This window comes from Alnus glutinosa, chromosome 7 (genome assembly GCF_958979055.1).
Source record: "Alnus glutinosa chromosome 7, dhAlnGlut1.1, whole genome shotgun sequence".
Classification (NCBI taxonomy): Eukaryota; Viridiplantae; Streptophyta; class Magnoliopsida; order Fagales; family Betulaceae; genus Alnus; species Alnus glutinosa.
Genome location: NC_084892.1, coordinates 21,435,743 through 21,507,831, shown reverse-complemented (window position 1 = coordinate 21,507,831; position 72,089 = coordinate 21,435,743). Strand labels below are relative to the sequence as shown.

At 37.4% G+C, this 72,089-nt stretch overlaps 3 protein-coding genes across 3 annotated transcripts; 2 read left to right on the top strand and 1 right to left on the bottom strand.

The window, feature by feature from the left end:
- Positions 1-3,328: 3,328 nt before the first annotated feature.
- LOC133873088 (adenosine kinase 2) lies at positions 3,329-12,137 on the top strand. Its single transcript, XM_062310809.1, has 12 exons — positions 3,329-3,511; positions 4,493-4,546; positions 9,655-9,704; positions 9,798-9,829; positions 9,926-10,027; positions 10,117-10,184; positions 10,329-10,405; positions 10,498-10,595; positions 10,688-10,758; positions 10,838-10,904; positions 10,990-11,173; positions 11,794-12,137. The coding sequence occupies exons 1-12, from the start codon at positions 3,429-3,431 to the stop codon at positions 11,934-11,936; spliced, it is 1,029 nt and encodes a 342-aa protein (XP_062166793.1). The 5' UTR covers positions 3,329-3,428; the 3' UTR covers positions 11,937-12,137.
- A 25,215-nt stretch (positions 12,138-37,352) lies between these two features.
- Positions 37,353-39,316, top strand: LOC133873573 (uncharacterized). The gene has a single exon (XM_062311302.1). The coding sequence runs from the start codon at positions 37,565-37,567 to the stop codon at positions 38,972-38,974; it is 1,410 nt and encodes a 469-aa protein (XP_062167286.1). The 5' UTR covers positions 37,353-37,564; the 3' UTR covers positions 38,975-39,316.
- A 17,378-nt stretch (positions 39,317-56,694) lies between these two features.
- On the bottom strand, positions 56,695-57,081 carry LOC133873321 (indole-3-acetic acid-induced protein ARG7). Its single transcript, XM_062311040.1, has one exon. It carries the CDS (start codon positions 57,079-57,081, stop codon positions 56,695-56,697), a length of 387 nt encoding a protein of 128 aa, XP_062167024.1.
- Positions 57,082-72,089: the final 15,008 nt, after the last annotated feature.

Genomic DNA, 72,089 nt, shown 5'->3' with positions numbered 1-72,089 from the left:
AATTCCAAGAGTCCAAAGCTCTTTAATTGCTTAAACCGTTAGGAAATAAATTCTGAAGCCCAATCATCTCTAAGTAATAAGCTTCTTAGGAATCATATTTTTTTGGGCCAATATTTTATCAAATAAAACAATTAAAATAAATAAATGCAAAACTGAGACCCAAATCAAATGGTCAATTTACATAAGCTCAAAGAGAAACTTAAAGAAAAAAATACAATTACTTTTAATAGGTCTGTAGCAATATCACACGATACTATTAATTATAATTGATTTCACTAAATAAATGTGAATACATTCTAATATGTTTTTTCAAATTAATGAATTAATCTCTGTGACATACTTATTTATTACATATTACACTTCCATAGAATCATTCCGTAGTTAAACCAAAGTTAATACACTATAACTTTGTTCACTATCTATTTTCCTTGATAACGTGATTTAATTATATGATATATCATTTTTGTACCTTGTGAGATTTCATCTCACCTTGCACAAAACAAAGTTTCAATAAATACCATTGATACACTCGGGCACAAGCTTTAGATGTTTATTCTCATTAAATCTATATCAAGGTGAATATTCCTTATCTCTTTGTTCCATAACTAATGATTTGGATTCATTCTTGAAGAAGGTATTCCTACAATGTTACATGTGATCACTTAATGCATATATATGTTGACCATAGATTTTATCTCATTCTCATACATCCAAGTGACATACACTTTATATCATAATCTCAAAGTAAAGCCACATTAGGAGGAAAGAACAACAATTGCGTGTGCCAAAAAACTCACCCCATGGGCAGTATAAATTTGTTCTCCTCTATTTTATTATTTTTTGGTGTCATTTTTTCAAACGCCCTCTTTGCAGTATTATCAAAATTACTCTCGAGTCTACAACCTATTTTAGTTTTCCCTACTTCTCAGCTTACAGATGCTTCCATAAAAATGAAAACACCTTTTATTACAATACCTAATTAATTCTCAACCTCCATTTCTTCAAACCATGGCCATACTCACTACTGAAGATCTAAGCACAACCAATAATTAATACTTCCTCTTCGTTGAACATATCATGGATTATCCATGCTCATGGGGTGGTTTGCTGCCCCAAGGGGGCACCCCCACCGCTAATGGTAGCCAATGTGGGGATGCTCTTGGGTGTAGGGTTGTTCTTTTTTTCTTGTTCTTTTATAAGATTTTATTTTTAAAATGTAATTTTTAGAATTCAAGAGAAAAAATATTATTTTAAACTGATGTGGGAATATGTTAATGTGTCACTAACAATTTACAGAAAACTTGCACAATAAACACATGGAGGGGCCTATTTAGAATTCGCTAATGCTCATGCATTAGAATTTAAAAAAAAAAAAAAATTAAAAATGAAGAAGTGATTTCAAATCACGCCTTTACTCAATGATTTATTATACACTTACACATAAAAATAAAATAAAATAAACCCTGGTAACTAGCTTATTAAAAATATTAGAATATTCAAGATATTTTCCATATTAAGCCTTTATACATTTCCTTATAGGCCAGTAATTACCTTTTCTAGCCTAACTCCCTTATCACATTTTTCTATAAATTGAGCACGTAACACAATTGTATAATCAAGTCAATACAATAAAGATGTAGCCCAATAGGGCACTTTCTAATGGATGACGTTAGGGGTATACAAGCAGAACGGTTATTAACCGCTCATTACTGCCAACAACCGCATATGCTAGTTGAGATTTAGAAATCAGGTTGATAATCGAGTAACCGGTCTATTATATTATGTTATATATATATATTAAAAATAGTAATAATTAAAACCTAAATCTAGGTTTCTTTTCTTCTTTTTTCTTGTTCATTCCGCATTTAACAATTCGGTATAATGCTTGTCGAATGACTTTTGATCTTCTTTGCAGTTCATGCAGTGATTTTATGTTAAAGTATTGGTGGTTGATTTAATTGATTAAACCTACCATGCAGTGGTCCAGTTGTATTGAATGGTTGAGTTTGAATTTTGCTCCCTTACATTGAATATTGAATGCTCCACCATAAGATTCTTGTATACTCTCTCTCTTTGCTTATGCTCTTCGTCACATTTTATATTTAATCATAAAATTTTACATGATATTAACTATTAAAGTCACATTCAAACATAAGGGTTGAACGTCCGATGCAAGGCAGAATCTTATTTTCAAACTTAAAAGTCAATCACAAAACTCCATCTAGGCCAGTCATCAGGTTTAATATGATCCCTAACAGAATCCTAAGCCATAGTAATACATCCATACAAAATTTGGCACGTCAAACTTCATCAAATCATTAATATATAGTTAAGCTAGTATTAAAGCCAAAAACCACTAAAGATGTGAAGTTAGGTAGAACTATTTATCAAAATAGTAAGTAAGCAACCTTTGCATCAATAAGATAGGCTCTATGGTATTTGAATGTAATTGGTTAAACTAATCTTTATCTTTAATTGTAAAGCTATATTCTGTAAATGAAACAATGGTCAGCAATAGTAAGCTGCAATTTCCAAACTTACTCTGTTCTCTTACAAGTTACACCTTTCACCATTTTTCACTTAAAAATAAAAACACCTTTCACCATTTTTTTTCCTTGAGTACAAAAAAAAAAGGGGAAAAAATACATGTAACTCTCTCCAATTACTACTTCATTGTCAATATTCCTCCCAAATTATCAATTGTGTTAATGTCTCCCCCTAAATTACTAAAAAATGTGTCAATGCCTCCCTAATGACAAAAATGCCCTTCATAAAATTATTAAAAAACCTAAAATAACAAAAATTTATACAAAATAAAATTTTCAATTTTTTTTTTAAAAAACATTCGTTCTTTTTTTAATTTTTTTTTCTAATTTTGGTTTTTTTTATAATTTGTTTTTTAAAATGTTATTTCTTTTTATTTTATATTATTTTATATTTTATTTTTAGTTTTAGTTTTAGTTTTAGTTTTTTTTTTTTTGAATTTATAAGGACATTTTTGTCTTATTGAAAAAAAAAAATTAAGGTCATTTTTGTATTTTTGATGGTCTTAAAGAACATTGACATTTCTTAATAGTTTTAGGGAGGATATTGACACAATTATTAATTTGAGGAGACATTGATAATTGAGTGGTAATTTGAAAGAATATAAGGTTTTTTTTTTTTTAAAAAAAAAAAAAAAAACTCCTAACGAATAAAATAAGGTAGAAAATCCAATCAAGGCTTGAAAATTGGGAGCACCGGCACACTCACCTAGCTGAACGGGGGGCCCAATGGGTTGGTGTGATTGAGACCCACAGGCCTCACCACAACAACTATAAACTTTGCCTACTGCGCTTCCCATAGATGAGATCTGCATCTGGTAACCTAAATCCTTCCTCTCTTTGCGATCTTCTGCTCCTCCGTAAAGCTCTCATTTCCCACTACCAATGGCGTCCGAGGGCATTCTCATGGGAATGGGTAACCCACTCCTCGACATCTCTTCTGTCGTGGACGACGAGTTCTTGCAAAAGTGTGTCACTCATGCCAACCTCTTTTTTATTGATAAGCTATGATTCTGAATCTTCTTTAGCTTACCAAAACCCAGATCTTCTTGTAATCGTTAGAATTCAATGTGCTTATAGTCTCTTTGTCTGAAAGATATCTATTGCTTTCTGATTTTGTTTTACTTTCTTCTAGGATAATTTTTAGTGTAAAAGCACTTATTTACGGATCACGATTTCCTATTGTTCTTAGCTATTCTGCTGGTAGATTTCTTCAAATCTCAACAATTATTCTTCAATTAAATAGTGAAAATTTTGGCACATCACTACATCAGCATTTATTTAACATATCTATCATCTTTTATCACCCTATTATTTTTAATATATTTATCTTCATTTATCACCCATTATTTAGAATAAAAAGTGATCAATATGGTAAGTAATAAAGTGATAAATACCGATATGTCAAAATCTCAATCATTTAATTTGAAAATAATTGTTAAGATTTGAAAAAAATCTACTCGTAGAATACCCTGGAATTTTAAATAATTCAGATCCTTTACTTACGTATATGATTTTACATTAAGTGCTTCTAATGTTATAAGTACTTCGAGCAGGATTTGGAGATCTTAGGCGTTTATAGAAAGTTCAGGTGCTTAGCTTTAATTTCGTGCTTCGTGTAGAGTAGGATTTGAATCTCATCCTTCAGACTTTGTTCCATTGGTGATAAAGAGGGAGGGGGAGAGGAGGTCTTAATCTATTGCTAGCAGATCAAATTCATTGGGTCTTTTTAAATGGAATTGGGATTTATTAGACCAATTTCATTTGTTTATGATGTTAGCTATATGGATTCTGCTTTAAAAATTTTGCAAGCTGTTTTTCTATTAAGTTTTGGAAAGGAAGATGTTGCATTGGTTTTTCTGATGATTTCTTCAAATAACCTATATTAAAAAAGAGAATAAAAATCCAGTTTCATTGTTTTGATTGGATGGTCATGTTTTCTGTGTCAGGTATGATCTGAAGTTGAACAATGCAATCCTTGCAGAGGAAAAACACTTACCAATGTGAGAAATTTCTTTCCATGTCAAGATCGGTGTAATGCTAATTTTGTTTATGTTCTAAATGCTAATTCCTTGATCAAATGTAGTATTGTTAAAATCTTCCTTTACCCAAGACGTGGGAGATCTATTAATATTCATAAGATGAGCGTTTTTACTATATATTTGTTGTGACCATTTGTTTCTGCGTAAAATGCTTTCTACTATAAATATTTTCCGGAAAATGTGGCTATTTTTTGGTGTTTGTTTGCAATATTGAAAAACATTTTATGGCTTTTGGCTCGTACAAAAAACCACCAAATATTTCTCATATTTTTGTATAATCATATTAACCTATAAATAACAACTTTAATTCACAACACAATTTATTAATATAAAATAACTAAAAAAATCAACCTACAAATTATTTTTAATTAAAAAAATTCATGTATTAACTATTTATGACCAATAAAAAAAATCATAAATGTATAATCCTACAAACCGTATAGTTTCAAGTTGAGAGTGCCATAAATAACATCCAACACCACATTCAAAGTACCATAAAAAATTTAACAATAAATTCATTATTATTCAAGTTCAACCATAAAAATTACAGTCAAGTTTTGCCAAAATAACCATCTGTTCTACCATGCATATTGCAATCCAAGTATACTATCATGCAATCTCTACCATGGTTTAAAAGTAATAGAATACATTAGTTAATGTTCAACTACATATCTATAATTTCCAAATTCGAATCTCTATAGTTGTTGAAGAAGTTGTCCAACCAAATCTTATGAAGTTCATCCCTTTTGCTATTACACAATTCTTTCAATTCTTTCAATTCTTCCTGCTTTGCTTTCTTTGGCTTCCTCTCTACAGTTTGTTGCCAATTTTTGAGAATTCAAGTCAGCATACGTCTAGTCCCTGTGAAGGAACATAAACCCCATCAGTCAAACACAAAAAACTAAAATGTTGCTGCATGGTACTAAGATCAAACCTTGTTTGAAGAAAAGGAAAAAAGGAGGATAACCCAATTTGAAAAGCACAGTGAATAGTAGCATTCCCATTAAAGCCCTTCAGATGAAAATTGTTCCCTTACTATTGCTTAGAGATTGAAAAAGGGACACCATCAAAATGTCTAGAAGTCAAAGTAGCCATGAATACGACCTATAGTTCAAACTGAGTACAAAAACATAATTTTTCTATTATGCAGAACATGCAAATAAATCTCTAATAGATATATCAAAGTCACCGTTAGTCCAAATTGTCTATTATGTATGGCTAGGAGATTTGTAGGAACCAATTAGCTCATAAGACGTAAACCCATTTCCTCATTCAAACTCCTTCCGACTAGATTTGGATACAGGAAGTCCCAACAACCGTGCATCAATTTCACATGATAAATTTGTCCTGATTAGCTCGTTTGTGAACTATCTTATTTGAAAAAAGGATAACATTATGCACAAGCTATAGAGAGAGCAGTCGGATAATCAATTCTAGAAACAGTTATATAATTAAAGCCAAGTTCTCATCAGCTGACACTCAACATTTCTTACTTCTGTTAGCACACTTAAAGCCAAGTGTAGCAGGTTAAAATTGCTTTAAGGCAGTCCATGAAAAGTGTCTTCAACTAGACACAACTTAAATCCAAACATGAAACACTTTTTTTCCTACATTTTGTCAAGTATTAAATGAAACTTATCAGTCACTTCTAATGTGAGGAAACATAAAATAAGACTTATCCGTATTTGAGATACCCTACAAAGGTCCCTATGATTCCCCACATGACAATTATAACTTGTTCCAGACTTTTTTGGGTGTTAAGCCCACTTTTAGTTGAGCTTTCTTGCATCCTGCATCAATATATTTGACAAGCCCATGTGCTTGAGAGATTAAATCAACATTCAAGTACTTAATTTCATAACTACATAGGGCAAAGTTTGCAATATTGTTTTCAAAATTCTTTAAAACAATATTTAAGTTTTCTTATTTCCAAAACATTTTCTTTACTTTCTTTACTTCACTCAAGCTCGCACTTTGCTCTGCATTTTTTCTTGTAAGCTCTAACAGAACTTTACCACTCAAGTGGAACTTGAGATTTCAACAACTACCATCAGTTTTCTTCACTAATGAGGACAAAATTACCAGTCATAATAAGTCTCTAATAGCCTGCCTATCTGCAAGAATCTCTTCAAATCTATACAGAACGATTTATCTTCTAATTAAAGCATATTCATCAAGTAAAAGTTGTAAAGTTGTGAACTACCATCATATGGCATCACTTTGTCCAACACGCAACAACTCCCAATTTGCAGTATCCCATTATGTTTAGCATTGCAGTCCCAACATTTACGCAAAACCACATTCAAGCAATTTGAATGCTTAAATTTATTTTATGGGAAAAACCAACTTCTCCACATTTACAAACACAAAACACTTTTGACACGAGCACAAAGGCAGTCAGTCAAACATGTTAAAGGCACAAACAACCATGCAGTACTTGTGAAAATAAACTTATGTAGCAGTGTCAGTGCTGACAAAGAACTTGCTGTCTTGCCTACGAGCTTTTGCTCCTTCCATAGCTGCCCCGTGGAGTCAAAGAACGCCTTCATCTGTGCGGCCATGCACCTGTACCTCGTTAGGAACCAAACAACAAGTAAACAACCTGTCTGCCTCCTCCACTTTTGTCGCTATTATTTCAGGGATCCCTTCATCCTTCGCGGTGCCTTCATCTGCTCCAACACCTTGCTCAGCTATGTCTCTGGCACCTTATACAAAACTCCTTCCAGTCGGTCCACACCCTTCTTTATCCTCCGAGCCAGGCCCTCCATGTGTCCGTACATCGAGTAGAAGACCTTGAAGATTGTTATCTTTGCGACCATATGTGGTGGTGGCTCCACTTCTTTGTGTCCTTGCTCTCCTTCTCTTTATCACAAACTTTGCTTTTAGGAGTCGATGAAGCAACGGCCATTACTAGAGATAGAGATAGTGCAAGAACGGGTGTGCAGTGAGGGTGATAGCGTGATAATTAGAGGGTTGAGATGATGGAGAGAGAGAGAGAGAGAGCAGATAATAGTTTATGCTCGTGAGAAGCGTTAGCCATTTTACACTCGAGGAAGGATACATTCTTTGGTCAACCGAAAACATTTTCGGTTTGACCAAGATTTTCAGTTGCCCCAGACACTCGAAATTGAAGAAATTTTTTTTTGGAAAAAGGTTTTACGCACAAACAAACGGGGCCTTAGACAGTGAGATTACAATTCATCAATTTTGAAGATATGGTAGGAGGGGTGGAAAACAAAAAATGGTTGTTTGATAATACTGAAATAGCATAACTCCATTTACATGCATCTTACTTGAGTTAATTTTCTGTAGATAATTCACTTTTGGGGTCAACCATCTCTCGTTATGATCATCAATGGCAAACATAATTAGAAGGTCTAATGAACAAAAAGAGACTCACATACAGACATATATTTGTTCAGAATAGTGGTCATTATATTTGGAGTGGTGTAAAAGAACAAAGAACAGTAACTTATTAAAAGTCTGTCAATTATGTTTTGATTTAAGACCAGTTTAACTTCTTCGAAAGTTAAGGTTGCATAGCCGAAGACGATAGGTAGGAGGGAGATTTTGAATTTGGTAAACACCATTAATAATGGTGATGCAAGCATGCAAGCGCGTCCTCTTGGCATAAGAAAGGCGAGGCTCACGTGTTGTAGAAGGGTGTGCTTCTTGACTGTTGGGTTTTGGTTTTTGAGGGTTTGTTGGGTTTCTTTCTTTTGTAGACTGTTTTGTTTTTCGCTTTCTAGTTAGGTATTTTCTCTAGTATACATCCTGTGTATTTAGGGGCACTTTACGCTTTTAATAAGACCAGTTTATTACTTATAAAAAATGTTTTGATTTAAATCACTACTTGGGTAACGAAAGCATACTGCTTTGACTTTTTCAGATTCCTTGTGTATATGAGGATGGTACTTGATTGCAACATCAACTGTTAATTAAAATGTCTGAGATGTGGCATATTGTCGTCAAAATGTCTAAGGTGCCGTAAGGATCTTAGTTGGGGGGGGGAAGGCAAACCCTAGCTTGAGTCAATTTTAAAAACAAAATTTTGAGTTATCTTTGTTAAATTCAACAAGGTGCAAATGCTTATAGCATTTTATCACTATAACAATTACAACATGATTCTTGAGAGAGGCAAGGACTGGTGTAAGTAGAGAGCAAAAAGATTATTATTTTTTTATTATTTATTTTTTTTTATAAGTATTTTTTATTATTTATTATTTTTTAATAGAATAGATTTTTGATTAATGTTCATCTAGACCATGAAAAATGGGAATTCTAACATGCTGATGTCTTTTACTTCTCAAAAAAAGAAATCTGATTTTTAGGCAAGTTCAAATTGACCCATCAAGTTGAGAGTGTGAAGTTTTTTTCATTATGCTACGTTTGTTTGAGGGATTGGAGGAGGGATTGAGAGGGGTGAGAGGGAAAAGTGAAGGCGAGGGCAAATTGCTCATTTGGAAGGAGGCAAAATTGGTGGGAGAGGGGTAGGCAAAGCCACCCTGGGTCCACCAAAACCAATCACCCTACTGTGGGTCGATTGAAGAATGGAGAGCTTGCTTCTTGACATAAAGTTGTGAAATTCTTTTCTACCCTCACTTCAAACTATTTAAATAAGGGTATAATAGTAAAATTACATACATATTCTCTCCTTTTCACTTTTCTTTTCCTTCCTACCAAACAACATGAGGGGGGTGGTAAACTCCCTTCACTTCCTTCTCCTCCTCCCCTTTTCCCCTCACCTCTTCACTGCCCTTTCCATCTCTCCTACCAAACATGGTGTAAACAGAGGTTTACACTTTGACTAGGGGGACAGCTTAGACATTTGGCGAACTGCTATACAGCACAACTGTTGTGGCATATTAAAGGAACTTAAGAGTTTTAGGCATTTCTTTTCATCTAATGGGCACCAAAATGTGCCTGGTAACTTGATTGATGATTGAGAATTTCAATTTAATTTGTGTTACACTGTGTGGATTCCCTGTTCCCTCTATGTGAGAATTCTTTTGTGAAAATATGCTTCCTTGATCAACTATGGATCAATGTTAGTTTGATGTATGTCCCAGGTATGAAGAAATGGCTAACAAGTACAACAATGTGGAGTACATTGCTGGAGGTAATGCTTTCATTCCATAATATTGAAATTTAGAAAATTGTTCTGCTATTTGACTTTGTTCGATAGTATTTGATTTAATTTTATTGTTTTCAGGTGCTACTCAAAATTCAATCAGAGTTGCCCAGGTACGTTATTATTACATCCTGCAGTGGTACTGGAAGAAATTCAGTCATATTATCCCTTCACTCAGTTTAAAAGTGAGTTACTCTTTGCTTTTGCAGTGGATGCTTCAAATTCCTGGTGCAACAGTTTATATTGGTTGCATTGGGAAGGACAAGTTTGGAGAGGAGATGAAGAAGAACTCTAAACTTGCTGGTGTTAATGTGAGCTTCTGTGTCTCTCGATTTTAATTAAATATTTTCTTAAGCATTGGACCATAGAATGGTAATATCGCCAACATTATCAAAATCAGGTTCACTATTATGAGGATGAATCTGCACCAACTGGAACTTGTGCTGTTTGTGTCGTGGGTGGTGAAAGGTTGGTTTCATTGAGCCTACTTTGAAAATTTTTTGTACTGCCTCCCAAAATGTTACATAACATGTTTCTTAGTATTTGAACTGAATAAAAGGTTCTCAAATTTGCGGCCAGCTGGATTATTAACACTGTTGGATGAATTTGTAGGTCTCTCGTTGCTAACTTGTCGGCTGCAAATTGCTACAAAACGGAACATTTAAAGAGGCAGGAGAACTGGGCATTAGGTACTGTCTGCCAAAGTCCTCTTGGTTTTGTACTTTGATTTTTTAGTTTCATTATTGTGAGCTGACTTCTCTGTGAAATCTTGATTGGATAGTTGAGAAGGCTAAGTACTTCTATATTGCCGGGTTTTTCCTCACTGTATCCCCAGAATCCATACAGCTTGTTGCTGAACATGCAGCTGCAAATGACAAGGTATAATATGATAAATATTTGGAATTCCCTCTTATCAACTGGTTTTCATTAGATTGTGCATGAGAATGCTTAATATCTAATTTTTTCTGCAGGTCTTCATGATGAACCTTTCTGCTCCATTTATCTGTGAGTTCTTCAAGGATGCACAGGAGAAAGCTTTGCCGTAAGCATTTTGGCATCTTCTTTTGTGGTAGTAAGTATATATTCATATTGATGTAAGACATGCCTTTTTTGGGGTTCAGGTATATGGACTATGTTTTTGGAAATGAGACAGAAGCAAGAACCTTCTCAAAAGTTCATGGTTGGGAGGTAATGGTTGCTTGGTACCAGATTCTACCCGATTCACAGTTTCTGTTCCAAAATTTAACATGCTTGGTATGTTCTTTATGACCAGACTGATAATGTAGAGGAAATAGCACTAAAAATCTCCCGGTGGCCCAAAGCATCAGGAACACACAAGAGGATAACTGTTATCACTCAGGGTGCTGATCCTGTTGTTGTTGCTGAGGATGGGAAAGTGCAGAAGTTCCCTGTAATATTATTACCTAAAGAAAAACTTGTTGATACAAATGGAGCAGGTATGCATTGTTTTGTGCTTGTAATGTTTCAAATGTCGGGATAGACTAGCTTACTTTTCTTTTCTGTTTTTTTACAAATAATTGGGCCCAAGAGAAGTGGAAGAAGAGATTCGATTGGCCCCTATCCGCCCTTGGGGTTTTAGCGGCTTACTTTTTTATATGCAGAGTAGTGTAAAAAATTTAAATCGTCTAGAGCATTTAATGATAAAGGTTAATTCTGCCTGCTAATTCTGTCTGTAGCTGCCATATATATTACTTTTGTTTCCTGGTTGGCATATTAGAATAATTAAAAGTACCAATTCAAACAAATAATAATGGTAAATGGTTTACAATATTAGAATAATATTGTATTGCTTTTTATCCACCATCTATTGGTTTCATTTGCTCCTTTACATTTAAAATCATGAATGCATTAAAACTGGTGTGGGGGGTCCTTGTTTTCCCTTAAAATCACATAGGTGTATGTACAGTAGTCATGGTACTATGAAATGTTGGAAGAAGATATTTGAAACGGATAGAGTGCATTTCATGGCCAAGATTTAAAGTTAGTACATCTTACAGTGCATATGAAATCAATGTCGACACGTCTTTTAACATATTCTCTAATTTACTCTTTGCAGGGGATGCATTTGTTGGAGGATTTTTATCACAGTTGGTTCATGAGAAATCCATTGAAGACTGTGTGAGAGCTGGCTGTTATGCAGCTAATGTTATCATTCAGAGGTCTGGCTGCACGTTCCCAGAGAAGCCTGATTTTAATTAAGCCGTTCATTATTTCCCTGCAGTCCGTGGCATTATTTTAGATTTTGAATCATATTTTTGATTGATCTATGAATTTCGAGGTTATTAAAAATAACGTCATGTCTAAATTGGCCTCAAGAACCCAACTATCTAGTACGGAATTTTGATTCCCAGAAAAAGGTGACACAAATTTATATATATATATTACCCTGTTATGTTTTAAGTATTGTTGTTGGATGATTAATTAGTTTTTCTAGCATAGCTATAAATAGACACAAGCCATTGCTCATAAAAGTAGGTGAATAGCAGGAAAACTCATCTTTATAGCATTACTCCTCCAAAAGAGATCTATGAGGTTCAACATTTTATTAAATTTGCCCCTAAGCATCTTCAGATTCCTTATATTTTCATTCATTTTGATTTTGTTTATGAAAAGCACTGTAGCACCTTTTAGTTAGTTAGTTTTTATTTTTTCCCTATCCCTTAACTTTCGCAATAAAAGTTCCGTTGAAAAATAATATTTGAAGAAAGTAGAGAAATATTTTGGAGTTTATATTAAAAAATTAGTAAATAAAATAAAAAAAATATGTATTTTGAGTAGTTAAAATAATCACTAATACCGGTAATGTTTTAAGGTTTAAAATTGATCAAATTACTTTATATATATATATATATATATATATATATATATATATATATATAGTAGCTTTGCTTGTACAATTGTGTCACTTCATCTTGACCTATGGCCAAAAAGAGAAGAACGACCACCTACCTCCCTCCTATCTAGGGGGTGATAGGGCACTGGTACCCATAAAGGATGTGGGTGGGTGGAGCATTAACAACGGCACTAGTGAAAGGAACATGGTTGGATCCATTCAAGTCTTTCATAGATGAATGGTCGCCCCACCCACCAATGGAGGTTGGGGGTTCCGGTTGTTTCGCTACTCGCTTTGTACATTGATGGAGCGCGAGTTGCAACCTCTCCATGCATGTTGTCAAAGGGTGTGGATGGGTGGGGCGACCCACCCACCAGCTAAGAGGGCGTGGGTGGGTTGACCCACCCACCATCGAGCAGAGTGTAATACCCTTTTTTTGTAGGAAGACGATCTCATGTACCATTTAAATAATTAAAAAAAAAAATGCAAAGGAACAAGAATTCTATAAACGGAAAATCAAATCACTAACATATCATTAATAGTTAGGGTTAAATAATTTTTTTTTGTACATGCAATTTAACTACTTTATTTTTTCCCACTTCAATTTGAATTCGTATCATAGACGGTACATCACATACTTCATCTTCCTCTTTGCCACTTTCGAAACATACTTTCCTTCCTTCCTTTGCAACTCACCACCTTCTTTTACGAAACTGATTACTGCTACCTCTGCCTCCTCCATGTGGACTTAGAATTGACTCAAGAGACAAAGTAAAAGTACTTCGAACTAGAAGAAGAGGAGGAGCAAAAATTTCGAGCAAGCCCCCAATTTTTTTGATGCCAGAGCCCCATAGATTTGGCCCTCAAATTGACTATTTTCAGGTCTCCCCCCTTTGCTTTTTCATAGTTGTTGGTACAGTTTCCGGTATGGTGACGTGTCGCCTGGTGATTCGCTGCTAGGTTCTGATTTACTACTTCAATCCTGCAAAAAGAACAAACAACTCGTCGGGGGTGCCGACTACGCCCACTCCGATGCCTAAGTCAGTTCAAATCAATTTTCTGAAGAATGTTTTCAATCTCAAGAGCTCATAGAATTCGTCCTTCATACCTGGTGCGACGGTCTTATTTATAGGCCGGACTTGCGGTCCTACTAGACTTGCGGTCTTACCAGAATTCTTGACGCCTAGTTGGATTAGGAGTTTGAGTCCTAGCTTGGTTGAACTTTAACCTTATCTTCAGGGAATTCGAATGAGATTGTAGAGTCCGAAGTTGATTGCGTTTGTACCTCTTTAATCTTAATTCCGTATCAATAGCTACCTTATCCCATTAATTATGGAATTGTGGCTTATCCCTGATCTTCTGGGATTCTATCCTTATCGCATTCTAAGACAACTGCCGCATACATCAGCCAACCTCCGAGGTGATGATATCCGAGATGTATTCGTTTCGACTTGGAGATCTCGGGATATCGCCGCACCATAATAGGGTTGTGTAAAGCCGAAATGTTATCATACCGAGGTGTTATCACACCGAGATACTCTTCTATACCGAATTGCAACTCAAACTTCCTGTATAGTCTTGTAGTTTCTGCCCAACCTCCGAGGTATAAATATCCGAGATATGTTCGCTCCGATCAGACTAGGAGATCTCGGGATATTTTATATCGTCACCTGGAATGTTAAGACCGAGACGTCTTTATACCTAGACGTCTTTGCTGGGTCGGAACGAATGTCCGAGACGTAACTCCGAGATAGGTTGAAACGAATGTCCGAGAAGTAACTTCTAGATGGGTCGTAACAAATGTCCGAGACGTAACTCCGAGATGTATTCAATATCCACGTGTCTTTAGGGTTAATTTTATCCCCAACAGTTACCCCCCCTAATTCTCTAATTTTCAGGAGTAAATAGAAATAAGAGAATTACTTTCTGCCTACCAACCTGTACCTGCTACTGTGAACGGCGCATCTTTTCAAAAGTTCAAACATTTAAACCTTGCCGCTTCATTTTCCAATGGCGACGTCAGCTCTGAACCGCCGTCCTTTGTCATCATGACACGGTACTATCGAAGTAGCGATTTTAATTCTTGAATACGGAACGTGCGCCTTTTCAGTTTTTGGAGATATTTAAATGATGGCGCCCTTTGATATTTTGGACACGTAGGGGAGGGGGTATTTAAAGTTTTGGAATACTTTCACTGTTCATTCCTCGATATCTTCTTGTTCTCTCTTTTAGTCCTTCATTGTCGCCTTCTTCCTAAACTTTTTTCTTTCTTTGTACCCTCTGTTCCTCCTCTTCTTCTTTTTAAATGGCTCATAAGAAGGCTGTTTCAAACGTTCCTGCTACGTCTCGGGCTCGGACAAAAAGGTCTGACGGCTTCGTGGATCTCTCTCCCCTGGAAAGTAGGGTGGAAACCGCCCTATTTGCGAAGCAGGAGGGTGTTCTTCGTCTGAACTACGAAATTCCTCCAACAGTGAGGATGTTCTATCAAGCACCTGGAGCTCGGCTTATTGATGGCGGCGACATCACCTTGTTTGAAAGGATGTTTCTTGCTGGACTCCGGCTGCCATTTCCAGAGATTGCTCGGGATTTCGTCCTATTTCTGATGGTTGCACCCAGTCAAATCATGCCTAATGCCTGGAGGTATTTATTTGCTTCGTACATTCTTTGGAGGCTTGTGCTGAAGAAAGAGATGAAGATCCTGCAATTTTTCAACATCTACAAACCGAGGCAAACTTCGGAGGGAATGATTGAACTGTGTGTTCGTCACCCGCCTGTCTTCAACAATGCAATTTTTCAGAGTTTCTGGGGAATGAGAATGCCCTGAGGGTACTCTTCTGCCCGAGAACCGTAGGATGCCTCGGACCTGGCAATTGCTACGATCTGACCGAAGCGACCCCCCTTCACTCAGCGTATCCGACCAGGAGGATGTCAAGAAGATAAGTGGGTGGTCCGCAGTTAGGGTCAAGGCTGACAAATTTGAGGAAGTTGACTTTGACAATCTTGTCACTGAGGAGAACTTAAGGCAATTTCGTGGATACGACATCCCGAGAGACAAACAGCTTATTACCAAGAGAGGGGCTATTAAGAAGAGGAACGATGCCCCTCCATTTTCGAGGCCTGTTACCAAGAAGAGGCCATTTAAAAGAGCCGAAGAAGTTCCCGAAGATGTTCCTTTGCGAAAGAAACAGAACATTCCTCTAGCTGCTTTGGGTGCAAGGAGAACTCCCCCTTCGGTACCGTCATCTAGAGTAAACGTTGAAGAGGGATCTGCGAGTTTTCAGGGTTTCGTTCCAGAAGTTTCCCCTACACCAGAAGCTGGTGCTGCTCCTTCCTTTGTCTTAAGGGATGAGTCCGGCTCCGAGGCATCGTGCCAGGGTGAACAGGGTGCAGAAACTTCTTTTGAGGAACCTCCTCTCGGAGCTTCTATGGTGACTACCTCGGAACCAGAGAGATCTGGAGAAGGAGATGAAGCGATTCCTGAGGCCCAAGACATACAAGTCACGCGCAGGGTAAAACATCCGGCCAGAAAGCGGAAGTTCACAGCCCAGGACCGAATTGCTGAAATGATCTCGGAGGCCGAGCGGATGTGGGGCAAGGCGGTTATAAGACCTTCTGATGCGGAGGAGGTACGTCAAGAGTCCGCTCCTTCAGGTGATGAATCTCTCGAAGAGAGGGGTGAAGACGCTGGCACCCCCCGAGATGAGCCTTTTATCGAAGAGTTTACGGCCGAAGGCACTCCTCGGACCCCTTCCTCAGAACGTCCAGAAACTCCACCACTCCCCGAGGATGACTGTGAAATGGGGCACGCCACCCCCCAAGCACCATGTATTATACCTGAACAATCTGAAACTCAAACTGGAGCCCCTTATGTGGAACATATCGAAGAGCCAAGAATTTCTCGGGAAGCGGTTGTTCAGGACATGCTGGGCGCCGCTCATGAGGTACAGGGTGCAGATGAACCTAAAACGACTCCTCATCTCGGAGTGCCTGAAGGGTCTCAGGTCGACTCCAAGAACACCGCTCCTGAGGCAGATGTGCCTCCTGAGTCTTCTATTAGGAGCAGATCTCGTGTTGAGGCCAGCACTTCCAGAGAGTTCGAGATGGCCCCAAATACGGGGGTTGTTCCTCCTGTGGGTCCTAGCTCTTCCTCTAGGGTCTCAGTCGGCTTCGAAGTTTTGGGCAGAGGCCTTCTGGGTCATCCAATGGAGGCTATAAAGAACTTAATCCCCGAAGGGTTTTTGGGAAATGCAGGGGCTTCTTCTCCCGAAACCAGGCCTTCATTCTATCCAATTTTCGGTTCTTGACTCTGAATTTGCTTACTTTTCTCTTTATAGCTTCTTTTGAAGATGACAGCTCTTTGGCAGAAGTATGAAAATCATCCGGCGCCCCCTCCTGCTCCTGCCCCCGAAGTGCAAGCTTGCATCTCAAGCTTGGAGAAGGAAGTTGCGGCACTGAAGGCCCTTCTTCAATCTAAGGATGAGGAACTCGCATCTCGAGACTTGACTACATCCAAGATGCGTTCTGCCAATGCTCGTTTGAAGAAAGAAGTACTGGAGGCCAATGAGCGGTACACACGTTCTGTTGCAAGTCTTTTTACCGAGCTGGATCGTGCAGACCAGTTGTCCATTCGTTTGTCGGCCGTGCAGAACGAATGCTCCGAAGCGTACAAAAACGCTCTGAATACTGAAGCCGAAAAGGATAAACTGAAGGCTGAAGTTGAACAACTTGAGGCCGAGAGAAACAAGGCTGTTAAGGCGCAGGATCACTCGGAGAGCCTCTTAATTAGGCTCAGAGCTAGATACGACGTGGATCGGGCAAAACTCAAGCGCTATCTGAAACAATTGAGCTATGTGCCGTTCCTTTGGGACCAGAGTTAGGCTCGGGGATGTAATTGGGGTTTCGAAAACTTTTGAACTTTGATAACGAATCCCCAATATAAGTTTGATCCCGAAACAGTTGGACCGCAACTGGTTGGGTTTCCTGAGAGAGCAATCTTAGAAATGGATGAATTCGGTAAAGACTTCATGCCAGACGTTCCAAGTTGGGATGACGACGCACCGGATCCCCGAGAGGATCCTCTTGACGATCCTGCAAGCTAGAAGCTGTCCTCTAGCCTGAATCTTTTCCTTCTTTTTTTTTTTTGAATCCTCTCAACCTGTAAAGGACTTCAAATATGGAATGAAATCTTTTGAATGAAACTCTTACCTTTTGATTCTCTCTTCTTTGAGCTTGAATAATTCACAATCATAGCATTCGGAGGAGTCTTTTACTTTGGTATTGTAATCCCTTCAAGTCATCTGAGGAATAGACTATCTTGAATGCTCTTGTCCTTTAGATCTTTCAACTTTGTCGTGGTATCCTTTTCATAACCCTTTCGGGTCATTCGAGGAAAGGATTTGAACTAATTCTTAATCTTATCCCTTCGGAAACCCCCAACCGAGGGGTTTCTTCCCATTGAATCCTTTCCATAACCCTTTCGGGTTGTTCGAGGAAAGGATTTGGGCGGATTCTAATTGGGATATCCATCATCTTATCCTTCGAAAACCTCCAACCGGGAGGTTTCAACCCTCTGTGTCCTTTCCATGACCCTTTCGGGCTGTTCGAGGAAAGGAACCGAGTGGATTCTTCTTTGGATATCCTTAGCCTTATCCTTCGGAAACCCCCAACCGAGGGGTTTCAACCCTTTGTATCCTTTCCATGACCCTTTCGGGCTGTTCGAGGAAAGGATTCGGGTGGATTTCTTTCCTGAACATTCCCACCATAACTCTTTCGAGTCGTTCGAGGTGAGGAGTTAGATGGACGCTGATGTAGCTTGATCATCTTTGGGGAGGAGAAATGTTTCCATGCTATCTCGGACTGGTGCTCATAGATTGGTCAAATCTAGGAGACTATCTGTTCTTTCTTGCTCTCGGTGTTGGACTTAATCCGAGAAGCTTCGGACATTCTCAGTCTTCCCATAATCCCTAGCCGAGGGATTTCTGCATCCTTTCCATGACCCTCTCGGGTTGTTCGAGGAAAGAGTGCAAGTGGATTCTTTTCTAAGTATAACTCAGATTGATTCTCGGATTTCTGCAATTGTTGATATGTGCTGGAAATAAACATTCTTTATTGAATATGAAATTGTTTGGAAAAAGCAAAAAATTACATAAAATATTTCTTCAGGTGCTCGGCATTCCATGATCTCGGGAGTATTTTTCCTGTCTCGGTCATTAGGCGGTAAGCCCCATTCTGATGGCATCCTACTACCTTATAGGGGCCTTCCCATTCGGGTCCCATTTTGCCTTCCGCTGGATCTTTCGTCATTAAGCTCACCTTCCTAAGCACCCAATCTCTGAGCTGGAACTTTCTGGGTACCACCTGTTTGTTAAAGTACCGAGCGGTTCGATTCTGATATGCTGCCCATGTGACTTGAGCGTCATCTCTTTTCTCCTGCAAAAGATCCAGATGTACCTTAGCTTTTTCATCGTTGAGTCCTGGATTGTAGTGAGCTACACGGAAGCTTGGAGATCCTACTTCGACTGGTATCACCACCTCGGTTCCATACGTAAGTGAGAATGGTGTCTCGCCTGTTGGAGTTCTTCTTGTGGTTCGGTACGACCACAGCACCTCTGGAACATATTCAACCCATGCTCCTTTCTTTTTATCAAGCTTTTTCTTCAGAGTCTTTACCAAGGTCTTATTCGTCGCCTCTACCTGACCGTTTGCCTTTGGGTATAGTACCGAAGCATAATGGTTTCGGATATGGAGCTCCAAACACCACTTCCGAAATGGTTCACAGTCAAATTGCTTCCCATTATCCGTGACGAAAGCATGAGGAATCCCAAACCGGCACACCACCGACTTCCAGAGGAAAGTTATAATATTCGCTGTGGTTATAGCTACTAATGCTTCTGCTTCCGCCCATTTAGTAAAATAGTCTACAGCTACAACCAAGAACTTCTGTCCACCTTTCCCTACCGGCATTAGGCCAACTATATCCACCCCCCATTTCGCAAATGGCCATGGAGAAGTGAAGGGGGTAAGCTTCTCGGGACTTGCTTTCATAATTCTTGAGAACCTCTGGCACTTGTCACAGGTTTTGACGAGAAGAGCCGAATCTTTTTTGATTGTAGGCTAATAGTAGCCTCCTCGGATGGTTTTTTGTGCCAGCATCCTTCCTCCTGAGTGGTCTCCGCATATACCTTCATGGATTTCCCTAAGAACATAATTCGACTCGGCCTTGGAGAGGCATTTGAGCAGGGGTTCGGAATATCCTCTTTTGTACAGTATTTCTCCGAGAAGGCAAAACCGTGCCGCTTGCATCTTCACCCTCCGAGCCGCGACCTTGTCTTCGAGCAGCAACCCCTGTTTGAGGAACTGAATTATCTCTCTTGCCCACTCTGGTTCTTCGGGTGTTGAATCTGCTTCCATAACGTTGTCCCTCGGGGCTATTGACGGCTCGGTCAGAACAATTATTTGCCTTCTAGATGCTTCAATCTCCTCATCTGTTCCCGAGGCAATCTTCAAGAACTCATCGGCTCAGATGTTTTCCTCCCGAGGTATCTTTGTGATGACGAACCTTTCGAAATAGGATTGGAATCGGGGCACTTCTTCCAAATACCTGGCCATTCGGTCTTCTTGTGCTTCGAACTGTCCTTAGACTTGGCCTACGACCACCTGAGAGTCACTCCGGATTTCGACATTAGTTGCTCCCATCTCTCGGGATAATGCCAAACCCACTATCACCGCTTCGTATTCAGCTTCATTGTTCGTTGTGACGAAATCCAATTTCACAGCAAAACCGAACTCTTGTCCTTCAGGATTCCTGAGGAGGACACCTACTCCGCTTCTGCCCTGTGTTGAAGAGCCATCTACAAAAACAACCCAGATTGACTCCTTAGGAAGTTCTTCTACTTCAGGAATGTTGCAGAATTCTACCAGAAAATCTGCCAGAACCTGTCCTTTGATAGTCGTCCGAGGATGAAACTCGATGTCAAATTGTCCGAGTTCCATCGCCCAGTTGACTAATCTTCCCGAGAGGTCAGGTTTTTGCAAAACTTTCTTCATCGGATACTCGATTAAGACTCTGATAGCATGAGCCTGAAAGTACGGCCTCAATCTTCTGGCTGAAATAATCAAAGCAAATGGCAACTTCTCGATCCGAAGGTACCTTTCTTCCGCGCCATGTAATGCTTTACTTGTAAAGTAAACAGGTTTCTTGACTCTTCTCGGACTAGCGCCGAGCTTACCGCTGAGGGAGATACTGCCAAATAAAGATAGAGTATCTCCCCTTCGGTTGGGCGACTCAACAATGGTGGATTGGCTAGGTATTCCTTCAACTTCTCGAAAGCTTCCTCACACTCCTCACTCCACATAAATGCTTTCCTTAAAATCTTGAAGAAAGGAAGGCACTTATCTGTTGACCTTGATATGAACCGATTCAGAGCCGCAATCCTTCCTGTCAGCCGTTGGAGTTGCTTTGTTGTTTTCGGGGCTTCCATTTCAAGGACAGCCCTGACCTTCTCTGGATTGGCTTCAATGCCCCTCTGTGACACCATGAACCCCAGGAACTTGCCTGAAGAAACTTCGAAGGCACACTTCGTGGGGTTGAGCTTCATGTCGTATTCCCTTAAAGTCCGAAAAGTTTCTCGGAGGTCTTTTATGTGTCTGGTGGCCCGAATACTTTTAACCAGGAGGTCATCTACATATACTTCAACGTTTCGGCCAATTTGATTTTGAAACATCCGGTTCACAAGTCGCTGATATGTGGCTCCTGCATTCTTCAAACCGAAAAGCATCATCTTATAGCAGTAAAGGCCTCGGTCTGTGATGAAGCAGTTTTTTCTTGGTCTGCTTCTTCCATGTGGATCTGATTGTATCCCGAGAAGGCATCCATAAAGCTTAAGAGCTCGTGTCCGGCCGTCGAATCAACCAATAAATCTATCCAAGGCAGAGGAAAGCTATCCTTTGGACATGCTTTATTCAAATCGGTGAAATCTACGCACATCCTCCACTTGCCATTAGACTTCTTTACCAACACCACATTAGCCAACCACTCGGGATAATCCACTTCTCGGATAAATCCAGCTTTCAGCAACTTCTCTACCTCTTCCGCAACAGCCATGTTTTGTTCGGCGGCAAAAGCCCTTCTTCTCTGTTTCACTGGGCGATAATTTGGGTCCACATTTAGCTTATGGACAATAACTGAAGGATCAATCCCCGGCATATCTTCATGGCTCCAGGCAAATACATCATTATTGCGCCTCAAGAACGCCACCAGATCTTCCTTCATGGGTTGAGGGAGTTGTGAGCCTATATAAACTTTTTTTCCTGAGTCACCTATCTCGAACTCCTCCAAGGCTTCCACAGGCTCCCCCAACAGTGATTGCTATTTTCCATCTTCCTTAGTTTTCTCACCCAGATTGTGCTGCCTCGGAATGTCTTTTAAGAATAGATTGTAGCAACGCATAGCCTCCCTCTGGTCTCCTTTAACCACTCCAACTCCTTCTTCTGTTGGAAACTTCATGCTGAGATGCGGTGTTGAAGTCACAGCTTTGAAGTCGTTGAGAGTTGTCCGCCCTATGATGGCATTATAGGCCGAGACTCTGTCAACTATCAGGAACTTCACCATAATGACCTTTTGCCTCGGATAAGTCCCTGCCGTTACAGATAGATCAATAGAACCGAGAGGCAGCACCTTTTCTCCAGCGAAACCCTGTAACTGGCATGAGACCGAGACCACCTTTTCTCGTGGAACTCCCATGTAATCAAAAGCTGATTTAAACAGAATATCAGCCGAGCTCCCTGTGTCAACGAGGATCCGCCAAGTCTGATAATTTGCTATGGTCAAGGTGATCACAAGGGCGTCTGTGTGCGGAAGTGAGACCCCAGCATAATTATCATCAGAGAACCCTATAACCAGAGGGTTATATTTCTGAGACTTTGGAGGCTTTTGGACCGAATATACCTCGAAATCATCCAATTGCCTAGCATACGCTTTCCGACCTGAGTTGGACTCACCTCCTCCTCCAAATCCTCCCGAGATAGTGTGGATGATAGGGAGATTGCCTTGCTCCGCCACCCGAGGTTTGCTCCTGCTTCTCTCCCTTCTTTCGTCCCTCCGAGGTCGAGGTGCTGGCTCTCGGCTTCTTCCTCTTCTTTCTTCTTTTCTCGGTTGATAATTCCTCCTTTCATTCCGATCTTCCTCCCTCCTTGGCCGCAGATATTGGTCTCGCTCCTGGTGATTCCTCTCATTGACGAGAAATCGGACTAGTTTCCCATTCTCGATGAATTTCTCGATCAATTGCCTCAATGATACACACTGCTCGGTCAGATGACCATATGAATCGTGGAAGGCACAGTATTTGTGAGCCAGGCGCGGTGGTGGATCTCCTGGAATAGGTCTCGGTCTCTGGTAATTCGGATCTTTTTTGAGTTCCATAAGCACCTCGGTGAGAGAGGCGTTTAATGGTGTCCACTTGTAGTCTCCGAAATTCTTCCTCGCCTTCTTGTATTCTCTGGGACCGGCGTCCTGTATGGGCTCAGGATTCTTCTTTTTCTTAGGCTTCTCGGTGGAAGGCTGTTGCTGTTGCTGAGAATTATCGAGAAGGGCTCGGAGCGTTTCTTCCTAATTGATGTACCTGTCCATCTTTACCATAAAGGTATGAAGATCTTTTGGTGGTTTCAGCGCCAGGTCCGCCATCAAAGGTCCATCTTTCTTCAACCCTTGGAAAATTGCACCGTAAATGAAATCATCTAGTGCACTTTCTGTCTCTATCTTTTCCTGGTTGAATCTCCATAGATAGTCTTTTAAAGACTCGTTTGACCCTTGCCGTACAGAGAGTAGGTACCCTCGGGGTTTTCTTCTGGCTCTTCCGGATACGAACTGGGCCAGGAATTTCCTTCGAAGGGCGTCGAAACAATCAATCGACCTCGGGGGAAGATTCTTGAGCCAGTCTCGGGCCTTTCCTAACAAGGTGAGAGGAAAAGCTCGGCATGCCACAGCATCTGGTGTCTTGTGCAGGGAGACATGGGATCGGAAATTGTCCAAGTGCTCCACCGGATCTTCACTGCCTGAAAAAACAGGGATGTCAGGTACCTTAAATCTTCCGGGTAGATTGAAGTTGGATACTTCTTCGGTGAATATCGACTCCCTGTGCTGAAAGAGGTTGTCAACGAGAGACTCCTTCCCATCACATTTCTGATCAATTGTCTTCGACAGTGCGTCGTATTTTGCGGCCAGGTCCTGGACCATCTTCTGTAACCTTTTTTTGGAGTCCGTAGGTGGAGCCGGATTGACGGGCACTTCATGGTCCTCGTTCCGCAGCTCGGCTTTCTCTCCTGACCCTTTGGGGTTTCCATTAGGGTTTGTCCCTTCGACTGCATCATGATTGAATGGTGGCAGAGTCTGAGCAGCTAGGAGCAGAGCATTCTGAGCCAGCAAATCCTCCACATTCTTCTGTGCCTGGGCCAACTGTTGACTCAGTTGGGTTATTCTGGCCTCTGGTCCAGCAGATTCTGCTTCTCCACGAACATCGTCTCGGCTGGTAGGCAGCACCTCTTCCCGTGTTTCGTTTTGAGCCGGGTTGGAACGTCTCGTAGTCACCATCACGGATTTGTTTTTCGTAAGAACAACTTATCGTTCCCACAGACGGCGCCAAACTGTTGGTACAGTTTCCGGTATGGTGACGTGTCGCCTGGTGATTTGCTGCTGGGTTCTGATCTATCACTTCAATCCTGCAAAAAGAACAAACAACTCGTCGGGGGTGCCGACTACGCCCACTCCGATGCCTAAGTCAGTTCAAATCAATTTTCTGAAGAATGTTTTCAATCTCAAGAGCTCAGAGAATTCGTCCTTCATACCTGGTGCGACGGTCTTATTTATAGGCCGTCCTACCAGACTTGCGGTCTTACCAGAATTCTTGACGCCTAGTTGGATTAGGAGTTTGATTCCTAGCTTGGTTGAACTTTAACCTTATCTTCAGGGAATTCGAATGAGATTGTAGAGTCCGAAGTTGATTGCGTTTGTACCTCTTTAATCTTAATTCCGTATCAATAGCTACCTTATCCCATTAATTATGGAATTGTGGCTTATCCCTGATCTTCTGGGATTCTATCCTTATCGCATTCTAAGACAACTGCGGCATACTTCAGCCAACCTCCGAGGTGATGATATCCGAGATGTATTCGCTCCGACTTGGAGATCTCGGGATATCGCCGCACCATAACAGGGTTGTGTAAGGCTGAGATGTTATCATACCGAGGTGTTATCACACCGAGATACTCTTCTATACCGAATTGCAACTCAAACTTCCTGTATAGTCTTGTAGTTTCTGCCCAACCTCCGAGGTATAAATATCCGAGATATGTTCGCTCCGATCAGACTAGGAGATCTCGGGATATTTTATACCGTCACCTGGAATGTTAAGACCGAGACGTCTTTATACCTAGACGTCTTTGCTGGGTCGGAACGAATGTCCGAGACGTAACTCCGAGATAGGTTGAAACGAATGTCCGAGAAGTAACTTCTAGATGGGTCGTAACAAATGTCTGAGATGTAACTCCGAGATGTATTCAGAATCCACGTGTCTTTAGGGTTAATTTTATCCCCAACAATAGTCATGGATTATAAGCTTGTACTCTCCGTGTAAGAGTTTTTCTGACTCTGAATCATATGTTTCATCGTAAAAAATAAAAGGTGTTAGAAGAAGCAAGGAAGCACAAGCGCGACAATAAGATCCGTAGGCTCTATACACTTTACACTCCAAACTACTAAAATATTGTCAATGTACTTCTCAAGGCTAGTAAAAAGACAAAAATAACCTTATAATTTGTTTAATAAAACAAAAATACTCCTATAAATTCAAAAAAAAAAAAAAACAATTAATTTTAAAAAAAAAAATTATTATTTTTTTTTTAAAAAAAAAAAAACGATATTTTTTATTTTTTTTTTATAATTTTTAAATCTGTCCACCCTTGGCTTTTATGTATTTTTATTATTATTATATTTTTAACAGACTTAATTTTGACTATCAGATCAAATAACTATCAATGATTATTTAATAATAACCATTAGATCGTAATTATAGAATCTCAACCGTTAGATCAAAGTTGATTTGAGCTTACAATTTACTTTAGTGATTGTCCAGTAAATCCAACCAGTTGAACTACCTAAGAAGAATCATATGGTCTAGATCAAATCACCAAATCGAATGATCCCGACCGTCCAAAATTGAATGGTCATGATTAGATTGTTTCGAGCTTTGATGCTTCGTGCCAAGTGCGCTATCAAGGCGCCACAAGAGCCCTATAGCCCATGGCCACGCACACATGCACATGTGCGTTTGGTGCTTTGCACCATTATCGAGTATACACATAAGTGCATATGCCCAAGCATTACTTTAAATGCTTAAAGTGTGTTGGGCCGTGCCAACTACACTTTCTCTTTTTTCCATGTGAGTCTCTCTTCATTCAATGCTCTTTAATACCTTCCATTTAAGACATTCTCAAAACACAAAATAAATATTCATACATATTAATATTGAAAATGCTTTAACAATCCCTCACCATTTTCAAAACCATAACACAACTTGACTAAAATAGAAAAACTCATGCATAAATGAAGGTGCCTTTAAGACTTAAACCTTCACATAGTGATAATATGTCAAAGCTAATTAGAATAATATGGTAGATGAGCTTTGAGCCAGCTATCCTATTTGGCTAGCTAAACACATTTAACACATGTTTTTTCTTCTCTTTGGGTAATTCTATAAGTCGACACGTAGATTGGTCTTGTGTCAATATCTTGGTTTCATGAGCGCTTTAGAGACAAAACTTTAGTCTCATAGAAGGCAGAACCACCTCTAACACTCATATAAGTAGGCTTATCAGAAGTGTCCTATAATTGATACACTTCAATAGAAATCTGTTATAGGCCTATTAAGTGCATAAAACACAACATTCACTGTAATATTACTGGTTTCAAATACATTAACCTTGGGATGTTTTATTAGTTTTAAAACTAATACAATATGCGGTGCTTGCGATCACATCATATAGTGTACTTTAGCTCATTGAACTCAAGATCTTGATAATTCAAGTATTGGAGTTGAGTTTTCACTATTGGTGATCTAAAGGCTTTAATCCCATCTCCTTTGATGTTTTTCACACCAAATCCCTAACAAGTCCTTTAGTCAATGGATTTTTCAAATTTTGAACAGATCTCACAAAATCAATTGTAAGTACTTCACCAGTGAGTCGTTGCCTTACATAACTATGAATATGCCTTGATTTGCCATTATAAATATGACTATAAGCATGTGATAGTATTTTCTGACTATCACAATGTAAAGAAACAGGAGACATAAGTTTATGCCACAAAGGAATTTCCATTGATAAATTCCTTAACCATTCCGCTTCTTTGCTACAAGAAGCCAATGCCACAAACTCTGCCACCATAGTAGAGTTTGTAATTAAGGTCTATTTCTTAGAACCTTAGGAGATAGCTCATCCACCAAGGATGAATATCCACCCACCGGTTGATTTGTGATTATCGTTATCTGTGATCCAATTAGTATCCGTATATCCTTTCAATGTTGTAGGATATTTGATGTATCCTATTCCATAATTAATGGTTTTCTTTAAATATTTAAGAATCCTTTATTCAACAATCCAATGAATATGACTAAGGTTATTAGCATATCTATTCATTTTATCATCTGAATATGCACTATCAGGTCTAGTGCATGCCATTGCATACATCAAACAACCAATAACTCTAGCATATTCTAATTGGTCTACACCTCTACTAGTATTAGGATATAGTTTCATGCTAGCATTAAAAGGTGTAGTCATAAATTTACAATGAAATTGTTCAATATAATGTGATTGAGTAAGAATTACACCTTCATTATTTCTAATAATTCTAATACCAAGAATCACATCAGGAACACCCAATTCTTTCATGTCAAAATTAGAAGATGCAAAATTTCTTTTTACTTTCAATGCTTTCATAATCAATCCTAAAAATCAACATGTCATTAACATATAAACATATAATGACTCATTGATTTTTATAAAACTTACTATGAACACACTTAATAGAATGATGGATTTTAAAACCATTTGCAATCACAGCTTTATCATTTTTTTTCATGTCATTGTTTAGGAGCTTCTTTAAGACCATATAAGGATTTAACTAATTTACAAACTTTACATTCTTGATTAGGCAAAACGAAACTCTCAGGTTGATGCATATAAATTTCTTCTTCAAGCTCACCATTTTAAATGCAATTTTAACATCCATTTGATGAATATCAAAATTATAAATAGATGCTAATGCAATTAATGTTCTAATAGTAGCAATCCTAGCAACATGAGCATAAGTATCAAAATAATCTAAACCTTTTTTTTTTTTTCGTTTAAAACCTTTAGCAAATAACATTATTTTGAATTTTTCTATGGTTCCATTTACTTTCAATCTCTTTCTAAAAATTCATTTACAACCAATAGGAGTGGAACCAGGGGGTTAAGAAACCCATGTGTTATTACCTATTATAGAATTCATTTCATTATTAATGACTTCCTTCCAAAATGCAGAATCTTACGACTTCATATGTGATGTCCTAAATCGTTTGGGTATGAGAATAAGATGTGCTTATATGTATATTCACACGCTTTATAACACAATGGGTTTTAAAGTTGTGATAATCATGAACCTATTAGAACTCTTCAATTAAGCGTGCTTCTGCGAGAATAATATCCGGATGGGTAACATCATTGGAAGTCTGATTTGGGTGAACTAAAAAGCGGACAATATTGTGTCGTTAGGAGTATGTTGTTACTAATAGTATGAGAGCCATTGTCCAACCTGAGATTGGGAAAGCGTGCACAACTCCATGAGGGTCGTCAGTAGGCACTCGCTGGAACTTCAAGAATGGGGTGATCTTATGATGGTCACCAGTGAGGACGCCAGGTCCCAAGATGGGGTGATTGTGATGTCTCACATCAGCTGGATAGGGGAATGAGATGTGCTTATATGTATATTCATACCCTTCATGACACAACGCGTTTTAAAGCCGTGACTGCCACGAACCTATCAAAACTCTGAAGTTAAGCGTGCTTCTGCGAGAGTAGTATTAGGATGAGTGACCTCCTTGGAAGTCTGGTTCGAATGAGCAAAAAAGCAAACAATTTTGTGTTGTTGGAGGTGAGCTGTTACATCATACCATTTTCATATGTAAAATGATCCGATTCTATATTAGATGAGATCATCTCTTGTTTACAAGACAAATTTCTAGATCCTTCAACCAAATATTTAATGAAATCTAGTCCAAAATATTTTTCTTTTCTCATTCTTTTGCTCCTCCTTATTTCAGAAGGTTCGCTTTGCTCACTAGATTCATTGTTATTTCTTAAAGGTTCCACCATATTATTTAATAGATGGAATTGATGTGAACCTATTTTCATAAAATTATGCATCTTTCGATTCTATAACAGTATTTACCTCAACAGAATTATTAGGTTCAACAACTAAGAACTTATAACCTTTACTATGTTGTGCATAACCCAAAAAAATATACTTAATGACTTTTTGTCTCAATTTCCTGATTTTTGGCTAATGTAATCTGACAATAGCCCTACATCCGTACACCTTAATATAACTAAGGTTGGGTTTTCTTTTCTTCCATAATTCATATAGAGTAATCTTGGATTTCTTTTTAGGTATTCTTTTCAATATATAACACATTGAAAATATAGCTTCTCCCAAAAAACTTTTATTAAGTCTAGAATTACAAACAAGGCATTTACTATTTCAACTAAAGTTATGTTTTTTTTTTTGCAACTCCGTTTTGTTGTGGAGTATATGCAATTAATGTTTCATGAATAATGCTTATAGATTCACAATAAGAAGGAAAATAATATTCTCCTCCTCTATCAGATCTAAGACATTTAATTCTATCACATTGATTTTTTACTTTTGTTTTATAAACTTTAAAATTTTCTAGAATTTCATCTTTTAAAAACATAAGATAAAATATAACAGTATTTTGAAAAATATCAATGAAGGTTACAAAATACTTTTTGCCACCTCTTGTAGGATTGCTATGCATATCACAAATATCACTATGTACAAGTTGTATCAATGGAGAAGATCTATCAATTTTTGGAAAAAAGGTTTTCTTGTTATCTTCGTTTGCATATATATTCTTCACTTATCAACCATATCATTTTTCATATTTAGGAATTAAATTTAAAACAGTCATATTTCTAATGTTAATATAGCCTAATCTATTATGCCATAAAGAAATTGAGTCAACCAAGTAAGCAGAATTAACAACTCTTTTACTAAGGTTCAACTTAAACATCTATTCATACAAATATCCTTTCCCCACAAAGCCCTTCCTTTGGTCAGCACAAATTGATTTGACTCAGAAAATTTATTCACAAGACCCTTATACATGAGGTTTTTCCTAATTTCTGGTACAAAATACACATCAGTTAAAGACAGAACTTTCCCATAAGTGAATTCTAGATTCATTGTTCATTTGCCTTTGACAACAGCGGTAGAAGAATTTCCCATAAAGAGAACACATATATCCTCCACTGTTTCAAGGGTCTCCGGGACACACAAACCCTACTACGAAGGAGTAAAAGCAAGAATAAACCATATTGGGATGAGTTATGACCTATGTTATAATTATATATAAATATTGTATACTTGTGCATCAACATGATTTTCTACTTTACCATATTGAGGGACACCGTTGCATGTGTGTTTTAATTTTCATGTCTTAAATTATTGAGTTAATTGCATAACTGTGTTTCATGTGTGATCTATTTACTAAGTTGTAGATTTACGCTTTATCTTTTCCACATGTAAAATATCTCTGTTTTACAAAGAAGTTAGCTAGGTTTTGAGTTAGAAGGACTTCGAGGCAGATGCAGCCCTTTGGCGTAATGATATTGATCTAGTTATTGTTTCAAGACTCATTGTAGGATTTCATAGACTACTCCTAGTAATTAGTATTTTGGGGTAAAGCTGCAGACTTAGTGTTTGAGATGATTTTGTGTATTAAGGTTTAATATGGATCTTCTTTATAGCAATGATGTGTGTAATGTAATGTAATGATTTCAATTAATGTGATGGTTCTTAGCAAAAGCTCTAGTTGTAATAATTACTGTTGATAGAATAGAAAAAAAAAATCATTTATTTTCGCTGCTTTGTATTACGATCTTGAGGAGTAGAGGTAATATCTTCGGGTTATTTACTTATTAAGGGTGTATTTGACATTACGGTTTCGTAAACAAAAAGTTTGATTTTAAACCAAATCACATAAAATGAATCGTTTGAAATTGTATTTTAAAAAAATTGTGATTTGAAAACGCAGAAAATCTGGCATGAAAGTTTTTTTTTTTTTTTTTAAACGCACAATTTTAAAGGCTAAATTACGATTTTTAAATGTCAAATTGTGATTTTGCCAAACACTTAACTGCGTTTTAAAAAATCATGTTTTCAAATGCCCATTTTTAAATCGCTATTGCTAAATCGTACTTTTTGAAATTGCAAAATCAAACAGATCCTAGATAAGCTCGGGGAGGGTACAATGACACTTCGAGTTAGTTACTAGTTAATTAACTTCAAGAACGTTACATAATATGTCGTTAGTATGCATGAACAAAGAAATGAGGAGCATCATTGGTTCAACTGTGGGGTTGTGGAGCAGGTTGATATTATATTTAAAAGAGTAATGATTCACTATCACCTAAATATACAACTTTTCACCACCTTACCTATGTGGCAAGGTGGTCTTCCACTACTTTTTGAGTTTTTTTTTTTTTAAAAAAATAAATAAATTAAGGTGAGGGACCACCTTGCCACATATACAAGATGGTGAAAAGTTGTATATTTAGGTGGTAGTGAATCATTACTCTATTTAGAAACACAATGACCCTATAAAAGACTAGATTTAAGTGGTAACGAGACTTACACTCTAAAGAACACGAAAATAAGTACATATTGCATGATCTATATAAAGAAATTGAACGTACATGCATAGTGTGACCATTCAAGAAAAGAATTGAATATACAATATGAAAATAAGTGTCTTAAAGAGGAGAAATTAGATATGCCATTTAGCGTGGGAAGTAATGGTTAAGAAGATCAAATAATGAAGAATAAATAAATAAATGATATATGAAAACGTTAGAAAGTAATTTTTTTGTGAATGCTTATGATTATGTTGCTAAGTGAGGTGTGTTAAAATTCTTGAAGCTAAGAAACGAAGTAAGTAGATATGATTGTACCTTTACTTTCTTCAAAATGTCAATGAATGTTTTTCTTAAAATGGTCTTCAAGGTATATGATATAATGTTTTTTTTTTTTTTTTTGTAGCCCCTTTTATGCATCCAATATTATATATTTTATAAAGGGTTTAAATTAAAATGATTCTATATGCATGCTTTTGCTATGGTATGATACTTTATGAAAAGAAATACATGAAAGAAAAATGAAAACTTCGTGAAAGCATGAAAGCAATGGTGGAGCCAGGATTTTAGGTTAGGGGGGTCAAGATTTTTTTTTTTATGAATAAAAAAAAATACTGAAGTTGAACAAAAAATAATTAAAAATGTTAACTAAAAGTCTTTTTTGTAGATATGTTCTGCGAATGTTGTCTCTATCACTAGGATGGTAATTAATTAATTTTTTCTTTAAGCAATGATCGGTTGGCAGGTTTGCTAAATTTATCACAATACGAGCTCGTTTAGAATTTGATTGTAGCTCAATTGAATCATTGTTCTCCATAATCTCAGGTAACTACAATTATATATTTTATATAATTAAAATTTGAAACAAAAACTATATATATTCATAAATACTTAAATATAAAAACAATTATAAAAAAAGCAATCTAAATATAAAAGAATAATAAATTGAAAAAAACAATTCATATATAAAAGTTTAAATCTTAATCAATATAAAAGTTTATTACATAACTGAAAACTAAAAGGTTGAATTTTTTTTAGAAATTAATTTAAACAGTTAAATTTTGAAGGCTTATTTGAATTGTTAATAACCCCCTCCCCTCCCCCTTTTCCTTATTTTTACCTTTCCCAAAAAAATCAACTCAAAACATTCTTAACATTTTTTACTTTTTATATCACATCAACAATTTTTTTATTATTATTTAAACAAAAAAATTTACTACAATACAAAATTTTTCTACTTTTCCATATAAATTCTTTCTATTTTATATCACATCAATCACTTTTTATTCTCACTCAAAAAAAAAATTCTCCCATAAGGGAAGGGGAGGGGAGAGGAGGGGAATTACTAAACGGGGCCCAAATCTAAATTCTTCTATTGTTCTACGCAGCTCTAAATAACAATAGAGCTGTACTTTGAATTTTGTTGGAGCTCTAAATAACAAATACACCTATATACAATTTTCAAAAAATAAAAAATAAAAAATACACCTATATACATTGTTGCCAGATGGTGGGGTTCTATAGGACAGTGACGTTTTCCTTTTCTTTTTCTACAGATTTAACCATTCACCACTTGCGATACACACTGGTCATTGTGCTTCTCAAAGTCCAGCTGTCAGTCATTCCTTCTCTTACTTCTGCCAATGCCTTACACACGCATGGACTCTTGACTTTTTATAAAAATTTTGAAGACTTCTATGCTGTGCGTTTAGGAGATAGAAAAACAAAAAAACGTTGCCAACTTAGCTTGTCTTCCACCTTCGGCTTCGTCCCTTCTTCAACCTCTCAAAACTCTGTAATTTTTTTTTTTTTTTTTTTTTACCTATTTACAGGAATGACAAACGTTTATGAGAAAGAAAAAAAAAAATCCACCGCAAAGGGTGTGCAAGTTTGCCCATTGATGAAATGCTGAAGGGGGGGGGGGGGGGGGGGCATTTCAGATTTTCAGGGGTATAAAAAAAAATTATACAGGGGTTATGAGATTTTTTAGGAGGTGAGGGGGGTCAAATGCCCCCCCTCGACCCCCTCTCCCTCCGCCCCTGCATGAAAGGTTTTTAAAAAAACAGAGAGCCTAAGACTCCAATCAACACCTAGAAGGGGGTTGAAAATGTATTGCCAAAATAATGTAGAAAAATTATTAACCACACAAACAATAATAAAATATATTGAAAGCAATAAATCAATCAACACAAGTAATTTGGTAGCAAAGTGAAAACCTTTTGAAAAAATCTTCAAAAGTAAAACAATTCCGGAGCAACCAAACCCAGAAAACCAACCCATTATAGAAGAATAAGAAATTACAATATCTTCATACTTACTAAATCTTTGCAATTGACACACCCTTGTACTAAGCAAACGACCCGCTTGCCCGCTATTGCAGTAGTTCTTTCAGAACGTTTGAACAATTCTTTTACTTGATCTCCTTAACCGGAACTCTGATAGGCTAAAGGTTGTTTGATGATGAACTATGTGGTTTGAAAGAAACATTCCAAGAGAATAAGCAATGAAAGCTTTCAAGACATGAATTTCTCTTGGCACAAGAAAGAGAGGATTGGGCACCGTTTAGGCTCAAGAACATGGATTAAAAGTTTGAAACTCTCTAGAACAATAATGAAATAGCCCCTCTACTACACCCAAAATCGTGGGTTATGATGCTTATATAAACTACATAAAGACAAGGTTATTTGGGCAAAGTCGCTAAGGTAAAATTTCATTGCAGAAATTTTGATTGATCCAATTTAAATTTGATCGATTTAATTTAAATTTGTTCAATCCAATTTGAGTTTGATCAATCCAAATCTTCAACTCTTGATTTTTTCTTTGTTTCAGCTCCAAACTTGTCTTGAACACATACAACCATACCTTTAAAACTTACATTAAAAAAAAAAATAATTCTGGCCCAAACTGTCCAGAATTATTCGGGTATTCCTCGTAATTAATCCCGGACGGTTTGGGCTCAAACCGTCTGTAAATTACTGACGGTTTGGGCCCAAACCGTCTATAAATTACGGACGGTTTGGGCCCAAACCGTCCATAATTTTATGGACGGTTTGATGCCAAACCGTCAGTAATTTTTTACGGACGGTTTGACCAAAACCGTCCATAAAAGATTATGGACGGTTCACAAATAACCGTCCGCAATTGCAGATGGTTTTACTAAAACTGTCCGCAAATTATTTTACCGACCCATTATCCTGGACGGTTTTAAACCATCCAGAAATCCCATTTTTTTTTGTAGTGACAACCATACCTTTAAAACTTACATTCAAAATTATTTTGTCATCGGATTAGCCAATTCAAAAACCTAAGAGTTTTAAATTGTTTTTGGCCATATGAAATTATATGCGATAGAATTGTTCCTAATGGGCGAGGCAACTATCTCGTATGGTCCATTGAAAATGGCTCACTCGAGTGTGCCATTGGTTATCAAGTGATGTCTACATCCTAGAAGTGGCTCCACCTATGGCCATGGGAGCGGGGCCGGGATCCTTGTGGTCGGCAACCCTTACACATAAGGCGTAGTTGTGTGTTAGCCATTCAACAAATATTAAAGGGAAATAATGTTTATGATATGTGTGACTGTTTTACTTGTACTTTATAATGTTTTTGGAATAATTTTCTTTTCCAACTTCAATTGTACAATGTATCTATTTACTAGGGGTGTAAAGTCCGTTGGTAACCGGCAAATTGGCCAACCGATTTGGTACCCGATTAGAAATAACCGGTAACCAGTTTTACCGGAGCGGTTATTGGTTTTAACAATTATATATACTTGGTTATAATCGGTAATCAGGTATATATATATATTATTTATTTAAAAATTTAAATTAATAAATTTAGGTTTATGTTTTACTTTTACACTTTTCTTTCTTACCTTTATGCCTCTGCGCCTCACCCTCACGCCTCTCTACTGCCTCAGCCAGCCGTCAACGCTTCAAGCTTCAATTTCTTCACTTTCTTAGTTTTTTCATTTTTGTTTTTCAATCTTCATTCTTCATTCTTCACTCTTTAGTTCTTCTTTTCTTTTCTAAGTTTTCTTCTTTTTTTTTTTCTTTTTTTTTTTTTTTAATTTTTTTAAGAAAACCCACAACAAAGCCCAGCATATCAGGCTAAAAAATACTGAAATATATATATATTTTTTAAAAAGGGCTAAAAAGGTCTAAATGAAGCCCAAAAAAGTTGGGCCCAATACTCAAAATAGGTTCAAAAACTTATTTATTTATTTATTTATTTTAAATTTTGGGACCTGATCTGATCCGAATAACCGAGTACCAATCGATAACTGCCGGTTATTAAATACTCGGGTAACCGACTACTTGGTTATCAAAGTTGATTGGCGATTTTAGCCAACCGACTACAACACCGGTTAAGGTTACCGGTTTTAGTCAATAACCGACAACCATAATCGAGTTTTAACCCCTAATTATATTATTTATCGAGTATTCAACTCACCATTTGTTTTTATGTTTTAAAACGACCCATAATGTCGTAGACAACTCTACGTGCCATAGAAAGTAGATTCGAAAGCCTTAGCATAAAAAGATTAAATAAGTGCTTTGTAGCACATTAATTCTTTATGACTTTCCGTACAATTTCTTATTTTAAGACTAAGATTTAACGTTTAAGTTTTAATGGGATGGAGGTAGTAGCAGCAGTACGAAAAGGAAATGCTACAGTCAAAATTCGCCCCTCTTTTATGCTCCCTTGTGCAAATTCATTACTAAAGCCTTGGAATGGGTTTTGATAATGTTTGGATGGCTATTGAAGATTGTGATTGTCTCATCTTTTCCTATAGCAGTTTGACGATCAAAAGTGTTCGACAGTTAGCCTCGAATGTACGGCGTTTTGCTTTCTTTTTTCCCTTCTATATATATATATATATATATATATATATAAGTTCTTGGCTCACGGGTTCTATGGTACTTTGTTGTCCGTGTGGTACGGGAATAAAATTGTGAAAGTGTTTATATGTATATTCGCATATTTATGAACATAATATATCTTAAAATGGTGATGATTATGAATTTATTAGAATTTACCAGTTAAGCGTGTTGATGTGAGAGTATTACTCAGATGAGTGACTTTCGAAAAAGTCTAGTTCTAAAGAGCAAAAAGCGGACAATATTATGTCGTTATAATGATATTGGAGCTATTGTCCAGCCTGAGATAGGGGAGCATGCTCATGAGGGTCACTAGCGGATTGTTAAAGTGTCTCACATCGCCAAGAGATACATGACCTTGGCACTTTATAAGTTATGATGTCTTCTCCTCTCTTAAGGCATCTTTTGAGAGTGAGTAAGGCCTATAGATTTTTACATGCTATCAGCCATGGTGTCATCTCCTCTTTCAATGTGTCTTTTGAAAGTGAATAAAGCTCATAGACTTCTACACGGACACTCATTGGTATGCAAAAAATGAAGTGAACCTTTTAGGAATTCGCAGTTAAACATATTGATACGAGAGTAGAATCATGATAAATGACTTTCTAAAAAGTCTAATTCAAGAGAAAAAACCGAAAATATTATATAATCGGAGATAAATCGTTACACGTACTGTTTTAAGTTTCAAAAGTTATCTTACCAAAAGAATCGGCTTGTGTGACATTTCTGGTCATCAACGATGAATCCCGATTGATTGAACATTTGAACCGACCGGTGGACATTGAAATATTGATAAACGCAATCATCTTGTATATTATGGGGCCCGATTATTAATATTATTATGTGCTACATTTCGATCAATTATGCGATGCTTCTTCCCCTCTACCACAATAAATGTGCAAATCATTCCCCGAACGGTCGAACCCACACCAGCGCGTCGTTCTCACGTTCTATAAAATCGCGTGACCACATTTCCACCATCCCCCTTACCCTTTGGCAACACAGACCACTCCCCCACCCTCTCTCTCTCTCTCTCTCTCTCCTCGCTTTCGTTTCCTCCCAAACCACTGAAACCAGAAACGAACGATTAGTCAACAAGAAGACACAATCAAGAAAACGCTTCCGAATCAAGCGTAGCCCGCACCGCCATGAGTGATCACGCCAGGCTGGAAAACCTGCGCAGCACGTCTCAGCTCTTCCGCGAGACGTCGTCGTCCTTCGCCTCCAACCTCCCCACATTCCTCTTCCTCTCCCTCCTCCTCCTCTCCTTCCGGACCACCGTAGAGGATGGCACGCGCCACGTCACCTCCTTCATCGACCGCGACCCGTCTCTGAGGGCCCTCCTCTCCCGCCTCGACCTCGCCGGCACCAACGCCAATCGCCACCGCGACGACTCCCCCGCTGCCTCCCTCCGCCACCGACATGGCCACCGCCGCCGTCCCTTCCTCCACCTTACCCGCGTGGGCACCTTGGACGAAGACTTCTTCTCCGGCGACGACCACGACGACGGTTCCCCCTTCGGCTCCACCCGCAAGGCCCCCCTCAATGGCACCCTCGTGGTTCTTGGCGGTTTCAGCCCCAAAGTAGGGCTTTCGGATCGCGTGGTCGACAACGGGATCAACATCCCCGAGATCGTGCGCACGGGGGTTACATTCAGAGCCGAGAGCTTGAACCCGTATCTCTCCGACGACGACGACGAGAACGATGAGCGAGAAGAGAACGAGACGATTGGATTGGAGGAGAAGGTTCAAGACTTGGACAGAGTGGTGGACTTCCAATTCCTTTTCAGGGGACTAGAGCTCGGTCGCCGCGACGCTGCAACGCTGCTCTTTCTTGTGAGTTTTCTATCCGCCGCCTATGGCTGGGTGATTCTCGGGTTTCTCGTTACGTATTCATTGGTGTTAGGCATTGTTTTCATTACTGTTGTGAATGATCTGTTAGGGAGGTTCAGTTCATTTCTTGGTACAATGTGGGAGGGTTCAAGATTGGGCCTCAAGAGGCTTTCGGGGTTTATTTTGATGAGATGGGCGGTGAGAGATGCACTAACTCAGCTTCTAGGGTTGTGGTATTTTGGCGAAATCGAAGATCAGTACTCGTTTTTTAAGCTGTTTGTGAGGTTGAAACTGATGCCATTTTCGATTATGTCTCCGTGGATTAGGGGTTATGAGAAGGAGATTTCAGGGTTTCTGTTTACGTGGTTTTTGGCTGATACATTTGTGGCTTTTATATTTGCTGTGGATGCTTGGGTTGCAATAGTGGATTCAAGGAGGACCGGGAGGGAGATTATGAAGGAAGGTTGTTATTTGATATCGACGATGTTGAACCAGGCTATCCAGATCAAGTGTTTGGAAGCTATTTTTTGTGGGTCGTTTGTCAGGTGGGTTCTTGCTCGGGTCTGTGGAAGATTTTTCGCCACGGTGTTTCTGTCAGTTGTGGAGGTTTATTTCATGGTGGCTTGGTTGATATTTTACTTTGCTGCAAGGTCTAGGGATGCTAGTTTGCAGGGGAGAAGGTTTGGGAGGAGAGAATTAGAGGGCTTGATTGAGGGCCTAAGATGATACTCAATGGTAATCGGGTAAGACTTCCACCCATAGAAGGCCTCAATTTGTAACGCAAAATTAGCGGTAATCTGTTGGTGCTTTGTGTGTTCCTATTTTGCAATACCTGTGATCAGCACTGCCATTGTTTGGTGTAGTCACAATCAATGTGCTGTATTACTTTTATCACGAGGCAATATACTACTTGTGTATATTATTGCACGAGAATGCTTCATGTGTATATCTTGTAGCGAGCATTTTTTTTAAGGCCTTGCAATGTTTCATGTAGGTGATGATAATGTAAGAACTTGCAAATGGTCATGATTTTTCTCATTTTCTCAGTGCGGGATTTTTTTTTTCTAAGCCAATGCAGGAAATACTTGTGCTGTTATACTACATAGCCTTCATGTTTGTGGTCATTTGCCATTTATATTCTGCAAATGAGGACACGTAGAATAGAATGATAACTGGCATCAAGAAGCTGGACTTTTTGAATTGTTGTAGTGTTCTGCTGAATTTTCCTGTCTTTATTTTTGGTCAGATTTTGCATGATATTGGGCTTCTCTTCATAAACTTTGCCTTTTACTTCAAAAGCCACCACCTTGGTTATGTACCATTCTTTCTCTTGCAATAGACTAATTGAAAATGAGGATGACTAAAGAGAAATCTTTTTAAGAATTGGTAGTGAGCATGTCATTGTGCAATGTACAGCTTAGTATGTGATACTTTTATGCTGATTTAGATGTGAAAGGCATACTTGAAGTTCTTATTTTTATCTCACTTAGGACTAGGCAATTGCAATTTTAGTAACTTGTACGAGACATGTCTGGATTGATACTAGGGACACCTGCAGTGTGGAGAATTTATATTGTAGGAGACTTGCCTGGTAGGAAATTTATGAACTTTTGAGTCTCAATGTTTCTGGTATGCTTTTCTGTTAGGATTGTGGGATATTGTTGAGTCCCTATTCCCAGAACTCGATTGTATACCTCGGGACAAAGAGGCCTTAGTGTCGGATTATATGGACTCTTCCGGCACTTATGTCCATTGGAACCTGACTTTTGTTAGGGTGGTCCAGGATTGGGAGCTTGTGTTCCTTGTTGCATTCCTCAATCTATTCTACACATCGAAAACCTACCCAAGAGAGAGACAAAATGTTGTGGTTCCCAGCTCATAATAATAGGTTTGGAGTGAAAAGCTATTACTATACTTTTCTGGAGAGTCTTCCCTTTTCCCATGAAAGAACATTTGGAAAGTGAAGGCTCCACCTTGTATTGCTTTCTTCACTTGGACGACAGCTTTGGGTAAAATTCTTATGATTGACAACCTTCAGAGGTGGGGTCTTACCCCTGTCAATTGGTGTTGTCTTTGCAAGAAAAGCGAGGAGACCGTAAACCACCTTCTCATTCATTTTGAGTTTACTAGTGAGATATGACACCTAGTTCTCATCTTATTTGGAGTCTCATGGGTCATGCCTAGCAATATTCTAGAGCTTCTTCATTGTTGGAAGACGCAAGTGAGGAGACAATCCAAAGAGGCCATATGAAAAGTCATCCCTACTTTACTAACGTGGAGCATTTGGAGAGAAAGAAATCGACGTCTTTTTAAAGATTGCGAGTCTAATGTGATTCAACTAAAATCCTCCTCCTTGAGTTCCCTTTTAGATCGGAATGTATCTTTTGTTCCTAATTTTTTTTTCCTGTTGTGTACTTTTTGTGTAAGCAAGCGTTTCTTCTACTCCAATAAATTATTGTCCATTAAAAAAAAATGGAGTGTGGGGTATTGTTGGAAAAGATCTCTTCAAAGTTTTGGGGTGAATTCTATTGGAAAGGAACCATCAATAAAATCACCAAAGCTAGCTTTGGAATCAAGAACGTTTGGTGCGGTAGGTGTTAATTAGTAAGTTCCTAGCCAAGCCTCTATCGTATCATTGCCTAGAAGAAGATGGTCTTGTGGTATACTTGTTCGTCTAACACAAGTGTTGTTATCAAGGTAGGCTTATTTTAATGGTAAAAAAAGAAAATTGGTCCTTAGATTTCCCATAAAAAGAAAAAGAAAAAGAATCACTCCTTGTATTTTCATACAAGCTAAGGTTGAGTATAGCAAAGTTGCACTATATGTAAAGCATTGGTGAAACACTTGGCTCATGACTCAAGTGGTGAAGAGATGGGATGAGGTGGAGGTCAGTCTTGTGTGCAAATCTTGCTTATCCAACAAAGAAGATTAGAAAGTTAGCATCAATGAAACTGCAGTTTTGTGGCCTTCTGAAAATATGTTTTCGACTTTCAATCAGGATAGCAAAGGTTTAAGTTTGAAGTTGGCTTTCCAAGTTACAACAGATTGAGCCATATGTTTCATGAAAGTTTTTTCTTTCCTTATCTCACAACAATTTTTTCAAGTGAGCCATTACTCTGCATATGTTATAAATATGTGATATCAATCATCTGTGATTATTGCCTGCCCCCCTCCCCCACTGATAGTCAGGAATTGTAAGTGAGAAGTAGGCTATAATACTGTCGTACATATTTTATGTAGTACCATCGTATAGATTTGCTTAGCTCGGTCCAGTCCCCTTGAGCATGGAAAGAGTTATCTTCTAGGTGGTCGCATGGAAGAATCCACTCAGTTGATAGGTTTAAGGCCATCCTAGCTCTGTTCAATATGCTCTCTTGTTTAGTAAACTAAGCTCTACACAGTCCTTGTAACATTGAGGGGATTCTCTTTAGGGTGTTGGTTTCATGGGGAAACTTGCCGTCATACCTAGGTTTCAGGTCAACCTAGTGCTTTTTATTGGTTCAAAAGCTGTCCTGTCCGTGCATGCAAAACATATGTTTGTTGACCTAGTCGCTTGGAGGTTGGTTTCCATCATCTTGTTTGAATTGCCAGGATAGATGTTAGTATGTGGATAATAGGCAAACTTTTAGTAGAATGATCATTTCCCTACCTTTCCAATATCACAGGATTGGGTATAGGATCTATAAGGAGGAAGTATCTTTAATTGGCTGGGTAGCATGCCCAGAACCCTGTTTATCTGCCCAATGGGTGGCAGGTACTAAGCAACTGTTTCACTTATTAAGGTGGGGGGACTCTGATCAGTGGGAGCTTCTTGAAGAGGAGCATTGCCAATTGCAGCGTTAGAAAAATACATTTTTTTTTCCTCCCATCATGCACAACCAACTTGTGACCCTTTCTAAGGAGCTTTTTTCCTCTAAATGTGTCATGCCGCATTTATAAATAATAAGAGTTAGCCTTACTTCCACTGATTAGAGTCTTGAGGTTTTCTTCTAGAAAAGTTGTGACCCCAAGGTCTTTGAACTAAATGGCATCTCCTCTCCTTGTAAAGAGGGTGGAGGCTGAGGTCACGCAGCCAATCTTGAATGGGATTGTGAATTGTATGTACCTATTGGTAAAAAAAAAAAAAAAACTGACACTTAAATGGGATTTAGTTATTTAAGGATTTTTGCTTATTTAAAAAAAAGGGTTATGTCAGGATTTTCCTTTCCTTTTGGGACCCCCTTGGTTGTTGATGTTAGTATTCTGGAGAGCCTTGGGGGTGTGGAAGCACGTATTCCCTTTTGCAATTGATTTGCAGATATATATATATATATATATATATTTCTTTGTGTGTGAGGTCAACTTTTATTAAATGTTAATGTTACCTAGTAATGCTTCGAGACACTGAAATCTTCTTCCTTTTGTCTTGATGATGTTACTGAAGCTTTAACTCTTGCTAAATTTCAAACAGTGTAACATCAGATTTTGACAAGTTTTATGGTCTTGAAGATCAAGCCATTAGGAGGCGGGGGTTAAATCAGTTAGTAATTTGGGCAGAAATTATTATTAGTTTTGTAATGAGAGGCAAATCTGTAATTTTCTGTTACTCTTGCGAATTTAAGATATTTTGGTAATTGAGTCGAGTCTGGAACTTTTGGGAGTTTTTGAGTGTTTTGGATTTATTTTCTTCCAATTCAAGTCGGTCTTTATTTGGGTTTTATTAGGTATTTAGTTTACTAGTCAAATTAAGAATCCTAATCGTATGTTAAGTAAGAGTCGATGAATTTATACAAGTAGGTATTATTGTATTCAAAGAATTCTGATTTTGATTAGTAAAATTTTGAGTGTTTTGATATCGAGGTATGTTGGGTTTAGTTTGTATGTTCTCTCTTCTGCTTCTTCTTTAATGCATGCATACAAGTATTGTTCATGGGTTTTTGTTCACAGCCAAAAAAAAAAAAAATGAAATTCCTGTTGTGCTTCTCTTTACTTCTACACTTACAGCCCCTAGAACATTGCCTTTCTTGCACATCACATCCTTGAAACCCTACGAATCCTTTAAGCAGTTGCTGTCCAGAATTTTCAGCATCCTGTTTGGTTCAGGAAACAGCCCTTTTAACTTTTTAACCTATCTTTTCCAAACCTAGTTCTAGATACATACCCTGAAGACACTTTCTACTATCCCAAGCCCTAAAAATCCCAACTTTCAGCCCTAAATCAAACACAACACGTAAACAGATCTCTCCAAATCTGTCCTACATCACATGGCTATGTACAAATCTCTCGTAATTGATTTGTGAGCAGATAGTGTAATGAACTTCAATTTTTTTACTGTATTTTTTTTTTAATTTTTTTTTAATTTTTTATGAGAGTTGAATTGTAAGAATGCATTGGTAAATTTATTTATGATTGAATTTTGGATCGGTCATGAAATTTGATGAATGGAGAATCAAGTAAAAGACTTAAAGGGCAAACGTTTTCACTTGAAATTACGAATTATAGGGCAAGGAATCAATATATAGGCTGGAGGGCTTGGTGAATTGCAGGCAGGGTGGAGTCCATGACCGAAATTTGGGGCTTGTTTATTGCTTTATTGTCTCTTTCGGGCATAATGTCTTCATGTGTTCTTTCTTTAAATGCATTCTTTAGTTAATGTTTCAGAACTAGCTTGTTACTTTATCAAATGTCTTGTGTGGGTGAGACAAATTGCAAATCCGAAGCATTCTTTATCGGTAACAACTGACGCTTTTTGGCAAAAGAAAGAAACTAAAGCAGCGGCCGCTTTATTTTAAGCTTCCCCGTATGGAGGAATTTCAACGCTTTTCTGTTTAAAACCATTGCCAGGTATTCTTCTGACCATTTATCTTCTTGTTGCTGTGATTACAAGAAATATTGGTTGTCGATCAATCTCGATTGATCTGTACACTTGGTAACTTCCTTCTGTGGCTAGAGGAAATGATATTCTCTTATCTTGAATTAGCATAAGAGCACCAGCACTATATATCTAACTATTTTTCCTAAATTTGGGGAACAAAATTATTTTTTGCTTCCTTATAAATAAATATTTCACAATAGATTTTTTTATATTTTCCTATATTAATTAAATACTTTTTCTCTATTCTTATTTTATTCGTTTTCTTACTTTCCTACTTTTTGTCATTTTTATCATTAAATAATTTATTGGGTAGCTTCAGTGCTACCCAATACATCGTTGGGTAGCACTGTAGCTATCCAAGGATTTAGGGGAAATATAAGAAAACTGATGTGGGTGATTTTTTGTTACTTTTTTCAAATTTTTGTTGGGGCACCTTTTTCAAATGCATATCCCGGTTGTTTGAAGTACTTCATTTTGCATCGAATTAAACTATATCCTCCTGTGATACTCTAACGATATTTAGGGAAAATAACTACCTATAGGATATCTGCTACTAGTGCTCTAAGTAGTGAAAAAGAACTCATAAATTTCCCAAATAAAATAGTTGCGCAGAAGAAATGCTCTAAAATCGTGAAGTTGGAAAACAAAAAAAAATAAGAATTTTAATTTCATTGCTCCACTAGACATCGCACCATGTTTCATAATATGATCTATCGTGAAGGGTCCGTAAGTAAAGGTTTTATTACAGAAAAATGCCACTTAGTTTCACTTGTTTGTTGCGGTACATGTCACGTTTCAAGATTCATCCATTATAATCCTATTTCAAATATATAATATATAGATTACTTTTATTCGATACAAATAAAAGTGATACAATTAAAACTATGGTGGTTTCATTTTACTTCGGATTTGAATTTTATATAAATATTCTATAAAAAAACTAAAATATATAACAAGCTAAAGAAAAGGAATTTGAAATAGCATTCTTTTTTTTCTTTTTTTCTTTTTTTAGAATTTTGAATTCTATTCTATTATTATAAATTTTTATTAGAAACCAATATTCTAAACGCGATGTTATTCCGGCAACTCTGGCTTCGATGGTGGCAAGTGCATAATAGGGGTGAAAATGCGAATGCGGTCACTAACAATATCCACATAGTGTGGTTATCACTTTTAGATATTCGCATCCGCACAGTAATTGCGGTATATGCGATAATGATCATTTTGGATGACTATTTAAATCTATATGTAAGCTTAAATAAATTAAGATTTTATTTGTTACAAAATTTATGATTATCAGCGATAGAGTCATTGTTTCATATAGTAATCAAGATTTGGATTACTCAAAGAAAAGAAAAGAAAAGAAAAAAAGTAAATGTAGTGAGGTATGACTTTGAGATGATAGTGAAAAAAATTTAACATAACCTAAAAATTCTAAACTTACCGAATCTAAAACGACGTTGTTTTAGTGAATTTAATTTAATTTATATTATATATAAAGGAAACGCATATGTGATTATTAATTGCATCCGTATATCCTAAAATCGCTATCTGCATCCGCATATGCGGATAGTTTTTTTGTTAACCACATCTACGAATAGCGAATAGTAGATGTGAGCGGTTATTATTCGCCTGTATTTTTAGGCCTACTTTCCATTGTATTTGTTTGAGAGAGTGACATTTGATTTCCGAGCTTCTAATGGAATTGCTTGGAGTCTTAGAGGGGTGTGGCTCGTTGCAAGTAGGAAAGGGACGGTTGGGAATGGATGTGGATAATGGGATGTATGTTTTGGTTTGTTTTCTAACTAATTTGATTTTGGAGACATTGGGTAAAGAATAAAGAAAAAGAAAAAAGAGTAAATATATATATTTTTTAAATAGTATAGAAAAAGATTATATGAGATTAATGTAGAGTGCATTTGAATATAGAACCAAAAAATAATTTGATTCACTAAGTTTAAATTGAAATTTAGAAAAATTAATGTAAATTCTCATAACCTCATGTAAATATTCCCTTATCCATGATTTTTAATAAATATATCAAAGTCACTTCAGCGTCGGTAATTATTAATTATAAGGATTATAAATAAATTTAATTTCTTTATGATTTTTAAAAATGAAAAAAAATCCAAATCTACATGACTTCCGTATAAGAAAAAAAAAATCCAAATCTACGTCTGGACAGAGCAATGGCCAATTCTTCATGGTGCGATCTTTTCCCTATTTGTTGTTTCACATAATGAGAGCGCTTTCATTCCTGGAGTACTTATTTCTGATAATGTTTTAGCAGCTTATGAAACGTTACATTCTATGCAAACGAGAATGTTGGGTTAAATGGGTTTTGTGGCTCTGAAATTAGACATGAGTAAGGCATATGACATGATAGAATGGGTTTTTTTGGAGGCCATAATGATTCGGATGGGGTTTGATCTGAAATGAGTGAGGATGATCGTGCCGTGTATCAAGACAGTTAGGTATTCCATCCTTATAAATGGGCAAGCGGTGGGGAATATTTGTCGCAGTAGAGGCATTCGTCAAGGGGATCCTTTATCGCCTTATTTGTTTATTCTATGTGCAAAAGCCATTAGTTCTCTTCTTCATAAAGCGGAATCAACGGGGTGGCTAGCAGGAGTTCCTACTTCCCCAAGGGGGCCCAGGCTAAATCACTTATTTTTTTTTACAGATGATAGCTTGCTATTTTACAATGCCACTTCTTGAGACTGGCACCGTCTGTCAAAGCTGCTGTGAAGATATGAATAGGCCTCAAGGCAAAGTGGTACGTGTCTCAACGACATAATACGTGGACTTTAAATTTATAAGTTTTACCACTTCGCAATAATACGAATCAATTGTACTATAGTAAGGGTTATCGAACCACAGAGATTTAAGGTTGTTTTGCGTAACGGGATACTTAAAAAGCGTATTTAACTTAACTTTGCAAATGAAATTAAAAGTAAGGTTGTAGAATTGAAGCTACAACGAGTAAAGTAAAGGAAAACGGAAAATGAAAACAAACCTAAAAGAAACTTAGGGTATTGATCTCATCTAATCCTCAACCAATGAAATGCTTAAGTTCTATACGGATTTTCCTAACATGCATGATATGAGCGCTGACACCCATTACGATGACCTCGACATGAAATTACTTTAGTTAAGAATTATAAAGCACCTAGTTTTACATTAAACACTTCGACATAAAGATTTAAACTACAATTGAAAAGCGTTTATATTACCAAAGGTGTGAAGTGATTAATGCTCTCTAGCTTACTACTCTATAACACATCCTAATAAGCATACATAATGCGTGAACACCCTAATTAGGCCACAAAATGATAAGGTATCTAGTTTCACACCGATCTATTCCATGTAAAGATTAAACTACAATGGAAAGACATTTTACACTACCAAAGGTATGAAATGACCGGTGTTCCTTAGCATACCCTATAAGGTAACTCTAATAGGTAAATACACATCATGTCAAATGGAATCATTGCAAAAGACATCGTTCTCTTTCAAGAACGTTGATTTTATTCAAGAAATCTAAGAAAACTCATAGATAAATTCAACTATTTTTCATGAATAAGTAGATTGGAATCTTGAAAACAAAACCTTTTAGCATGGGTTTGAAATCCTCTAGCCCTTCACAATCATCAAACACATCTAGAAAAACTTAAGAACACTTCATGGTTTTTGGAAAAGATTTTGATCAAACCCTAAGAACTAATTTAGCTATGCATAATTGAATCTAATCTAAGCATGAAATCTATGAAAAACAGTAAAGAAACAAGAAGAAAATGAACTAAATCAGTAAATTAAAACTTCTAAAATTCGGATTACAAGAAAAGAAAGGAAAAGAAAAACAAACTAAGCTAAGAACATGAAATTTAAGGAAGAAATACAAAGGAATTAAGCTCTCTGGATTTTGGTCCAGAGAGTTGCATCAAAGGAAACTAAAAATACAAGAAATTAAGTTGATACACCTGAGCAAATCCGAAATCCCCAAAAGATGCATGTTTAAACCCTAAATCCTAATCTCATATATATAGAGATTTAAATTACAAAGGTGACATCAATGATCGATTTTTGGCCGCAAAAAATAGTGTCGACATCCTTTGTGAACCACCCAAATTGGATTAATTTCATCCACACAAAGCATGTCGACATCCGAAGATTTTCTCGAAAAATATCGAGGTTCGATCGATCGACTTCGTGGCTGCATAAATAATCGATCGATCGACTTTGGATTGATCGATTTTCTTCGATTGATAATGCGATCGATCGATTTCTTTACTGAAGAAATAATCGATTGATCGATTTGCCTTGGTTGATTTTTCATCTTTTCAGGATCAACCTCGAACTCTGGAAATGACCAATTTTCCCTTGATGTATTTTCAGGTCTAATTCAAATGTTTTGAACTAGATTTCAACTAAGACCTGAAAATAAGACATAAAACAAAACTACAACAAAACGTTATATATACAACACAAACTAGGTCTAATAAATGTAAATTAAGGGGTCTTGAATCGAATAATTCAAGACTTATCACAAAGATCAAATAAAGAAAAAATGTTTATTTTTTTTTTTCAGTCGCAACACCAGTCTTGAGGCTAGGGAATGTATACTTTAGTTAGTAGGAGTCCCAGCTACTCAAAGGTATGATAAATACCTAGGGTTACCAGCTCTGATCGGTAATTCCCAAGTTCGAGAGTTTACGAGTATCAAAGACCGCGTAGGGAAGAGGCTGAATGATTGGAAATCAAAATTTCTGTCCTGAGTGGGTAAGGAGATTCTCTTAAAAATAGTTATTCAAGCTATCCCAACCTATAGCATGAGTGTCTTCCTTCTACCAAAGGTGCTGTGCAAGAAAATTAATGTGATGATGTAAAGATTTTGGTGGGGAAAACAAGAAGAAAAGTTAAAGATTCATTGGATGAGTTAGGAAAAGATGGGAGCTTCAAAGACACAAGGTGGAATGGGATTTCGGGAACTTCAGAGCTTCAATAAAGTTCTTTTAACAAAATAGTGTTGGAGGCTTTTACAAGATCCCCATAGTTTGGTGGCAAAAATAATGAAGGCAAAATACTATCCGCAGGGTTCCTTCTTGGAGATACCTTTATGTAAAAGACCATCTTTAGAGTGGAGGAGCATTTCTTCCGCTCATGAGCTGTTGAAAGACGGGCTAGTGTGGAGGATTGAGAGTGGGGAAACATTCAATATTTAGGGGTGATAAATTGCTGCCAACACCTATGTACATACGTCTTTTACTATTCAATCGACGAGGAGATCCTCTCCTATTTATGCCAAAGTTGCAAAACCTATAGACCCAGGTACTAGGGATTGGAATGTACAACTATTAAAGAATAATTTCTAGATGGAAGAGGCCCAAATTCCGTTAAGTAGATATCATCAACTAGATGTTTTGTGTTGGAGGGGAATCACCATAGGAGATTTCACCGTGAGAAGTACTTATCACATGGAGAAAGATCGTATTGAGAGGCATAAAGGGGTTGTTTCTACACGTTATGAAACAAGCAACTTCTGGAAGCTATTATGCAGCATGAAGGTACCTAATTCTATTAAGATGTTTTTATGGAGGGCATGCAAAGATATCATTCCAACAAAAGCGAATTTGCAAAAGAGAGGTATGGCTCTGGATCCCTTCTGTATTTTCTGTAAGATAGAAATTGAAATGACATACCATATCCTTTGGGAGTGTATTTCATTGCAAAATGTATGGGGTGCTTGTAGTACTACGATACAAAAGAGCATAGTGAATGGTAATTCTTTTGTGGATGTCATGGAATATATGATGGACAAATGCATGAAATAAGAGGTGGATATTTTTACAGTGATAACTCGTAAAATCTGATTTCGGCGTAACACTGTGGTGCATGGGGGTGAGTTCAGTCATCCAAACCAGCTATGAAGCGGCTATTTCCCTAAAAGAGTTTATAGATGTTAATGCTTTAGAGGTATAGCTTTCGATCATTCTTGGGGCTATTGCCCCTGAAAGATGGAAAGCTCCCCCCACTGGTATATATAAAATAAATTGGGATGTGGCTATTGATTTAAAAAAACAAGCGTATGAGTATTGGTATAATAGCACGAGACAACGGATGCCAAGTGATTGCAGCTAAAGGCCAGACCATATGTGTAAGGCAGAAGCCTAAGCGGCATTGGCGGCGGTGGAGTTCAGTTGCGATCTGGGACTTTAGAACATTATTTTTGAAGGTGATTCTTTGTAGGTGGTAAACGCTATAAAGGGAAATGACCCAAATTGGTGCAGATATGGGCAACTGGTGGCCAATATACAGGTTATTCTTTCAACTCGGCGTTCTTGGCAAATTAGGGATATCGGAAGAACAACAATTTATGCGGCCCATGGCCTAGCTAAGGTAACGGTAAAACAAATCATGGATAACGTATGGATAGAGAAAATCCTTGAGAGTATCCGTGATATTGTAATTTTAGAGCATTCTATTCTTGCTTTATAGAGATTAATTCTCTTGTTTAAGTTCTAGAGTTTTTATGCTCTAGGCTTTTCCTTATTGGGTAAAATATATATCAAATTTTTTGACAAAAAGAATAAGACGGCGCCAGAGACATTTTTCAAGTCCCATTAACATTTCAAAGAAGCCAAATAAAACAAATTATACAACCTAGGTTCTTTTACAATATTGGTAGTAGTTGAACTTGTTTGCTTCATGTCTTTTTTTTTTTTGTTTATAAATTATGTAAGTGAACAAGTCAAGATTGGCAATATCTTCCTCAAACAATAATCGACTTTGATACTATCTTTATTAGAAAGATTATTTCTTGAAGTAAGCGAATCACGTGGAAGGGAAAGAAAAAGATGTAAAAACAAAAAGAGGTTTAAATGTCATAATTCACATACTTACCAAGAAATCATGTGAAGAAAAGTTCATTTTTAGGAGTAATAAGGCATTGTAGAATTAGCAGCAGTTTGGAGGGGAATAACAAGGTGTAGTCTTTAGATCAGCGTATTCTGATGGAACTGAGTTTGAGAATGGTCCGGCTCTAGGGTTTACCTTTTCTAAGAGGTAGATCAGAGATTTGCTGGTTATCGTATCCTCTTGGGGTTTCCGGTGTAGGAGTCTTTTTTGTTTTCCTACAACTTCCTTTCCTCTTCATTCATGGCAGGAGCGCCAATGGGGAGGATGGCGGGGGCCTGTTTAACACGAGGAGAAAAATTTGGTATTCATATCAATTATCGCGACGTGGAGGATCTTCGGGGTAAAGGAGTTCAATGTCTGGTGGGAAGATTGGCGAATGATCGGAGCATCAATAAGGAGTCGTTCAAAATTCTTTTGACCCGTATCTGGCGTGTCAGGGGTAGGGTTTTCTTTAAGGAAATCCAAGAAAATCTTTGGCTCTTCGAATTTACCGAACAAGAATGATCTACAACGAGTTTTGGATGGGCGGCCTTGGTAGTATGAACGTTCATTTCTTAATCTCTATGAATTTGATGGGAAGAAACCTCCATCTCAGATGGAATTCTCTTCCACTCCGATTTGGTTGCAAATACAAGATATGCCGATGGATTGCATGAATTGAACAGTGGGGAGGAAGATCGGTATGTCCTTGGGAGAGGTGACTGAAGTGGCAATTCTGGATGATGATGTGGGTTGGGGCGTTTCCGTCGGGTGCGTGTGGTAATTGACCTGAACCAACCTCTCGATAGAGGTCACTCACTGTTGTTGGAAGGTAATTCTTGCTGGGTCTCCTTCTGATACAAAAAACTACCCACATTCTGCTACAGATGTGGATGCATTTTACACGGCAATGAGGGCTGCCTGAAGAAGAGGTTAACAAAAAGGAGTCATTTCGAGGCTCCACCAGAGTGGGGATCTTGGCTGCGGGCGGAAGACCCTCTAAGAGGGCTGGAGGTATCTGAAAACTCTCATGAAGGCAGGCTGAAAAAGGGGCACGATCACCAAAATTGGAGGTTGAAGGGAGACACCGATCAAAGATTCTGGCAATCGGCAGTCGCGAGAACCAGAAAGGAAAGCATGCGGATGCTGAGCGCCCTAACCCTGCAATCTCGGACGCGAATTCAATGCCACGATTGAAGCCCAAATTGGGAAAGCATCACTCGCGGCATGGAGACTGTTATGGAAAGAAAGAAACGAATGGTTTTAATGCAAATTTCAAAACAGAAGCGAGGGGAAAATAGGTTTGAATGGATAAAGAAGCAGGCCTGGACGTCAACTTTCTCGGGCCCAGAAAACACACTTTGAAGATGCCCCTGGACCCTTCAGCCCAAAAAAAGGGGAGGCCCATCTTTAGACAAAAGAAACCCAACACAGATAATGTAGGGATGTTGTCAGGCGAGGTTAGTTCAAAAACCGTATCTCCTTTGGGAAGGAGTTCCGAGAAGGTTCTACACCCAACTTTCCCAAGGAAAACCTGTCAGCCCTGGTGCACGAGTGACTCCTAACAAGGCAAAGGGATCCAGTGGAAGTCTTCGCTAGTGGAAGAAGGTGGCAAGGGCATCTCCGGTGGGGCCAACAGATGATGGACATGCAAGTTTTGCCTTAAAAACGGAGCTTTGAGGCTTTGGGTGATGAAGTTTGTTTGGGTTCTCAATCAAAAAAGGAAAGGAGGTATGTTGTTGTACCAATCGCTTACCTTAAATCATTAGCGGCGGCTGTGGAATAGCCCCGCCAACAGCCATGAATCTCTTGAGTTGGAACTATCAAGGGCTTGGGAACCCTCGAGCAATTTGGGATCTTCGCTTGTTGGTGAAGGAAAAGCAGCCCAACCTCTTGTTTCTTATGGAAACGAGAGCAAAGAATAAAAAGCTTCCAGCCATTAGATGTTCACTGGGGTTTGAGGGTATTTTTTTGTTGATCTAGTGGGGCTCAGTGGGGGCATTGCTCTGTTTTGGAAGAACAACGGGGAAGTGTCGATTCTGAACTATTTTCTTTGACACATCAATGCTACTATCAAATTGCGGGGTTCCGAATTTGAGTGGAAATTGACGGGCTTCTATGGCCATCCCAATCGGAGCAAACAGGAAGAGCCATGGACACTTCTATCAAAACTGAAGGAGTTTTTGCCGCATGAGTGGTTGTGCTTAGGAGATTTTAATGAGATTGCAGATCTTTTTGAGAAGGTAAGGGGCGCTACTCGTAGTTATTCCTAGATGGAGAGATTTCGTTCAGTCTTGACCGAATGTTCGTTGGGGGAACTTGGCTTCAAAGGCTTAAAATTCACATGGGCAAACAAGAGGGACCCTTCCAATTTTATTAAAGAACGGCTGGACCGAGCTTTAGCTACGGGTGGATGGTGCGAGCACTTTCCTGAGGTAGTGGTGGAGGTGTTACCGGCAAGAAGCTCAGACCATAAGCCTCTTTGTGTAATCTTGAAACATAACAGGGCGTGGAGGGGGAGACAAAAATCCTTTAAATATGAGGCCAGTTGGGATCTAGATGAGGAGTGTAGGGAAGTGGTGGCTTGGGCTTGGGAGGTTGGTTTGATTGAGGAAGCTTCGCTTCAGGATGTGAGAGTTAATCTTGATTCCTATCAAGAAGCACTCTCCAGATGGAATGGAGAAAATTTTGGATAGAATGCAAGGAAGCTAAAGTTTTTGACCAAGCAACTGGAAAGTTTGCAAAGGGAAGAACAAGCTGAACATTTGGATCATATTCAATAAATCCAGGGGGATATTGATAGGTTGCTGGAAATGAAAGACTTGAGGTGGAAGCAAAGGGCAAAGCAGAATTGGGCTATAAACGGAGACCGTAACACCAAGTTTTTCCTTGCTTGGGCAACCCAACGGCGCAGAAAAAACCATATCAGCAGGATCCGGGATTCAGAGGGGCGTGAATGGACGGATCAGGAGGATGTTGGGAGGGCTTTTTCAAAATTTTCCCAATCTTTATTTACCTCCTTAGGTCTGCCTGAAATGGACCATTGCCTAGCCGTTGTCTCCCACTGAGTCACACCCGAGATGAATTCTTCTCTCCTCTGGTCGTTCACTCATGAAGAGATAGATGGTGCTTTAGCTCAGATGAGCCCTTTGAAGGCCCCGGGTCCTAACGAATACGGGGTATGTTTTTTCGAGAAACATTGGCCATACATTGGTGCCCAAGTTAAAGGTGTAGTTCTGAATTTTTTAAATCTGGGTATCTTTGATCCTGCCATCAATTTCACCTACATTGCTTTGATTCTAAAGTCTGATTTAGCTTCCAATGTTAGTGACTTTCGCCCTATTAGTCTTTGCAACGTACTGTACAAATTAATAGCAAAGGTTCTAGCCAATAGATTGAAGCGGGTTCTGCCAAAGGTGATATCTCAGAATCAGAGTGCTTTCTTACCAGGATGTCTGATTTCCGACAACATTTTGGTGGCCTATAAGGCCTTGCACACTATGGACAGTCGTTTGAAGGGGAGGAAGGGGTATATGGCCATTAAGCTAGACATGAGCAAGGCCTACGACCGGGGTTGAGTGGAAGTTTCTTGAAGGTATCATGAGGAAGATGGGGTTTGCGGAAGGATGGGTGAAGGTGTTGATGCCTTGTGTCACGACTCCTACTTACTCGGTTCTGGTAAATGGGATACCAACAGGAAAGATCTCTCCCACAAGAGGGCTTCGGCAAGGAGATCATTTATCTCCTTACTTATTTATGCTTTGTGCGGAGGGCTTGAGTTCTCTATTGTTACAAGCGGAGATGGATGGTAGCCTAACAGGAATACCTATTTCTGCCCGGGGTTCCAAGCTAAGGCATCTCTTTTTTGCAGATGACAGCTTAATTTTCTATAGGGCAAATTTTTCGAAGTGGAATAAAGTCCAATCTTTGCTTCAGGATTATGAGCAAGCCTCGGGCCAAAAGCTTAATGTGGAGAAAACCTCAATTTTCTTTAGCAGGAATACAAGGCAACCTTTTAGGGAGTTTATTGGCTCTCTGGTAGGTACCATGGCTTTGAGGAGTTATGGAAAGTATTTAGGACGCGGCGTGGGAGGGGCGCACTCGGATGATGGGAGTGGGGGTAGTGGTGCGTGATTAGCATGGCAATGTAGTGGTAGCAATAGCAGAATTTTCCACCATTCTTCTGATCCAACTCAAGCTGAAGCTCAAGCGGCTTGGAGGGCAATTTCTCTTTGTCATGACCTGGGTCTTCGCAGGGTGCATTTTGAAGGAGACTCCTTAATTGTGGTCTCAGCTCTAAAGGAGGAACCTTGTTGGACTAGATTTGGTCAGTTGGTCAATGATTCTAAGTTCTTATGTCAAGATTTTGATTTAGTAACCATGGGCATTACCGTAGGACTGCAAATATTGCAGCTCGTACTTTAGCAAAATTTGCTTTATCTCTGAGGATTAATTGTACATGGTTGGAGGAGAGTCCTCCTCCAATCCATAGTGTCATTCTTGAGGAGAACATCCTCCCCCTTTGATTAATAAAATTACCGATTTTTGTCAACGAAAAAAAAAAAGAAAAAAGAAAAAGAAAGAGGCATTGTAGAATTGAAGGAATTACATTGGTCTAGGTTTCAGAATTAATGAAGGTAATCAAACTTATTAATCAATAATCAAAAATTTCTAATTTTTATTCTTATCGGTACTAGTTTTAAATTCCCTTAAACACTAGTAATTATGAAATATTGAAATTATTAATAACATATCTAGGGTTTAAAATTATTTCTAAAAGAAAAACTAATTTATGAGAATTACATAAGGTAGATTAGTTTGTTGTAGACCACTATTAAGGACCTGAATATTTTGGATTAAGATCCCTTTAAATTATTGTCAGAATTTTAGAGAATTCGGGCAGGTAATTGTGAAATACCACTTCTAGCACCTACCTGACCAAGTAAAAATTAGGTTGCCCAACCACTTATCCGGTAGATTCTATAAGTAGTCTCTCACAATCACTTGCCTGAAATTTTTAAAATTCGGACAAATAATTTGAGAGGATCATAATCCAAATATTTTGGCCCAATATTCAGAATTTCAACAATTTTGCTTGTGTAGAGCATGATCTGCAGAGGTATTTTAGCTCTAACAATAATTCACTAGGTTCAAGGCCCATTTGTTTGATACACATTTTAAGGGATGCAGATCACTAGTAATTTGATGTCTAGATTGCTAGTGGAGAAGGATCCTCTCCATTTCAAATAGCCGGTTAGTGATTTCAAGAGTGGTAAAATGGTAAAAAAAAAAAAGAAAAGAAAAAAAAAAAAAGAAAGAAAGAAAGAAAAAGAAAAGGAAAATGATAATTTTACTCCTCTAAAATGAACTACAGGATCTGTTTCCATTGCTAGCAATTTTTTGGCAATAAATGCAATCTGGGCATTAAACGGGAGAAAACATTTATATGACCCATATGTCCCAACAAATAGGCAGGCTACTTGAAACCTGCCTGAACAGGTTTCAGGTATATATATTTATAATATCTAATGATCTTGAATTAATTCATTATTTTGGACCAAAAAAATTGAAGTACATTACTTAGTTAGCTAGCTAGAGGATGTTACAATTAATTGTACATAGTATACAACATATTATGGCTACATATCAGCATTAATATCTTCAGAACAGAAACCTCATGAATCAATCAAATTTCTTTTCAAAGGCACTGCAGGGAGATCATTCTTCGATCATCTGGGGAGGTAGCGCAGCGAACAACGCTGAGAAAGAGGTTTTCGTCGCAAGGGATGCAGAGCTTTGAGTCAGCGGTGAAGTCATATTCATCCCGTGCTTGATCCAGCAAAGCCCTGAAGAGTGGGTGATTGAGGATCCCTATTTTGATCACAAACCTCTTGCAATTCTCACCCACATAGACTACTAAGTGACCCTTTGGGACATCTTTTGGAATCGATCTGTTGTCTTCGTACGTGGTGGCAGGCCACAAATTAGCCCATTGGCAGCACTTCTCACAGGCTCCACAAGGTATGACTCTTTTCCCCATCTTTCTCCACTTTTTCATGTACTCCCTCAAAAGATTTCCCTTCATCACCTTCACACGGAGAGAGAGAGAGAGAGAGAGAGAGAGAGAGAGAGAGGTAGAGAGTTGTGGGGATGGTAGGAAGAAAGTGAAAGGTTTATATAAGTGTAGAAGGGAAGAAGAAACCCACCATTTTGGAGCATTAAATAGTTGACGTGATGGGTAGCTACGAAGTAAGCTTTATATATATATACCGTATATGATATATGTAGTTTGCTGTCTTTTATAGTATACGAAACTGTACGAACATGCATATATATATATATATATATATATATATATATATATATATATATATATATATATATATATATATTATTACACCTTTGAATCATCTATATATATCTATATATAGGGATAGATAGATGATTCAAAGGTGTAATAATATCTAGTAATGTCTCATATTGGAAGCAACTCTCTTCAAGAGATCAGGATTGTGGCTGATCAGTGATCTTTCGAAGTTCTCAGAGGTAAGACCCCACAAGTTGGGGTTGGAAAAGATAAGATATGAGAAGGGATGGGATAAAGCTTCTTGGGCACAGTGCGATCCCACTTATTTCTAATACATATGGTTATGGATATTGTAAAATATATCTCTTTCTTCGAAGAGAGATAGAGAGAGTAGGACTATTCTCATGCATATGTAACCCTAGTGTTCAAGTCGGCCAAACTAGTGGGTTTCTTTATTTACTTTGTACAAAATGGGTTTAAAATTCCAATACGGGTTTTTAGATTTGAGAAGTGCTGATATTTTTTACTAGATTCACGTATTTGACACAAATTCAATATAAAATTAGTGAATTTGAGTTGATGAGTCAAGTTATAATTGATCTATATATATATATAATCTTATATCATGCACCGGCATGTGATATTTATAGCTTACATGCCTCGCGAACCCAACACCAAATTAATGGGTTAAAGTTAATTAAGTTATATAATTTTATACTCATGTCAACTCGACATGACCTAAAATCGATATGCAAACACAAATTATAAGCGTACATTAATTGAATTGAGTTTCACTATCAGCCAATTGGCCATTTCATTATGTGATGCAGTATGTACTTAGCTAGCTCGGCTGGAGATGATCACATTCAGTGAATGATGCTCTTTATATATATATATATATATATATATATAGATGCTGCTTTTCTCTGGCTATAATATTCTTATCCTAATAATTGGACGACTGACCTTTTTTTTTGTTGGATAAATAAGAAAGGATACAAGCCTCCAAGAATTAAGGGTACAAGAGCTAACTTCAGTGCATGCATCGTTCATAGATCTTGAATTAATGTAAAGTTTGTAGGTAGGAGCTAATTAAATCGTGTACTATCCGTACGTACAAAACAATTCTTTAGGCAGTATTAGCAGTAGTTATTATACCGTTTTCATGGATCCAAATTGATTCGCGATCAGTTTCGCGTATCTCTGCAATCTGACGGAGCATGCATGCAGGAGATATGGCATGGGTTATGCAGATCGAGCAAAAGGGGGTGGAAAGACAATCTTGTATTGCATGCAGAGAAGGGAGTGGAAGTCACAGTTTTTGAATCCTAGAAAAGAAAGCTGACTCTCTCGATAGTTGCGACATTCCAATTATATTCATTTCCCTCCTTTTATCCCACCAACCAATTAAATCAAGGGTTTTAGGTTTATCTTAAGTCATTACAGACAGATGAGCAAATATGTGAAAAATTAGCCTTAAATCTGATACTCAACACTTGGGGCCGTTTCTTTCTGCATAAACCCTTTTTCCTTTTCGAAAAACAGTTTCTGCCCCGCCCCCTCGATCTCCCTCTTTGTATGGCGCCCCTTAAAGAAGAAAACGAAATTTATGGTGCCGGTGATCAACCACGAGGTGCACTCGCGTTGTTCCAAATCTACGTACTCAAGTTCATTTTCTCGTGTCACCGGCCTCTTGAAGAAGGTGAGTTTTGCAAAGTAGATTTAACCTGTGTAATTAAGTCGTCTTACAAAGTATATTTGGGCTAGTGTTGGGCAATTGGAGAATTCAATGCCTTCCTTCTTTTCGTTTTGACCGGTGTGAGTTTTTGGGCGATTTTTTTGCTGTGTATTTTGATTTTGGGTGAATGAGATGATGGTGGTGGTGATTTCTATGTTAGGAAATTACTCCTATTTTTTTAGACATGTGAGATACGAAAAATAAGAAGAAAATGAAATGAAAGACTTTCAAGCAATCCCACAAAAACATAAGATTTACGAGGTTCACAAGTAAGGATTATGTTCACAGAGTTGTAGCAAATTTTACTATTATGGAAAAATTAAAATATAAGAAACTTTTACAATTTAGAGAGGTTGATTAAACTATTCAACAGTTTTAGAAACCGTCAATTATTCATCTTTTTTTTTTTTTTTTTTTTTTTTTTTTTTTTTTTGTAGTGCAAAACCCTATTGAAAACTTCTATAGAAAACCTAGAAAAGACATGTGTTTCCACACTTTTTCCATAACAACAGAGTCTCAAAATAGGTCTTTAAATAGAAAATTGGAATTTTTAGGTGACTGTGTCCGGATCGGAGGTCCTCGCTGCGTATCCGGACGCAATTAGGGTTTTGTAACTTCGTGTTTAGAGTGTTCAGACACGCCAACGGCTGTCCTAACATGCCTCAAAACTGGCACTTTCTAGAACTCTTGTCCGGATGGGTCTTGCTGCCTGTCCGGACCAGCTTGGCTGAAAAAAAGCTCTTGAATTGAGTATCTTAATTGTTCGGACAGGGTGTGCTGCCTCTACAGACCAAACTCCACAAACCCAACATTCTAGTGGTGTTTTTAGAGCATTTTTAGGTTTATAACCAAACATCAGAAAATAGTCGTCATTAATTTTCTTTAAAAATGTATTTCAATTAAATATTTTCTGACAAAAAAGAAAAAAAATTTACACCAAAACAAACATCCCTTATATACAGTTCCCCGGCCAATCTTGTTGATTCTTATCTTCGCACACGCGTGACTTACTATTAATTGTCGCAGCTCCAGATATTTTCTTTGTTTATCTTTCTTTGAATAAGCAGCCGTTAATAGAAAACGATAGAGTCTCGTCCAAGTGTCGTTCAATGATGAGTGAATAGAAGAAATAATTTGTGAGATTGTGAAAGTGCATCGTGGAAAAAGGGTTACCATAAGGTTCTTTTTCTTCTTTTTTTTTTTTCTTTTTCTGCTGATGGGCGGTTCATATATGGTTGAAGTTATATTTGCTCAGAGATGATTGGGAGACAGCGCATGGATTCATCCCCTGAAGACAATCTGTGCTGTATTGAGCCAGTTGAAGGATTCCTCGGTTGCTCGCTCCTAATTGGACACATCATTTGTGTTCACTGCCAACAATGGCCCAACGATCAGTCCTTGCAACGTTAACTCGTATTAATATTTTCGTTGAATGTGCCCTCCATCTTCTAAAAGAGTCTGAAAACAATACCCATTTAGCTATATTGGCGAATGGTGAGCCAATTCACTATTTTGGTGAACAATATTTCTAGTAAAACTATTTTGGTGAGATAAATTACTATATAAAGATCACATAAATCCCCTGGCCTACCCAATAGCTTCAGTAAAATGGTGATTTTCGAATTTGTTTGGGGAGCAGTACTCATCAAAGTTGGTGAATTCTATTCATTCACCAAAAGAATAAAAATAATAAAATTTCTCTCCTTTTTTTTTTAAATTTTTTTTTCACACTCAAAAGCAAACGTTGATCTCTCTCTCTCTCTCTCTCTCTCTAATTATCCTAATGTTTATTTATATTGAAAGCTTATGACTTTTTTTGAAAAATATGACCATTAGGTAAAAAACAAATTCAAAAATATGAACAGTTAGGATAAGACAATTATTTTCAAAATATAACCGCTAGGATAAGATAAATATTCATAGAAATGAACATTAGAAAAAGACAAATTTTTAAAAATATGACCGTTAGAATAAGAAAAATATTCATAAATATGACCGTTAGGTTAGGAAAAGACAAATATTCAAAAATATAAATGTTAGAGAAAGAATAAAGAAATATTTGAAAAAGAACATTTAAATAGAATAGTAAAAGTGAATAGATAAAATGGTGAAATAGCTGAGGGCCGGGTACTTAATTTAAAAAAGTTGATAGTTAAATTAGTGAAAAGTGATTGTTAGCTATTTTGGCTGGTAAAATCTAGTGAGGGTCCGTTTAAGTTTGCGATTTCAAAAAGTGCAATTTAAAATCACGATTTTAAAATGTGCGATTTGAAAAAAGTGATTTTTAAAAACGCAGTTAAGCGTTTGGCAAAATCGCAGTTTAGCATTTAAAATCGCAAATTAGCCTTTAAAATTCTGCGTTTTTAAAAAAACATCATCTTACCTGCGATTTGAAAAAGCAGATTTTCTGCGTTTTTAAATCGCAATTTTTAAAAATGCAGTTTCCAAAAGAATTATGTTCTACGATTTGGTTTAAAATCGCACTTATTGTCTACGAAATCGCAATCCCAAATGCACCCTGAGTCTACTAAAATTGCTCTAATAAAATTATGTACATTTTCATTATTGTGACCACCAATATGAGCTAGCGTCCGAAGCGAATACATAGAATTTATCATCATAACCAAATTCTAATTGATCGTAATTATTCGAATTTGGAGTTAGGGTGTAATGCCCCCGACCCATTAGGGCTATGTTTGTCATTTAAGTCTCTCAGAGGTGCAAAATAATTAAAAGGTGATCTACTAAAGCAATTGACTAAATACGGAAATAAATGCATGATAACTGAGATAATGTCAAATCGAAAAACTTTATTAAATGAAAAAACACTTGGTCTAAAGTAGTTCCTAATGCTAAGACACTTAAAAAAAAATAAAAAATAAAAAATAAAATTGACTCAATGATCCCCCCACATCTCCATTCTGGCCTATTATGGGATTTTGCTCATAATCCTAAAAACAAAAACAAAAGAGAGTAAGTGGAAAGGCAGAGTAGGAAAAATCTCTAACTATAAAAACAGTTGGGTTAAATTCATTTACTTCCACAATCATTTTACGGTAAAATGACATCAAGGCATATTACTTCTTTTGTATATATAGATACATATACTTATACTTCAACTTTCTCTTGGCCTTTGTATATCATTACGCCTTGTATACTAGGGTTGTGTTGTCCTTGTGACCATGACAACACTTGTGCCTTCAAACGTGTCAACCAGTTGATTAACTAAGGTGCACTCATGGTGGCAATTATAGTGATGGGTTCCCACTTTCTCTAACGTTCTTTGGTGAGTTGCACTCCCATCGTAACTTTTATACCGTGATGTGCATTCTCTGAATCTTTTGAAGCCAAAATTATCTCCTCCATATACATTCCCTTGTCTTATAAACAATAATATTCTCTTTTTCTTTACTTGTCTTGATATCTTCTAGGGAAATGTGTAGGAGGGTTGTATCTAAACAAATTTTCCTTGTTTAAAAATTTCCATAAAAAGGAACTTGCCTTAAATAGTATGGTTCCCAATTTAGAAACTTTCCAAAAAATATAGCTTATCTTAAGTAAAATGTTCATATTTTGAAAACTTACTAAAAGTAGAAACGTAGTAACCAAGGGTTGAATGTCATAAAACGTTTTCTAGTTTAAATATGCTTAATAAAATGTTTCATGCATGTACACAAGTTTATAACATTTTAACAAATAACATAATTGTATATGGAATAAACAGTAAATATATAGATTGTATAAAAATATGGAATGAACATAAACTTGGAAGGGATAAGAGATTTTAATTACCTTGATAGTCTTTAAGGAATCACTTAAACTTTCCTAACCTAGACTTAATGTCACCTTGCTAGAACATCGATAAAGATGCATTTAGAGATAATGCATGAATTATGCTTACGCGACCTGAAAATCAAGGGTTCCTAATAGGGCTGAGCAAATCCCCGCAGAACCCGCACCGACCCGCAATCCCTGCCCCGCCCCGCAAAGCTTGAAACCCGCACCCATGGTGTCGGCCATGGGGCCTTATTTGGGCCCCCCGCGCGGTGTGAGGGGAGCCCTTAAAATTTTGCGAGTCCCCGCCCCGCCCCGCAGATTTTGAAAAAAAAAAGACAGAAAAAAGTAAAAATCGGTAGCACTAAGCAGCCCCTGCAGAACCCTAACTCCCTAACTTGAACTTCTTTAACTCCCTAAGCAGAGCGTCGCAGCCCGCATCACTCCACCACTCGCCTCACCGGCCATCACGGCTGCACCCCACTCCGCCAATCGCCTCACCAGTCACTGGCCCTCACGCCCTCACTCGCCAGTTGCCTCACCGCAACAGAGGGACGGGAAGCCCTTGCGATCGTCTCTGTTTCCTGCTTTGCTATTTTGCAAAGAATCAAGGTTTGGTTGAATGTATATTTTGCAAAGACTCTTTACAAGCAACTCTTTGCTTTATATATTTGTAATCTTGCTTTTGTTGTATACATCCACTGATCAGGTAAATCCAAAAATAAACCTCTTTCAATGACAACTTTAGATCACCCTTTCATGTTAGTAAGAACAGAACATGCAATTTTCTGTGTATCTGAAGCAAAACAATAATAATAAAAAAAAAATACAAATTTTCTTTGTGAGATTTTCACGTTATTAGGATTTGGTATAAATTGATAAAAGGATGACAAAATGCCGTTCAAATTTGGTTAAGTTTGATATGGTTAAGTCCTGGAGTGTTCTAGTGATGAAAGGAAATAATTTCTCTACCTGTTTCAGAAAACTCTCTCTTGGGGCTGTTGTTTTTTTTTTTCATCTTTGGATACAGAGAATTCGTCTAATCCATGGTTTATTTTGCTTTTCCTGCTCCGTTGTTATCTGGTTTGCTTGTAGCAGTGTAGTTGTTATAAGGTTGAGGCTCTCTGTGTAGCAGTAGCCTTTGTTTGTTCCTGTTCTTTGTTGTTCTATTTCGTTATTGTTGTGCTGTATTTGTTGGTTTCCTAACTAGAGGGTTTTGTCCCTATGCAGGAGTTGTTTCTAGTCTTCACTAGATTGTTTGGATTGTTGAGATTGAGCTTTATAAAGTCTTTTATTCATCAAAAAAAAAATTTGTTAAGAGCTTGATAGGGTTAATTAAACTTGCCTTTGATAGGTTTTTTGGTATTTTATTTGTGATTGTACGTCTATCTCTTTAATTATGCTACTGTTATACTCTTTTTGGATTTATGGCTTCAAAAGTACTTCCACTTCTTCCATGACATTTTCTTGTTTAATTATGGATTTTGAGTGATCGATGGTGCCAATTTGCTTTGTACTCCAGTTTGATTAATTACCAAATGCAACTAGCTAGCAACCTTTAGAAGGTATCTTTTGCCTTAATTAATTAAGGGTCTTTCATTATTTTCATGAAAGTAATTGCTTCAACAACCTTCCATTTATCAATTCATTTCATTATTTTCATGAAAGTAATTGCTAGAACGGCATTTTGTCCCAAAAATAAGAATGATGTATCATTGAGCTTCCTTTTATCAATTCATTTCTCACAGTTGTAACTTGTAAGTAAGTGTGAACCCTCACTTACTTCACTTACACGGTTTTGCAGGTATTTTTGGAGGAATCACATTCAGGGTTCACGGGTCTCGTTCTAATTTCTAAGGAATTTCGGCTTTCCAAGTATTGCTTGTTCTTTGTTCTTTGTTCTTTGTTTGGTTTATGAATAATGATATATGTGTGCCTATAATTTGTGGTTCAAGGAATCAAGGGACATGTGAGGTCTTAATAGAATATGTTAGGATTATCAATGTATGATTATGTTAGGTCTCTATCTGCTGTTGAGTGTTGATTATGTTTTTTTTTTTTTTTTTCCACTTAAATTGTAGAATCAAGTCATGGACGATTCAACTAGTGCTACTATTAGACCTATTGGTTCTAGTTCTGCTTCATCTAGGCCTAGTCTTTTGGATACGAATATGGGTTCTAGTTCTTCAACTATGGGCCCTCAAAGTCCTAGTGCAACTCTCGCACCAAAACCAAAAAAAAATGAGCAAACATCAACGGTTTGGGAGCATTTTACCAAGTTAGAGTCGAGTGACCCCGATGATCATAAATCACAGTGCAATTATTGTAAGATGGAATTTAATTGTCACCCTAGAAGCCATGGTACTTCATCTATGCTACAACATATCAAGAAAAGCTGTAAAAAATATCCTGGTAGGTTTGATAAGACACAATCGAAGTTGAGCTTTGAGGCTAAGAGGGAAGGACAAGCGGCAGTGGGTGAAGGATCTAGTGGTAACCTTATGATTACTAAGTTTAATGCTTCAAAAATAAGGGCGGCACTTTCTAGGATGATCATAGTGGATGAGTTGCCATTTAGGTTTGTGGAAGGTGAAGGGTTTCAGGACTTTATGAAAACAGTTGAACCTATGTTTTCAATTCCTTCTCGTTTTACTATGATGAGGGATTGTTTTTAAGTTCTTTATGTCTGAAAAAGAAAAGTTAAGGGGAATGTTCTTGACATCTGGTGTTCGGGTTTGTCTTACCACTGATTGTTAGACTTCAATATAGAACCTTAATTACATGTGTATCACTGCTCATTTTATTGATAATGAATGAAACTTACACAAAAGAATTTTAAACTTTTGTTTAATTCCTAATCACAAAGGTGACACCATTGGGGGAAAGATTGAGTCGTGTATGCATGAATGGGGCATTGGTAACATTTTCACTATCATGGTTGATAATGCTTCTTCCAATGATGCTGTTTTGGAGTACTTGAGGAAGAGAAGTGCTCATAAGCCTAGTGCTATATTAGAAAATCAGTTTATGCATGTGAGGTGTTGTGCACACATCTTAAATCTTATTATGACTGAGGGGTTGAAAGAGGTTGATGAATCCATTATAAGGGTTAGAAGTGCGGTTAAATATGTGAAGTCTTTTTCTGCAAGATTTGAGAGTTTTAAGACTTGTCTGAAAAGAGAAAACATTAATTTCAAGGGGTTGTTGTGTTTGGATGTTCCAACTAGATGGAACTCTACATTTAAGATGTTGGAAGGTGCAGAAAAATGTCAAAGTGCTTTTGAACTTATGGAAGAGTTGGATGGATATTATGGTCCTACGTTGTGGGATAGTAAAAACGGTTTAGGACCTTCTAATTGTGATGATTGGGCTCGTATTAGGATTTTTCTCAAGTTCCTCAAAATTTTTTATGAAGCCATAATGCAACTTTCGGGGTCTTTGTATGTGACATGTAATATGTACATTGAAGAAGTTTATGCCATTCAACTGCATTTACAAGAATATTGTGACAGTGATGATTATATATTGAGTTCTATGGCGGAGAAAATGATGTTGAAATATAAAAAGTATTGGGGGGAACTTGATAAGGTTAATGTGTTGTTGTTTGTTGCTATTATACTCGATCCACGAACCAAGTTGGGATCATTGGAATGTTGGTTCAATGATATTCTTAGTGTTGAGCAATGCAATGATATGATATTAAAATTGAAGAACCACCTTCAGAAATTGTTTGATCACTTCAACACTGGAGAAAACTCTCAAGGTGAACATAGTGGTGCACTTCCTCAAGGTTCCTCAGGAGAAACTGGGAAACGTCCATATGAATTGATGAATAGGTACTCAAAGCTAATGACTTCTAATAGTGATGTTCAACACAAATCGGAGTTAGATCGGTATTTGATGGAGGAGATTGAAAAACCGAATGAGAACTTCGATATTTTAAATTGGTGGAAGGTGAACTCAACCAAATTCCCAGTTCTTGCCCAAATAGCACGTATTGTGTTGGTCATTCCCATTACTACAGTTGCTTCAAAGTCGGCATTTAGCACTAGAGGGCGTGTGTTGGATCTTTTTCAAACTTCATTGGCCCCAATAACGGTTGAAGCATTGGTGTGTATACAAAATTGGTTAAGATCAAAACCCATCAATGGTTAAGACACAAAGATGGTTGAAGATCCTGAAAGTTATAAGCTCGAGTCAGGTAAGCTTTTAGCTTTCTATTATTCACTTCTTAATTTATTTTTCTATTTAAATATTCTAAATTTCTAATTATCGGTTCCAATCTTTGTAGAAATAAATTTGAAGAACATCAATCTTTTGCTTGAGGAGGATTAGTGAAGTGAAGACTCAAAATTTTGGTTGAAACTTGGGTGTTTGATGCTCGTGGTGACCGATTGGGAGGTGCTTGATGCTTGTGGTGACCGATTGAGAGGTGCTTGATGTTTTGGAACATTTAACATTTCGGTTTTCTTCATCTTGTAATATTATGTTCTTTGCGTTGTCAGTAATTTGTTTATTTATGGGATTGAATTTCTATTCGTAATTAGCAGTTAAACCCTACTAATCTACTATGTTTTTGCTTTGTAATTTGTTTTTTTTTTTTTTTTTTCAATTTTTTTTGCACTAAGTTATTGAAAACATTGCAAGCAAAAATGCTTTCTTTCTTCTTTTTAAGTTTTTTTTCCCCCTTACATTTTAATAGATGTTGGAATTTGAATTAGAGTTCTCTATTATAAAATGGCAATTAATTTTATTTTCCTTTATTTGAATTGATTTGGTTAGTGGTTACTTTGAGTCTTTGATGATAAAGCTTAAGATTTTTCTATTTTCATTTTCTTACCTTATGGTGTTTCTTCATGATATTGATGCTCTCTAAATTTTAATCTTTTTATTCTCTATATTGTTTAGTTTGAATGATTTGTTGTTTAGAAGTGTACTTATGACTTATGAGTTATTGAAGTCTGGATGTGTGGATATTAGTTGATATAGTGAATTGTTAAAAGATTTTTATGGATGTTGAAATTGTTTGTTAGTGTCAATGTAATAACTTATGGAGCCCATGTACAACAGGCAGTAAAACGTTGTGTTAACCACAATACCAAAATTCCTCAAATCAAGTTTTCATCTCTAAGTTATACACCAAGTTGGGTCCGTCCTATATCCAATCAATTCTAAGCTTAGCTGACTCACCCAGGGTGTGCATGCTGATGCGGTTATTTGCAATATTTGCAACAGCATATCCACATCCGCATCATATTTTTACTAACCGCATCTGCGTAGTTATTGCAAATATTAAATGCTGTTATTATCCACTATTCGAATATTAGATAATCGGTCTTCTTTGGGTCTCTATTAGGGCCTATTTTGAACGTGTTTGAAAATAATTTAAGTCGGTTTTTAGTGTTTTGAACTTGTTTTAATTTTTGGGGGTAATTACATTTTCCCCCATGACCTACCAACTTTTGCACGATACCCCCACGAACTACCAACTTAACCAAAATAGAGCATTCAACTACCAAAGTTACATGTCTTCCCCCCTTCCGTCAGTCAGAGGGGTTAAATCCGACGATCAATATGTTATGAGTCACATGCCGTTTTACAAGTTTTTCTTCATATTTTACCTTCATCTTCATTGTCAGTTCATGGGGGCATGTTGGAAGAGTATGGTAGTTCATGAGGGAAAAGGTAATTACACCTATGTACCAAAGTTACAGTTTTTTTTTTTGATAAGTAAACGCCAACAATTCTTTCTACAATTCAAATCAATCTCTTCCTATTTTTATCTTAAAAGGTTTAAGTTTACGTAATTAAACTTGTATATTTAAATTGTTCTTTTAAATTGGTCCATGTATGTATCATCTCCTGATTAAAACATTGGTCTTTTTCTCTCAATTTTTTGAATGTGGTTTTCCAAGTGACAATCCTCAAAGGATGAAAAGGGTTTGCTGGAGGAAGGACACGATTTATGATAGCATCTTTGACTTCATATTTTACTAGAATTGATGTTGGTGATTGCCGTGTTGGTGATATATACCAAGAAAATTATATATACAAATAATCATATTCAGCTACAATTACACAAATGCCATACTATTTTCAACAATAAAGCATATCTAAACTACAAATAGAGTTTAAAAGCTTTCTAATTCGGCTCAAATTATGCAAATTTCATATGGTTCTTATAAAATAGAGAAAATCAAGCTCTACGCATGGTTCAAAAATTGCATATTTAGCCCATGAAAATCCAATTAACAATCTACCAACATTATCCAACCATTCGGTCAAACAACAAAACACCCAAACGTATTCTCAAAATCAAAACATCACAACCATACCAAAATACTCAGAACCCGAAATCTCCACTACCATCACACACGAAATATGGCTCCACCAAGACACACATACACACTCACATGCAACTGGACAGGAGCTCACTCAACCGGCCACACACACCACACAACCTTGTCAACACACACGCACACTCATCCACAATTGAGACCAACAAAACTGGGGCAAAACTACATCCAGCAAACTGTTCGGCCAACCCCAACACAAGGAGATTATCCCAACATACATTACAACCTCCAAAATCTCCACAAACAGAGGACATGGTTGACACAGAGGAAACACAAGCAATCGGCCAACATGGCAAGCAAGAAATCCACCCATGAAAATCAAAACACCAACCAACCGGCCAAAACTAGGGACAAGATCTCCACAAAACTTTCAACAAGAACAAACCAAAATCATAGCTCAACCAAATCACCCAATTTATCAATAATAAATCAAATAGAAATTATAAGAATATACAAGGAATTACCCACTAATAATTCCTCAGAAATCACTGGAAAAGTATCACACGGACCATCTTTCGCCCAATCGCAGAAAAACGCACCTCAAGCCACTGGAAATCGGCTTGACCCTCCCGAAGTTCCACTAGAAGTCTCCCCTGGTTCTGACGGTGTTGACCCCTGGAGGATTGACCTCATTTGGTTCAGCCATCGTCGACCCACTGATCAGGTCTCGGGTCTCACGAGTTCTTCGGGATCCACCTCTGACTCGGCCACCGTAGGTTCACCAGAGGATCGGGCTGTTTGGATCTCTTAGATCCGTTTGAACCGAGAGAGAGAGAGAGAGAGAGAGAGAGAGAGAGAGAGAGAGAGAGAGAGAGAGAGAGAGAGAGCGCGACAGAGAGAGGATGAGTTGAGGTTGGATTTGAGGAAGATGAGGGCAAAAGAGGAAAAAGATATAATAAAAAAGCATGTGGTGGTCACGTGAGGCGTTGACCCTCGGATTTAACCCCTCTAACTGACGAAATGGGGGAAAACGAGTAACTTTGGTAGTTGAATGCTCTATTTTGGTTGAGTTAGTAGTTCATAGGGGCACCACGCAAAAGTTGGTAGTTCGTGGGGAAAAATGTAATTACCCCTAATTCTTTTAAGCCTTAATTTTTTGAAAATATATTGATTTCACATTACTTTTATCTTTTTGCCCAAGTGTTACATGAGAAACAACATAGCCAACCAAACCAATGTAAAAATAACCTAGATATAATCCAAAACGACGTCATTTTGGTATTAAATAACAAAACAACATTGTTTTTATGATTTTTTTAAATATAATATATATATATATATATATAAAGTGTATGGGGATACGGTTAATAACTGCTATGCATATTTACCTTAAAACAGCTATCCGCACTCGCATACGTGAATAGTGATTTTTGCTAACCGCATCTGCATTCGTATGTGCGGATAGTAGATAGTGGCGATTAATATTCGCTCGCATGTAAGGTTGGCAATACGGGCTGTCGTGTCAGGTTCGGGTCAACACACTTGACCCGGCAACCCAATTATACCAACACAAACCCAACACGATTAGTAATCGGGTTGAAACCCGCAACCCAAATATTTTGAGTTTTAAAATACTCGCAAGCGCACGAATCGTTTGCAATATAGTGTATGTGCAAACGCGATGTCGAATCTACAGGGAATTGTGTTGCAAAAATTAATTTCTATTTAAACTAATCATATTTTAACCTAATTCCGAATTTTGGAATTTTTTTCATGCACAATAATAAACTAAATAAAATTGAATTAAAAATAATAGATAAAAATGCACTAAGATTTTCAAAATCCACACCCACCAAATCATAGCAACATATTCTCATGTTCATCAATACATATTCAAAATTCTTACCATACAAATCTTATGTATGTTCTACTATGCTTCAAAAATTAATTAAATTATTCAATGAATCTGTTCTTTACACAAATCACAAAAGATATCCAGTTTAAACCAAAGCGTCAAATGTATCCGTAGAACGAAATGCAATGAATATCCAACGTTTTGATAAATAAAAAACTCAAGCAATCAATTAAATGAAACTATCTCAAATCATCACATGTATCCGTAAATCACCATAGATATCTAAGAATCATCTCAATAATTGAATTGAAGTAGAACATTTAGAAATTAAAAAAAAAAAAAACTCATAAAATCGAATAGTATAAACTTATATGAAAATATTGTTGCTTTTTAATGAAAAAGGCTTCATCCTCAACCTTAGTTGAGGATTTAGCCTCTCATAAGCACAATACTACAAGCAGGAGTGGTCCTACATTGGGGCTAGGGGGGGGCCCTGGCCCCCCCAAGCCCCAAAATTTTCCTCTAAAATTTTTTTTTTTCACAAAAAAAATAAAATTAAATTAAAAATTTTACCCCCTAATTTTTTAATTTTTTCAGTTTTGCCCCCTCAAATTATTTCTTTTTCGATTTGGCCCCTCCATCTTTTAAAGCCTGGGTCCGCCACTGACTACAAGTGTGGCTACTGGAAAAACAAAAAAGAAAAAAGAAAAAATAATAAATAAATAAAAACTCAAAAGTTGCCTCAACTAGCTCCCAGCACTACAAAAAAACATGTAATTAGCCACGTGGCTACAGTAGCCGTTACTGTAGCCACGTGGCCAATTAGCCACGTGTATTAATTACACGTGGCCAATTAGCCACATGTAATAAATAGACGTGGCTAGATGACAGTTAGCCACGTGTAATTAATACGCGTGGCTAAAATATTTATATTTTTTTTTATAATTTTTTATATTAATATTTGTAATTGGCCACGTGTATTAATATGCGTGGCCAATTAGCCACGTGTATTAATTATATGTGGCCAAATACACGTGGCTAATTGGCCACGTGTAATAAATACGCGTGGCTAAAATATTTATATTTTTTTTAATTTTTTATATTTATATTTGTAATTGGCCAC

Bases quoted from the DNA above. Each gene is read 5' to 3' on its own strand.
- LOC133873088 (XM_062310809.1), top strand. From the start codon at position 3,429: ATGGCGTCCGAGGGCATTCTCATGGGAATGGGTAACCCACTCCTCGAC. The intron at 10,406-10,497 runs GTACTGTCTGCC...TTGATTGGATAG, and splicing joins GCAGGAGAACTGGGCATTAG to TTGAGAAGGCTAAGTACTTC. The intron at 11,174-11,793 runs GTATGCATTGTT...TACTCTTTGCAG, and splicing joins TGTTGATACAAATGGAGCAG to GGGATGCATTTGTTGGAGGA.
- LOC133873321 (XM_062311040.1), bottom strand. From the start codon at position 57,081: ATGAAGGGAAATCTTTTGAGGGAGTACATGAAAAAGTGGAGAAAGATG.
- LOC133873573 (XM_062311302.1), top strand. From the start codon at position 37,565: ATGAGTGATCACGCCAGGCTGGAAAACCTGCGCAGCACGTCTCAGCTC.